This window comes from Salvia hispanica, chromosome 2, assembly GCF_023119035.1.
Source record: "Salvia hispanica cultivar TCC Black 2014 chromosome 2, UniMelb_Shisp_WGS_1.0, whole genome shotgun sequence".
Lineage (NCBI taxonomy): Eukaryota > Viridiplantae > Streptophyta > Magnoliopsida > Lamiales > Lamiaceae > Salvia > Salvia hispanica.
Window position 1 is genome coordinate 14,662,738 of NC_062966.1, and position 69,454 is coordinate 14,732,191.

Below are 69,454 nucleotides of genomic sequence, written 5' to 3' on the forward strand. Positions count from 1 at the left end.
AAACAATATACGAACACAATCAGATTTACTCAAACCCAAACTCAACCCAATTCAAAAAATTTAATTAAAAACACAAATATTAGGTTTATAATATAGGGATATTAGCATCTAATATCACAAAACTTTTAAAAAGTTGAGTTTTTCCCACGAACTTTAAAATTGGCAAATAATATCACGAACTTTACACCGTGTTTGTTTTTTCCCACGAATGAAAAAATTCCCCCAAATAATATTATGATACGGATTTTTTTTCGTAATTTCTCGACAACAATTTTGAAAGCTTCAAGGTTTTCAATGTTTGAAGATAATTTTTCTGGAAGCACACCCTCCAAAATTATTCTTCAATCTATTAAAATAACATGAATTTTTTTCATTCGTGGGAAAAAACAAACTCGGAGTAAAGTTCATGATATTATTTGCCAATTTTAAAGTTCGTGGGAAAAATCCAACTTTTTGAAAGTTTCGTGATATTAGATGTCAATATCCCTATAATATAATACAACATAATAACATACACCAATACACAATGAAATGAGCTAACACATGAAAAATTATACCCAACATATGAATATATAATCCAAAACCAATTTATTCAACCACAGACCCAAGCCTTAACATTTAAAAAAAGGGATATATAATCTTAAATTTTGTAGAATATATCATAGATTAATAAACAATCCTAAACAAATTTACTCAAGAAAAACCCAAGATTTAATATTTCAAATAAATTAAAATATAATCTTAAATTTTTTTAGAATATATCTTAAATTAAATTAGAATCGTAAATAAGGAAAAAAATCTAAATAGTTTTCATTTCGTAGACAACGATATACCAAATTAGATCAAATAATATTGACATTCAATTCAAATAAGCAACATTAATAATTAATACAAAATTATTAAATAAAAAATTTCAACAAAATATAATAATTCATTAAAATTTTGAATTTATATAGAAACTATATATAAATTTTAAAGCTAATTATTATACCACAATTATAAAACTCTATTTAGACCATCTAATAGCCCAACACAATGGTCATAAAACACACAATGGTCTAAGCCCAACTTCTTTATTAAAATTGGCCCATGCTTCTAAACAATGGAAGCCCAAAAATACCGAGCCCAATTTGAACCTTATCATTAGTGATGAACTAATTATACTAATTAGACTATATCACAATTAATTAACATACTTAGGAAATAAAACCATATCTTATACACCATATATAAACCATTTTCACTCTCTCACCTCCTACGTCGGCGCCTCTTCCAAACCATAGAAACCAGCACCGATTCTCGCCGGAAAAACTGCAGCCTACCACCAAATCACCGCCAGAGCAGACTCTACTACACCTTACAAAGTCCATACCAACCCCTTCCCACAGTTAATCCAACGATTTAGACCTAAATGACTACCAAAACAATCTCAAACCCTAGTTTTCTAAAAATCAATTGACGACGAAGGATACCCCCGCCGACGGCTAACCGACTCCTCCATAGGCGATTAAACTTAAACGACGAACGGTGCTGTCAAAGCCGATCCAAAACAGCAAAAAACCACCGATATAAAAATCAATTATATCAAAATTGGTTTCGATTGAAGGTAACACTATGGTAGATTTCAATTATTATTCAAAAATGTCGAACAATACACCTATTTTGACCTTTTGTTTGGCTTTGTTTCCAGAATCGGCCAGAATGGACGAATGGTGGAACACTTTCTACGATTCAACAAAAAGATCGACAACATTGGACAAAAACACAACAAAAATTCGAAAAGCTGCAACCTAAGATGCCAGATAAGATAAGTACCTTCATAATAAGTTCATTTCACAAAATTTTTTTGTTGCATCCTTATTTCAGTATCAGAGTAATAACCACACGACGAACTCCAATCGATCAACACCTCCATGATTTGATGCAACTTAAACCAAAATCATATACACAAACTGATAGAACGAATGAATAAGAACTTCATTGATGATGAGGATTACACAAATGGAACTTAAATGTAAATGGAAACAAAAGATACAATGATAAGAGGAACACGATATATTCAACGGAGAATCACCGGATCACCGGATTCTCACGATGACCACAGCTCGCAAGCTCACACAAATTTCATGGATACTCTCAAAGATGAGAGTCTCTGCATTTATACCCAATCCATTTTCCTTCTTCTCTTCTTTGCATTTAGATCCCTCAACTTTCCTTCTATCTCATTTCTGTTGAGCTGGCGTGGCCCTCCAGCTGGCATATCAATTGAGTCAATTGAGCTGAGTTTCTTTTCCATTCTAATAATTCGTGACTCTAACAATTTCAGCTTCTACAAGTTTAGTTGTTTCTTAAAAAGGGCACGAAATACACACTTATGTTTATATCATTATGAGATTTCAGATTGATGCAACAAACTTGGATATAAGAGGATTTATTAAAATTTATGAAACTGTGAAAATTTAGAAGTCTATTACAAATTATAGAGTGTTATGACTTTTCACTTCATATATCAAATGCTTTTCCTATAGAAATTTCACTGCTGAACAATGGGAGAATTCACCACTTTGAAAGAGGAAAAAGATCATTTACAAATTGCTCAAAAGAAGAAGCACAAAATCAGTTTTTCTGAATTTATGAACTATATTGATATAAACATTCTATAAATACTATCATTGGATCTTATACTTTACTGCAACTGACTCTCCAAAAAAAAAAACACTTACAACTGTCTAATTACAGGAGTAAACTTGAAAGACAAAGCTATATGCAAGAAGAAGAAGGAAAAAAAGAATCTACAGTGGATTCATCAATGCAAACAGAGGTAAAATACTGACCTGGGGCTTCATTTGATAAACCTTCATAGGAGCAACCCTTGATTATTGTGGAAGCCTTCAACTTCTTCATTGCATACACATGTAAATGACAATTAGATTTTACTACAACAGATGTGTCATTTATTTAAAGAAATTCTGTTCTTAAAAAGGTGTTTACATGGAACGCAACACAAATTCCAACATGACCATTCAATTGCCTTACAATTAGGGTTTGAGATTCATTTTGGGCTTGAATCCTACTGGATATGCATGCTTGAAAAGTAAATTGAAGAACTTCATTACTGAGATAAATAGAAATTTAAGGTATTTATAAGAATGACAAAAAATGTAGATATGTCTACCCTGATATATAGTTCACAATTAGTTTCACATCTGAAATCTGAAATATATTAAATTTAGAGCAATATTTTGTTTTAAATTATGCATCTCTGCAATAAAGGAGATAAATAGTTTTAAGAATTAGTTGATAATGATATGACTATTTTGAATGCAGATAATTAGATGTAATAGATGATTATTTTGAATGCAGATAATTAGATGTAATAGATGATTATTTTGAATGCAGATAATTAGATTTACAAAAAATAACTATTCAAGCAGATTTTCATATCTATTACACCAGATTTGTAAATGAATACTACACATGTTGCAAATAAAGTGAAAGAATAGGATCCTGATTAAAAATTAAGAATGTTGTTATTAGATTTGAATTAATAACTTCTGATTTCCAGACTTTGGAATTTTAAGTTGATATTTAACTTTGATATTTCTTGAAAATCATCTTTGCATTATTCATTAGAAATGAATACTTAACTATGAGTTACTCAATAAACCTCCATTGAACAGAATGATTCTGTTGATTTAACATATTTAAGATTCAAATAAATCCTGCCATGACTATGCTAAGTAATGGAGACCAAAATAAAGATAAGACTTCTGCAATATAAATAATTCAAAAAAGACATCCAACAACCATCAATAGAAATAAAAACCAACTTAGAATTGTATACTAATACCAAAACAGATAATGATCCCAGCCAAAATCCATCATTGTTACCTAATATAACATAATGCAACAACAAAACCCCCAAAAAACACAACTGAAATTTCAGACATGTTCAAAACACTTAAGCAAGAAATAAAAAACAGATTGACTCTAAAAATTTCCCAACTCTAATCAGCACCAGACAAATCTTGAGTATAGTTGACAGATGCTTCATCTTCATCTTCAAACACATTCACTTTCTTCATCTTCTTTTTTATCTTCTCAAAATAGATATCATCACAACTATCAAACTCATCTACCAAGCATCTTTTCACACTTCCTTCAGCAAAGCATTCAATCCCCTTCTGTTTAGTAACAACTGATAAATCAGGAGTTACAAAACCTTTTCCAGAGACCTAAAAAAATCCATAAATGAGAAACACAGTTGCCCTAATGCATATTTATACTTATTTCAGTTAATTTACTTAAAAAAATACCTCAACAATATCAAATCCGAAGAGTAAATCAGCTAACTTGACATCAGTATTGAAAACTTGTGATACAATGTTCTGAGGAACAAATTTCTCCACTACTTCTGGAATATTACAGATTTTGTTAACCGTATATGGATATCTACGATAATATTCCTTGATATTCCTACTTTGAATCTTAAACATCACTTCTTGACCCACAAGCAGCTCCTCAATCTTCTTAGGAACATACTCCATGGCACAATGCTATAACAACAATAAAACACATTAAAATAGAAAATATAACTACTACTGATCACAAATTCTTATTTAAATAGGCAGATTACCTCCATATTACTCCTTATCAAGTCATTCACCCTTTTTCCAATCAGTTGAACAACTTCTCTATCTCAAAGCAAAAGGGATGCATTACTTGAGTCATCAACAATGTTCGCAACAAACCTACACCTAAATAAGAGGAAAAATGTAGTCAATTAATAACTTCTTGCAAAATAAAAGAAAAGAAACCAAAGACACACCAAGAAAAAAAAAAAAGAAATCAGATTAGTACCTCTTCACAGCTACATCAAAATTCTTAATGCAAAAGTCACACCTAAACTTCTTGTCATCCAAAATCGTGACTTTCTTCACACATGTCTTGCATGCTAAATAATACCATTCTCCAAAATGAGGTTCGATTGATTCTACTTTCCAAAAACCCAATAAGATCCATCCCGATGACCAAAATCAGAAATAAACTACTACAACATTAAACAAAAAGACAATATGGAAAATAAACACAATCTGCTTTAAGAAATGATTATATACCTCCAAATAAACAACATCACTGAGAGCCTTGACATCAATATCATCAAACTCTCTACTAACCATCATTCCAGGTTGACCAACAGAAATAGTTTCAAGGAATGTATCATTATGTTTAATCCTATATAATATAAATCAAATCAAATCAAATCTATTATTATCATACACAATTAAGTCACTAATATTTATCCAATAAAATACAGTAACTGCTTCTAAACTCCTTCATTTCATCTATATCAGCATTGATTAAAATTTTAGAAGCTTGATAATGAGTGGATACACCAATCTCACCTAAAAATATAATAAAGAAATCTTAAAACCAATACATGACAGCCATTTAACTAAACATCAATATACAACAATAAGATAGAAACATACCTCTGAAAACATTAGGCTTACAAAACTGTACTATAATTATAGGAACTATCCCTTCAGCCTTTGACAATTGATACAAATAGGATTCCACATTAGAGTCCCAAATTGTACACAATATTTTGTTATGGTTGTTACAAATATATCAAAGTGTTTCAAATATAGACACAGTTAACTATATAGATGATACCTAAATGTTTAAAAATGAAGGAAGACATACTGCTCATCACTTATTTCAACTTCAATCAACCTATATCTACTTTGCTTAACAACTCTTCCAGGTGAAGTAATGACCCCCAATAATGTCTGCCAAGAGAAAGATGACATCAGTATACTTAGAATTAAAAAATAAGATCTGAACAACAAAATATATCAAAACATTTATACCAAAAAAGGATGATTGGTCTGCATTCTCATTGCACCGAATGGTTTAAATGAAAAAACCATGGCTGGAAACTCAGTATCTCTGACTTTATACATCTCAGTCCTGTAATTCATCCATAGTCTATATGGATGATTAGTAGCCTTGTTTCTAAGGGTGTTATCCCTAATAAAGAAGTTTTTTATGAAGTAGATGCCTCCTTCAGTAAGTTTGTGTTCCAGATTTTGAAGTTCTTTCTTTTGGCTTGAATGTATGTCCCCTGATAAGAAAAAATAATTTAGATATTAGTGATTAGAAATAAATCAGATAGAAGAAAAAGATCAATATGAAAGATATTACATATTAGATATATAAATATAAATCAGAATCCTAACATACAATAAATTATATGTCTTTTCTTTTGCAGGTAAAGATCTATTATAAACACTATTAGTACAGATTCCAAAAAGGATCAAGAATGATGACATTGAATGCCAAATGTCAAACTTAAACTGTGCAGCAAGCAATCTGTGGAATAGGAAGAGTGCAAAGATGTAGAAGAATGAAACATAAGTAATAAACAAATATAGGTCTGTTTTTCTATACTAAACTGAAGTAGCATTCAATTAAGTATGACTAAGGAAGTAGTAATGTACAGTTGCAGAAAAATAATGAAGAAATAGAACTATATACTCTATACATAAGATTAGGATAGATCAGGATATAGCAGATAAAAAATTAGTATACTGTTGAATACAATGAAATTTTTAATATACCTTAGTATCATGGAAAACAGATTCTATATTGATGTCCTTGTTGTCATCAGGAACACCTCCAAAGACACGAACGCAACGAACCTTAACAATTGAGTTAGTAATGGCAGTGTAAAGATTCTGAAGCAAGGTAACATAGGGAGCCATAGTGGAGATTGATTCTGATAAAGTAAAACAGACAATACAGTAAGATATAAATACACACTAATATTAATCTCAATTGCTTTCAGGTGGACAACATAAATATTCCACGAAACGAATATAAGAAGATGACCAATATGCAGGGAAGAGAACTACAATTTCTGAAAGATAGGTAAAAATTTCTAATCGCAGACTACACAATAAGCACAACTAATCACTGACTTTTGTTTCATTTTTACAGGTGCACAAATCAAATTGGAAGAAATCAAGATCAATAGAACAAAGTTGAGAACAAAGAAAAGAGAGAACATATAGAAGATATAACACATCAAAGGTGAGAACAACTAAGCTAAACTTCTTCTCCTTGAAATGAATATAACATTTGAGGTATTGGCATTGTCTAAAATATAGTTCTAATAAAAGAACATAATCTATCACAAAATTCATCCATTTTTTTTTACATAAGTTTCTTCTTATCAAATGCAGATATTCATCATCTATCAATGATAAAAGTGGAAAATAGTAATGATCAACAGGAAAAGGTTAAAACACAAAGATAAATATGGAAACAACATAAGATACCAAGACATCAAAGATGAGATGTACTATACTGAACTACTAAATTTTCAACTACATATAAAGATTGAAGCAGCAGTATACTAAAATAGAGTAGCAATATGAGAACACCATCATTTAGTTAAAACTACTAAAACTAAGATTAGGCAGTATAGAAGTGGTGTAGAAGAATTATACATATTTCATAGAAGGAAGAAAGACATATACCAAAAGTAGAATGGTACTCTAAGCTAGGGAGGAAGCGATTGCAAAGTGAATGAAACTGCAGTAGAATGGGGTATTTATAGTTGTTTGTTGTTGTTTATTTGCAGACACATCAGAATAAAAACAATTAAGTTAAGAAATCAGATATAATCACGAGTGAGACCTTTCAGATAACAAAAATAGATGATAATAAAACAAAATCAAAAATAAAAGAAAAAAAAATAGATATCCAAGTATATGTTGATATAAAGTAATATGCTATTTAATAGAACTACTAAATATATTCAATCAATGTGGATTTTCATGCATGTTGTAATAAATATAGGGCCAACTAATTGGGCCTCCTGACAGAGTAATAAATGAGTAGTAGTTGATGTTTCCCTATTAACATCAACCCTATTTTTGCAGGTATACCAAGAGTAGAGGTGGGAATATGGATATCGGGATCGATATCCACCGGGTATTGGATACCCAATATCCAATTTTATGGGATTGGGTATGGGATTGGATATTGAAATTTAAGATAAATCGGGTATCGGGTAACCCGAATGAGTATCGGATATTACCCGAATATCCAATTTATTATTTAAAGTATTTTTAAATTAGGTTTAGCCATTTTAGACTTCTAAGAGCTGGGCTAATTTATTTACTACTAGACTAACTTTCTCTTAACTTATATAAAATAAGTCGATCTCTCTTATTCTAGGTCACGACTTCTCCAAACTCTCAAGTTTTACGTATTGCATAACCAACTCAAGTGGTTTTTATATTTTAGTTAATTATTTTGACTTTTAAAATTATATTATTGGTTGTTTCAACAGTTTAATTAAATGCATAACTTTTATTATTTTACTTACATATTGAATAACCAACCCCCATAATTATAATCATATACTTTAAAATAAAAATAACCCATTTTTTTTAGTTTTATACTATAAAATAAATGCACCATTAAAGATATCAGTAAATTTAAATATTTCTTTATTTATATTAATATAATAAAGTTTGATTTTTTTTATTACTAGTTATTACACATGTAAAGAGTCGGGTATTTGGGTACCTGATACGTCGGGTATGGATACCCAGGGCGGGTATTGGAGTACCCGAAAATACATCGGGTCGAATTTTGGATAGACATTTAGATGATTTTCGGGTTTGGGTACCCGGTTTTTTTGGGTCGGGTATCCACGGATACCCGTATTCCCACCCCTAACCAAGAGATAAAAAAAACCCCAATCAAGGATGAGCCGCTTCTCATTTTCAAGGATGAAGAGAGAGAAAATCCTGCTGCAACCAATAGAAACCAAGCAGGCATAAGATGCATGCCTATATACCTCTCCTAATCTGCAAATACGTCTCAATGTGAAGGAGAAAGAGAGAGAATATTGGATGGAATCATTACACAGAGAAAGAACAAAGAATATGCACGCTTAAACCTTTAATATTCTAATCCATATTTCTTAAACCTTTTAAGAACCTAATCCATATTTCTTATGGATATGCAGGATTCCTTCATATATTCTATGAAGACAGAATTTTGACATCTTACAATCTACAAAATGAAGTAATTTTGACATCTTACAATCTACAAAATGAAGAAGAAGAAGAAGAAGAAGAAGAAGAAGAAGAAGAATAACTTAAAGACACTTAAGAAGTATAATTTATACTAACATACTCACCAACAATTAATTCGATTTGCAGGTTACCATAACATATAATTACATACAGGCTTGAAGACATTAAGAATATACACCAATTTGTGCACTAAGGAAGAGGAAGGATCAAAACAAAAGTAAGTTCATTAATTTATACACATTTAAGCAGTCTGATAGTTTTGAAAATTTGAATGTACAGGTTCTTCAATCATATGATTTTAATAAAATGCATTAGCCCTGACATCCATGTATTAATCACCATCTTTGGAACAAAAAAAATTCAAGTGGCTAGACAGATTCTATTAATCCCTATTAAACATGAAACATATTTATTAGTCCAGAGGATAATTCTATTAATCCCTTCCAATATTAAACATCAGTTTAGGCACCCACGCCTGCCATGTTATCAGTGCTCTCTTTGTGGATATTGGCGTTTGAAGGCAGTACTTTTTCTGACTGTGTGCACAATAAGGAATATCAAGCTTCCTGGGTCCAGTGAATCCACTAGATCACAGTGAATCCACTAGATCACAGGGTCTAGGAACTCACGGATCGTTGGAAGATCTCGGTCGTCGGACACACAGAATACCTCTTCAAAACCCTCAACCACGTATACTAAAATTAGCACAGGGAAGTAGGGATCGATCCCACAGAGATGAATGCGCAGATAAACATGTTCAAAGACTCGGGAACTATTTTTGGGTTGGCTGCTGCCACGCAATTTGGGTTGAGGAAATTAACTAGACTTGGTAATTGAGATATGCTAATCTAACAACTGGATCAAAAGAACTACTTCCTAAATTAACCTAGACCTGGGAAAACACATGACAGTGGGGACCATTTACTGAAAAGGTAAAATACGGATGAAAAACTGGAAAACAACTAACTAAAGTACTAACTAACAGCGACATCATCTTCTCCAACAATTGGCATGAAACATCCAGTAAAACAGAGTGAGAACGTAATTCGAAACGAAGCAACAAAAATTAAAGCGACAAAATCGAAGAACAATTAAAACTAAGGCAGATCTACGACTACTAGACGAAGCAAAGTAAAAAGAAAGCAGAAAGTTCAAAATCCATGCAAACTCGGTTCCCCTGTTCAGATCCACACTTCGGATGCTAAATCCACTCTTGATCCAAGCATCTGAAACAAACTTCGTCCAAAATTATACCCATAGCTACAGATTCGCCGATCAACCACAGATCAACAACAACGGCACAGATTCACAACCTATTTCCCAGATCAAGCACATAACATTCAAAACAGAGAATAACATTCAACTTCTGAAATAAAACCTCAAAACACAGAATCAACGTAAATCAACACAAAATAAACACCATCGTGACGTAAACTAAATGCATAGATAACGGTAAGTAGCAAACAACCACTCGACTTCAGAAACGTTGAAGTTAGACGGAATAACAGTGCAAAAACTGAATGTAAATGATTGTATCTTCGCCCTTCGTGAGGATCCCCATTTTTCCAAGTGTGTGTGAGTGTGTGAGTGTGTGAGCTGAGAGCAAAATCATCCTTATCGTGTGTTGCATGCTCCTCTATATATAGGCGTGGAAGTGGGTCCAGCAAGGCTCTCTTGTGTGAATAGTCTTCCTTGCCCTTAGCTTTTGACTCCCTTCGTCCAGCCATTTTTCTCTTTAATTCTGCTCACTTTCCTTCGCTTTTCTTTGCTGGTCCACTGCCTTCAGCTCTTCCTGGACCTAGCGATTTCCTTCACACACCTGGCTTAAAAATTGTGTTAGACCCAATAAAAAGGTGACTTTTCATCACATAACCGATGCATGAAATTAGCCTTATCAGCGTTCCAGTTCTCTAGGACTTTCTCTCTCTCCTTATTCTGCAGAGTGAGAGGTGGCTCCTTTATATTATGGGATTTTTTGTGTCACAACTAAATGAGTCACCTATATACACATGATTAAGTTAGTAATATAATAGAAGAAGTAGGCTTTATATGAAATTATATAATTCTGAACTTTATGAAATTAAATGGGCCGAGCTTTACCTAATTTTTCCAGTAATTTAAATGACCTACATCAACGTGTGTTTACAAAATTATAGATTTAACTTTTTTTGCATATTATTCTTAAAGGCCTATTAGTGAACATTATTAACTGATCCAATATTTATATTTATATCCTCCCTAATATTGTACACAGATTCAACTTATGCCTTGCAAAATCAGTAGTAATCAATAGAGTTCATCTTTTATTGTACATATGCATATCATACTAACTTTATCAAGCTAAACTATAGGAGCATCCTTGCAAAGTGAGTTTTAATCAGTTGTGTTAATCTTGTATTGAAGATACGCATATCCTGTTGATTTATGTCTATGATATTTCTCTCAGTCCCTTCCATGTTTGTGCAGTCACTATATGCATACACTTGCAAAGTGAGTAATAGTAGGTGTATTAATCTATGTTGAATATCAGCATATCCTAATCATTATGTATTTGCTATTTCACTTAATCACTTGTTAATGTTGTAAATGTGCAGTACTAATATATCCTTTACACCTGTGTAGGAAAATGAAGCATTGGAATTTGGAGAAGATATATATATATATATATATGAATCACCTTTAAAAAGTGTGACCTTATTGTGTTTTGGAATTGTAATAAAATAGGCATATGCTATAAAGTGAAATGCACAAACCAATCAAACAAAGGCTAAATAAATGATAATAAACGATAACCAAAAAAACATACAGCATTGAAACCAACAATGACAGCAACAATATTCACATAAAAAACGCAAAAAAAAATGAAAAACAAAACTAAAAAACTTCATTTTCCCGCCAAATGCTGCCAGGTGGCATTAGAAAAAACTGCCCCTTTATATATTAATAGATTTCTGAAAACAATTTCTCCTCCGAGTTTGTGACAGTAATTTAGATTAAACGAGAGAATGCTACTAAAATGGATGTAATTGCAAAATCTGATAACACGTTAAAAAAACGGTAATAATGAATGTTGGCTCTATTTTTTTCAGAATTACAATCCATCTTGCATAAATGAACTACATTTGCAAAACTATTTCGAGAAAGTTTAGGAAGAATTAATAGAAATCCATTTTGTGCAAAAACATTTACTGAAACTCATTGACTGGAAGAATGAATTGCCTTTCATTAAATTGTGGGAAGTATTAATCTTATGGTGAAAAAATCATTGCTGAGTTGCATAGTCGAAGAAAGAACAGAGACTTCCTTCAAAAGTTCCCTTTACAATGGCTACCTAGATTATTAATGGTGAGTGTAAATTTATTGAAGAGACGGAGAATTGGTAGTAATCGACGGGATGAAGTAATTGGGTGTAGCTGTATGGATTTAATATATTCAGAAAAAATACAACCTATCAGTAATATTAATTGAATTAAAAAAATAATGATTACATTGCCACATCAGCATTCGCCCGCATATTGCTTACGAATCGTCGCTCAACACAACAGTTCTCCCGAAATACTATATACTATTGTATGGGAGATGATCTAATTTTGTCTTAAGCATTACTACTTCTACATGACAGGTTCAAATATCTGGCCAATTGTCATGTCATTAAATATTCTTATTTAAGGTCTATTAATTTTTATTGTAATGTAGCGAGTCATAAAATATTGTGTTCCATTGAGCTGGTGATGTTGCATTTGCAACTAATTAGCATTTTACTACTAACAAATTAAATCCATAGGTATGAAATACAAACTTATCAATCTGAAAAAGTATCGCACCATATTTTTCATTTTCGAGCCATTTATAATTCAACTTTACAACCTCTCCTTATTTTAATATGAGTATCGATAATTTATGAAAAGTATTCAAACCAGGGGCGAATCCACTTAGAGGGATTAAGGGGCAATTGCCCCACCTCAATATAATTAGCTTATACTAATTTGTTAACGAAATTTTAAAATTTTGTAATTTCCTTTATAAATGTCTCACCTCAAACTTCTAAAATTTCTTCATGTATTTATTTTTGCCCCTGCTAAATTGAATTCCTGGCTTCGTCCCTAATTCAAACACTTACCCAACACATATAAAATTGCAACAAAATATTCAAACATTTACCCAACACATATAAAAATGCAACAAAATATTCAAACATTTATGAAAAGTATATGTCTCAACAAAAATACTTTGACATCCGGTTAATTATGTGTCACATCAAAATTCGCATATGGTATCTTTTACATGTCCACAACATAGGAGTTCAAATTTTTAACAAAAAATCATAGTATGATTATGCTATTTACACTGGATAAAAGGTCATTAAGATTTAAGATGCCAAATTTGAAAATATATGATTATGATATACTCCATCATTTTAGTACACGATCCAATATAATGGAAACATATTTGTAGTCGGTTAGTAAATACTCCTTCTAATCAATAGATCGAGAATTCGAGTCACCACGGTAATAAACCACTAATAATTAGTGCTGATCAATTTTAGAGAAAGAGAATAAATTAGGAAAAATTTCACTAGTAAAATGCAATACTACATCTCGTGCTGCACACAGACAAACATATCATACTTATCATATGTTTGTGTGTATAATAGAAGGGAAATAATCAATACAAAAAATGCATCTCAATACAAAATCCAGACCAAATCCTGAGGTGGGTCATTATAAAGAAGTGTTAGGTCATATTATAAAATTCGGGTTTCAGATCATGTTAAGATCATTTTATGCCATCCTTATTATAATGACGTAAAAATAAGCTTTCGATGACCTAAAAATGACCTTTGTATGCTTGGTTCAGTATTTTTGTATTAAGAATGGATTTTCATTTTACATATATCAAAACTCTAGAATAGAAAATATTATAGGTACTTATCATGCTTGTGGATGTAACAGAAGATGTTATAGGTGAGGTTTGCACACTTCCATTCCGGTCCCCATAACTTCTTAGCTTTCTACCATCTTGTCACATTTCTTTGTTTTTATCTCACAGTAAAATAAAATGGACTCATAATCACTTATTAAAATTGCTTATATTTATAATATTATTTTATTTTATTGTGAGTATGAAGTAAAAATGGATTATGACTACTGGAGTCCTTACTCTCCTCATCCTATTCACTATTTAGCACAGTTCCTGAATTTTCATCGTGGCTGACGAATCATAATTTTGTTTTTGGTAAAAGTTTTATTGACTTCTTATGTGCATTTTACTTTCTGTACAAATTAAAGTATTAGTACCGGCCAAATTTCATGGAAGTTGAAAACCAGTGTAATTTCGAATTATTTTATCATTTGAATGAACTAGCGCCATTTGGGGTTTAGATTTGAATGAACAAATGTAGAGCTGATTTGCTCTTCCACTGTAATTTTACATATTTTTCTGAGGCCTGAGCATTAGTGGAAGTTTTCAGCTGCGCTGTGGCTCTTTTCGTTGGATCAATTGCAGTGGCTAGGGGTGCTCCAACCGGTCCGATGTGGACAGGTGCGGTGTCGTGGGTGGCTGGTTGCAGTTTACCAATTCTGAAGTTGGGTTGGGGGGTTATAAGTCTTATATTCGCACAATGCCTATATCTGGCGTTATTTTCCTTTGTTGTAAGCTACACGCTTTGAATTTGTTATGCTTTGTGTGTTATTGGCTCGATTTGTTTCGTGCGTATTGGTCAACACTGATTATTTTGTAAAAGTGTCATAGACCTAGTGGCTAGAAGAAGAATGTTGAAACACTTGAAACCCCTTGTCTGTTTAGCTCTCTGATTGCCAAGATTATCATTAGGTTTTAACTCTGACTGACTATGAAAGTGAACAGCAAGTTGCTATCGCATGTAAACCTAAGAAAACAGGGTATCTTGTTGTAAGTTGATTGCTCAGCTACCCATCACTTATGCAACTTTACTGTATAAGAATCAGTGTTTCATGTGTATTGCAATTTTTATGGTTATTAAATAAGGAGTAATAACAGAACATTGGTTTTTCTTTTAGGTGCTAATCTAAAACCTATAAGAAATCAAGCTTTTTTCTATGGTGTCTACAAAAAGGACTAGCTGATTACTCGTATTGTACCTTGCAAATGACAGAATATGTAGCCATTCTACCCCATGTGAAGCTGCAAGTTCATGGTACTCTCTTAGAAGAGTGGTCTTGTCTGCCAAAAAATCCCTCTCTCCCTGCCAAAAGGTTTGATCTTCTTCCCTATAGCTTGATTTTCTTATATAATAGCATTCAACATCTTGTTAGCGGGTTGGAAGGGCCAATGGTCGTCAACCTCATTGAATTGGCTCGAAACTATAAACTATAGCTGAGATGCCGGCTTTACTTTTAGGAAAATACCGTGTAGTTTCTCTCCAATATATAATGACTCACGAGAAGCATTAGAACAGAGAACCGAGAAACTGAAAGACAACAAAACCAAAAGAAAAGAAGAATAAAGAGAAGGAAGAATAATGAGACTGCATACAATGACTTATGGGCTTGGATGCATATAATATTAGATTGGTAATTTATTATTACTATTAATCTGAGGCACATAAAAACAATTCTGTCTTTCGTGTTATATGCTTCATGACGATCTTGATGCTTTATATATTCCCTCAGTCTTGCCTATCCTTCAGCAAAATAGCTGATTCTACCCATTGGTAACCCTGCAATACATTTGACTTCTTATACGAGATTCATGATTTCTAAAATAAAATATTTATATTCGGCGTTTCTTATTATGCTGATTGAATCCATCACCTGTTTTGGTTTTACCTTGGCCGGTGTATGTGTTATTTTCTACAAGTCATATTTTTTGCTTGACCTTTTGTAATCGTAGGAATGATGTATTGCATGCAAGTTGTGCATCTGTGTTTTCCAACAATGAATAGGTTCACAAAAATCCATAAACTTGAGCTCCTTGCATCAATCGTAGTAGTAACATTCTGTGTGGCAGTTTCTGTCTGTATACCAAAAGTGCATATATTTAAAATTTTTGGTTTTTCATTAAAATCTTAAGCTTCTTGAAGCATGCCACTGCTGCCAGTGGCGAAGCCAGAATTTTAATGTTGGAAGGCCCAACTTACTCTTCATGATTGTGAGATATTTTTGTTTCTTCGTCGCCTAAAACTGATGCAAATAAGGGAGTAATCAACCACATGTGCTATGTATGGGTTATTGATTTAAAGATACATGCATGTATAATATAGTAAATACTAAAATTGGTGGGGGGACCATGGGCCCCCCTGGCCCTCATGTGGTTTCGCCACTGACTGCTGCTTACATGAACTGCTCAGTTTTGTCTCTTCATCTCCTTTACAGGGGCTTCTATAATGGAAGGAAAATAGTTAGTGGATTGTCTTCTTGGAAAGCCCGCAAGATCATTGCACCTCAAAGAAAAATCCTGAATGGAAGTCCAATGAGGAAGACTACAAGGTGCTATTGCTTGAATGCCCTAGCCAATGTTGATGCTGCAGCTGCTACTTCAGAATGGGTTCCGTTCATTGATCAAGTCCTCCTTTTAGCTACTATTATCCTTACTTGTATGTCTCATCATAGCTTGACGAGTATCTGAGTGGAAGATGATAGAAGCACCATTATTCATTGAAATTAAAGTTCTATTTTGAGATACTGGTTTATTTAATTGCAGTTCAGTGACAATTGATGATGAGGTTTGGTTGCAGTTTGCCTGGTATGTTGTGAGAAACAAGCTAATGGATTCATTATCTGCTCTTAATAATGTGGTAAATCCTAGTGAAAACATAGGGAAACTTGAACAAAACCCTGCCACACAGCCATCAAGCTTATAAGCTGTTTCTGAAGGTCCTAGAATTAGACTTCTCTGGAGATCATTTCAGCGGCTCAAAAAAGAGGCAAGCATTTTGTGTATTGTTTCTTTTTATTTGTATTCTACTATTACTACTTTCATCATGATAAGGGCAATTTTTTTATTACTCTTTTCTTTTGAAGTCATAGTTGAAGGTAGGCAGTGGTAAGTGTGCAAAGGGATCTTTTAGATTTTCTTCTTCCCACTATCCTGACAGCTATGGAGCAAGTGGCTGTCCTTGTGAATATGGGAAAATATTTAGCCAAACTACATAGTTTTTCTTTCCTTTCCATGCCACTACTATGTTGTTTTTCCTCCACCAGTAAAGGATTGGAATTGTATCTTTCAGGTGACCAATATTTCTGCAAATTCTGCTGCAAAGTCTACAAACGAGTTCTTGGCTGTCTTTACTGAAACTTTTCAAAACTGCTGCAGCCCTCTATGCATGGCATGGCTTGAAGAGGAGATTCGCCTCATCTCCAGAAAACCTGACAAGGTATCTTTATGTGATGTTTCCCCTACAAATAATGTAAAAGACATGAAAGGAAGTAATCCATTACTATAATTTCTTTAATTTCCCCAGGACCTTCTTTCTTTGGCCAAAAGTAAGCTGAATGGATATGACAGCATAGTTCTAAATATCAGAAATTCAGGCAAGGAGGATCTATATGCAGAGTTGATATATGCCCTTAAATTTGGTTCTTCCAGGTAAAAGTAACATAAATTTGTGTTTTGGGGGGATTTTGGGGCTCTTTTGCTTTTTTTTTTAACCAACACATATTTTCACTTTTGGGAAGGAATTACATTGTATTGAAACCTGCAAGGCGCGCACACACACACGACAACAAAACAAGCACAAATTTCTGATTTTTGTTTTAAGATTCGTGTTTTAAAATAATATATTTTGAAATTCACTCCTTTCTTTGTCATTTAAAAAATACTATATTTTGTGGTGGGAATCGAGCCAATCACTAATTTTCAAATCTGAAAAGGTTTTATGAGTTTCGAATCTTTTAGATCTTTCTTCATATCCTTCTTGTATTGCGTCACTTACTGTACCTAGCACCTTTTATTTTCGGGTATTTAGGGGGTGCTTGGTGTGATGAAACGAATGAGAGAATAGAATGGTCATTCCTACCTCTTAATTCTTAGAATCACCATTCCTTCTAGATTAGGAATATCCATTTCTTCTTCAACATGGTTCCTTTCCTTCCCCCTTTCCATTCCATCATACCAGCCCCGTTAGACTTTTAGTTTACTTTTCATGTGTTAGACAGTTGATTGTGTTAATGTGCTCGACTTTGTGTATAGTGAACCATGCGACCATGTCTAATAGCTAGGACAGTTATGATGATTTAAAGTGATGTCAAATGCTTCTTGAACACTGTATAAGAATGTCCAATATGACCATACTCCAGCAATACCCTGAATGTACCTATACATATGCATTGACAGGAAAGGTGGCTACTATAATTCTACCTTGTTCATTGAGCATGGAGTAGCTATATTAGAGGATTTGCTTATCACGTTAGCAGATGGCATTGCAAGCATGTACTTGGAGCTTATATCTGTGGATAGTAGCTTATCCAATGAAATGAACAATCTTGGTTTCAGCTTCTGTACCCTCTCCACCAGAGCACTTCAGAGATTACGTAATGAGGTATTGCTCTATGAACTCATGTTTATTTTTATTTTCCATTTGTAATTTCCATCCTTTAGGTTTCTATACATGCCACTATGAACTCATTTTTTCTCTCGACTGTCTCTGGAAGCAGGATGAGTCTGTATTACCACAATTCTCTCAACGTAGATATATTTGGATGTGTTTAATTCATAGCCATGATTTCTGATTCAAGCAAAGTGAGTTCGATGAAGCATAATATGTATATGTTTTTCTTTTGATGCAGTAACATATGTATGTAGTGAAAAACTTTGCATATTGCACTTCATTTTGGAGGATACAATGTACTTCATTTTAGATAATAGTGATAATACAAATACAATTCTGATAGAGTCAGGACCTGAGCAAGTTACAACTCACAAGGTGTAAAATGAAATCTGTTAGCCAGATAACGCTTGTAAATGTTATCCCAAAAATTAATTCAATAAACGAAACCGGGATGAACCCCATTAATAACAAAGTCATGTCCAACAAATCTGCTATAGTTACTATCCAGACTAGGGGGACCTGTTACTAATTCCTGTCTTAGCCTTGTCAATTAATGGTCAGTCCTCATGTAGATAGTAAGTGCAGATATAAGATGACCTCTGATGAACTAAAAAAGAATGAAAACAATCTTGTAAGTTCCAACCCAACCAGATTAACTGACTAGCACAAAGTTAGTTAACCAAACTGCTTATCCTTCATTAAGTAGACAAGGGTCAGAGGGTCACTATCAAATTCTGGATGGTTGTGCAGCTCTCTAAATAGTGGGCGACACATGAAGTTCAAAGCAAGATTAGGTCTATTAGCTAATGTATGTTTAGGATGAGACTGGTGTTCTTACTCCACTGGGCTGATGGCTAGGATATGGTTTAGCAAGTGGTGCATTTATAAAACTACGAAAATAGGATTTTGCTTCCGTTTGTATCTTCTTTTACAGATTATGACAGGAAATGACTTCTGGTTGTTGACAGGTGGCATTGCAGCAATGGTTGCATCAAAACATGGCTGCAGTGGCATCTATGTATGAGGACCGATTTGACCTTTGTATCCTTAAAAGCCAACTTATTGAGTCCAGAGGCAATGAGACTGAAAAGTTTGGTTGGTTGAAGAAGATTAGTTTTGTGAGATCAGGCCCCATATCATCATCACTAAGTTATGCTACCATCAATAGCATCTCTTTACCTGTTAAAAGGACCAAGGAGTTGAGGGCCTTGGTTGGGTTGTACGTTCTACTCTGTTACCATGACTATTCGCGTGACTGAGTTAATAAATCCATGATTTTCTTCCTTCCGTGGTTGTTTAATATTGATACATGCACTCATTTTTTATGCTCATTCCAGAATAAATGTGAATAAATTTTCACTTCCAGAAGCTGAAATATGGCTTACAAACATATATCAGGATATTTGTGGAAATGTGAATTATAAACTAATCTTGTTTAATGGAAATACTTCCTATTGACATTGACTTGTGGCCCTCGTGAAGAAAGAGGATATCTATCTTTTTTTAGTTCGTCTAATATGTACCTCAGTCATCTGTATCATCATGTGCTCTATTGTTATAGTGAAGAAAACTAAAAACATGTGGATTATTTTGGGGAAAATGCTTTGTAAAGTTGGAAGAATAGTTTGCCGATGAGTTGTTGCTCCTGTTCATTTTTCTTGATCGTAATCTTAAAAAATTTCTATAATATGTTGAATGGATCCATAATTTTGCATCTTCCTTCTTCCTTAGATGCAGCTATGAGAATCAATCTTCTAACTTTTCAACTCAATTACACACTGTATTTCTGTTGCAGGAGGTACTACTTTAGTCTCTTCCTTGAACTGGCCAACATCACCATGCCAATTGTCAAAATAGTTGTTGCAAAAGTCAGTGATGCTATATCGTTCTTCCTTGTCAGCTTGATAGGAAGGTCACTGGGGCTAATCTACTCTGGTATTAGGAACTCCTTACGACTGAAGTAAGGTATAAATGTGCCAGGTTATCTGTTCAAAATTCCCTTGTCATTTTGATTATTAAGATAATGAATCGTGAATTATTTTGAAGGCTCTTTTTAGTGATAAACTGCCTTTTAGAAGATTCAAGATAAAAACTTGAATTCCTGCAGTTTGACCATATCTACTATGGAACATTCCTTCACTTCTGAAGAACTTAGAGGATTCTTTTGAAAACCTGTTTATGTTTGGTGCATTTCATTACTATGATCCTATCTTGTTTTAAATAAGAGAACGAATGTAGGAGTACTTTACTAAGAGGCTTAGCATATCTATACATTGGATAGATGATCAAGGGATTGCTGTCTTTAAGGCAAGGTTTTGGACTTCTTACAGTTAGCTGAGTTTGAACTTTATAATAACTGGAAAAAAATTGTTAGAATAACACGATTCTTTTTCGTCCATTGATAGGTTTCTGCTAGAAATCTGTGATTGGGACCTAGCTAGTGTGGGGAGTAGTGATCAGAGCTGGGCAACGAGAATGGAATATTGGGCCCTAAAGAAAAGTGATTCCAATAAGCCATGCAAGCAAAGATACATTACTTTGACTGTAAAGTTGTTTTCAAGGTGATGATAAAATATTGCAGGATAATGAGAATCTGCTATTTGCTCATGCATTAATATATATACTAAAATGGACGTATGGTTATCGCCTTATAGTCCACCCAAAGTGTGATTTACATTCCGCAGTTCGTATGATCTTAGCCTTGTACTAATGACGATACACAGCTCAAATAGTAAGACGATCCTTCCTCCGATCAATAGGTTTGGGGTTGTTACTTCGTGTGTGTTCTCAGAAAAATCTTGCAAGGATGTTATAATTACATATGCTGGCCTTGGATTCCTGATTGCTGTGTACGTTATTGAAAATATGATTTATGAATTTTGGTTTCGAATTATTGTGTGATTAAACCTTGTTTTATGCCCGTGTCTTGTAGTTTTAGTGAGCAAGATTAGTACTACTCGTAGTATTTTTTGAAATTGTGGAAGTGAAAGCAATGGTGGGGGACATGGGAAAACGACACGCAATAGCTTATGGAGTAATAATTCTTTCTAAAAGCCAAAAATACATTTCAGAAAACTGTGGCCCACCAATCTTTACACGACATGAAAATCTTTCTAAAGAAACTTCTTCATTTTCAATAATCAATGCTTTGTTTTCGCTCATCTTTATAAAGTGGACCTCACTCTCTTGGTACCCAAACCCAATTCATTAAAGCATCCCCATCTATGCTCTTAGCTAAGAGTAGGGAAGTGGGCTCAGATCCACTTTTACTGCTTGTCCTTAACTAAGAGCACAACACCTACATCCGTGCTCTTAGCTAAGGACAAGCTCAAGGGTCCCACCATTCTATTATTCAATTTAAATAAAAACATTTCCACAATATTAAAATACATTAAAATATCCGAAATACTATTACAAATTACAAAATAATTAAAAATTACATAATTTAAATCCTAAAAATTAAAAATTACATAATTTAAATCTTAAAAATTAAAAATTACACAAATAAAATCCTAAAAATTAAAAATTACACAAATAAAATCCTAAATATTAAAAATTACACTACCCGTTGCCGAATTTCGCCCAAATGTGATTGATTAGATCTTTTTGTAGCTCAGTGTGGGCTCTTGTATCGCGCATTGTGTGTCTTCTTTCCATCCTCTCGTTCACCGTCGTATGCACACCTCGGCGTGGGGGAGACCTCGCGGTTGAGCTTCCGGCTTCATCCTCGTCGTAAAAGTTACCCGCCATCGGTCCTTCGTCGGCTATAATCATGTTGTGCAAGATAATACACGTGTACATGATGTCGGCGATATTCTTAACGTACCAAAGTCGGGAAGGGGACTTCACAATGTTGAATCGGCCTTGAAGGACACCAAAAGCTCTTTCGACGTCTTTTTCGAGCAGACTCTTGACGCTGCGCAAAAAGAATCCGTCTTTGCTCTTGTGGATTGCCGAACGACTTCACGAAAGTCGACCACCTTGGGTAAATACCATCGGCGAGATAGTAACCCATGTGGTATGCATTTCCGTTGACGGTGAAGTCGATCGCCGGTGCTACACCATTCAAAACACCATCGAAGAGTGGTGAAGAATATAACACGTTCAAGTCGTTGTTGGATCCGGCAACACCGAAATATGCATGCCAAATCCATAGGCGGTAGTCGGCGACCGCTTCAAGGATAAGCGTTGGGCCGCCACCTTTGTGGCCGCTTAAGTGTTGCCCTCCAAGCAGTCGGGCAATTCTTCCACTTCCAATGCATGCAGTCAATGCTGCCTAGCATACCGGGAAAACCGTGGACTGTTTCGTGAAGACGAAGCAACCGTTGACAATCGTCGGTGGTGGGTGCCCGAAGGAATTCCTCGCCGAAAGCAGAACGAACGCCGTCGCAAAAATTCTTGAGGCATAGGATTCCAGTTGACTCACCGACATGCAAATACTCGTCGAAGAGGTCAGCCGTTTGCCCAGTAGCAAGTTGTCGGATGGCACAAGTACACTTTTGCAACGCCGTGAGACTTTGCCGACCGGTTGCGTCTGCACCTTCTTGAAAATATTCAACGCGAGTGGACAATGTGTTGACAATACGCATAAACAACCGTTTTGACATGCGAAAACGGCGCCGAAAATAATCTTCTGGATACCGCGGCTGGTCGGAAAAATAGTCGGCAACGAGCCTTTCATGGGCTCTCTCTCGATCACGAGGGATGTAGCGACGTTTTGCTCTAGTTGGTTGAGGAGGAGGGGCGGGGGTATTGGCGGCGACATAGGCTTCATAGGCGGCATGATATTGTTCATAATATTCTTGTTCTTCGCGCTCCGCTTCCGCAATGAGATTGGTGAAATCCATTTTTGAATTTTTTAGAGAGAGTTTGGATGAGAGAGGAAGATGTAGATGATTTAGTATGATGTTCTTGAAAAATGACCCGGTTTGGCCCATTGCTCGAAAGAAGTTTTTACGGGATCCTTATCCACCAAAATTTTTACTTCTGGTTCCGGCGAACGAATAATCATTGAGTCCTCCTTTATTCCATAGACGCTTTGGGTAAAATGAGGAAAAAGTAAATTCTTACACAACAAAATAATTGGAAACGTTCTCTTTTCTAAGCCATTGATTTCCAAAAGAGAAAATGTGTGATGTCATTTGTTCTTTCTTTGCTTAAAAAAAAATTCTTCTAGATTTTAGGCAATTGCACCAAAGATTTGCATTTAGAGAACTCTCTTGTACATCAAGAGATCTAGCTCTAACACAATAATCTTTCCATCCATAGACTTTTTTAAGATTTTGAAATCTTAAGTTCCATAAATGACCAGGCAAAAATGAATTTGGGCCACCATTCAATTATAAAAATAAATGATTATCATTACATTAAGCATGATTATCTGGCATTGATTTGTCTCATTAAGAAGCAAATCAGTCGATTAGAAAGTGATGGGATGGGATATCTTGAATCGAAAGATTAATCAAGGAGAAATAAAAGTGGCATAATATAGGGTAGATCAATAGTCATTATCAAGACAATTTGTGTCAATATAATACTATAATTGTTATATTAGTGGTTTACTTAATACAGCCTACTTAATCTTTATTTTCCGAATCAAGAGGTAGTAATTTGCTTAAATAGATATGCAATACAGTGTCAATTTGAAACAAATTGTTAGAGGTCAATATCTTATTTATCAAGAGGTACTACTAATAATTAATACTCCTAAGTCCTATGAAGGACTATTGAAATTCCATATATATAAATTGAAGAGTAAACCTTGACCGGAGTTAATTAATCCAACCAGATATTGGGTTGAAGTGGAAAAAGGTTTTGGTGAAAACGCTTTATTACTTTAGTGAAAGGAGCACTTACAAAAATTTGGGACAACTTATTATTCACGGTGATAAAGAAAATGAGACGTGGTTTAGGTTTGGGATTATTTTGAGGTAAGTTTATTTATTTATTGATGGGATTGTTGATGATGCCACAAGGTTGTGTGTGTGACATGGAGTATATGAGTAACGTTCTGTAGCAATTAGAAGGAAATGAACAAATCCCAAATAGGGATTATTATCATAAATTAATTTCTCTTCGTAAAAATAATGAACTTTTGCTTTTTTGGCAGTGTTCGATTTGCTAGATAAAATAATACCAAGATATAATTTAGGATTAAGTTGTGAGATTATTTTAGAAGGGGTTGGTCATGACTAATTATCACATGATTATCCATCTTGAATTGAGTTGTGGGAATCATTCTCATGAACGTCCAAACACATTACATATTTAATCTCGAGATACAATCTTGCAAACCAAACAACCTATTTGGGGGTGTTCGGTTAGCAAGACTAAATCTCCTGATTATATATATATCATGTTTGGTTCATAAGATTGACCCCCTCAACTTAATCCTAGATTGATAGTCTCATGATAATTAGTCATAGTCTCCCCCCTCCAACTAAAATAATCCCACAACTTAATCCTAGATTGATAGTATCATGATAATTAGTCATAGCCTCCCCCCTCCAACTAAAATAATCCCACAACTTAATCCTAAATGGATAGTCTCATGATTATTAGTCATGACAACCGAACACCAACTTTGTGTATAAATTTTATACAGTATTATTTCTTCTTATGATAATCATGCGTGTATCATCAAATAATTTCTTTTCGAAATCATCAAATAATATTGCACAGCTATTACATGGAAAAGAATTCATAGTGACACTAGCCTATTGTAGGTTTTGCACAATTGAGTATTGCTTACATCAATTTTGTTGACAAATTTGGGCATAATAGTTTGAAAATTAATGCACCTAATACGGGTAAAACCTTTAGTGAACATCAATATAGATTTATCATTCAGCACTGCATTATTTATCTATTTCTTATGGTGTCTTGTCTCAAAAAGTTGAGAATCATTTCCTAATTTTTGGGGGACCAAAATCCATGATGTTCTTAATGATAATGTAATGAGATCTTCTCCACTGACTTTAGAAATAAACTGTCTAAAATTGGAAGAATAGGCACATGAGAGTTGGTGAATCCTTTTCTTTCGCAGGCCAAATTTTTCCTTATTAGTATTTGACCGTTTCTCTTCGTTCACTAATTAATTATTGCGTGTGCTCGTGTGAATCATACATGTCCAATTTTATTCTATTGAAAGGATTTGGATTCTGAAAAGATAAGAAGCAAGTGTTTTTATATGGTGCTATATGATTCTGTTAAGCTTCCTTTGTGTCTAATTAAAGAATAATGAATATGTAAAGAGATGTTGATTAATGTGAAATATATTAAACAAAACCCAATTTTGTTTTCATTATGGATAATTTAGACTAAGTATACATTTAATTTTTGGTTTAACTATATTCATTTGAAAAATATAACATAAAGAAAAAAATAAATAAATTAAAGGAATTGTGGGGCCCTTGTTTGCATATGATAAGGTGATTGAGAGACTACGTAACATGCATTTTACTCTCTCTCCTTTTTCTTTTCTCCGCTTTCGATTTCGGTTATTTTACTCTCTTCCCCTTTTTCAACAGCATTTGCACACTTCTCCTTTCATTCGAAAATCAAATAGTACAGTTTTCTAAAACTAAATTAAATTTAAGAGATAAAATAAATCATCAACTTTATCCTTCTTTTCAATTTAGAAAAGTAACTCTACTAAATTTGTTAGACATGCATGCCATTATCATTTCAATTTGACCTCATTCACGGTTCTTAATTTCTGTCTCTACACTTTATTGGTTAATAGTTCAAATATTTAAGCATCTTATAAAGACGTAGTATAAAATATGTTTACGCATAGCACTCAGTCAAATTTCAACAGATAATACTCTCTCCATCCATCATTAGAAGTTTCAGTTCATTTTTATTTGGTAGGTACCTCACTTTTCACTAACTCATTCCACTAACATTCTATTTTAAAACTAATAATATAAAAATAGATATCACATTCCGCTATTTTTTCTCTCCCACTTTTCTTCATATTTCTTAAAACCCGTGCCGAACTCAAATGAGTTTCCTAATGGCAGACGGAGGGAGTAATACATTGGCTGAGGTACTTGCAAGAGAATTGGAATTAAAGATTTTAGATGATATGGAGAACGTTCAAAGGCAATGGCAATTCTCCAAACATGTAAAAAGCCCAAGGAGAGAGCAGTCAAAGCATTTGTTATCAGTTTTTATTATCTCCAATAAACCAACAAAGAGGAAGTTATCTTCTTAAAAAAGAAAAAAAGAAGAGTAAACAAAGAAGCACAACCAATGGAGTAATTTTTATGTTTGATGCACCTAATTCTTCTTTTATACTATATGGAGTATAAAACAAATCCAGGAAAATCTTATCAGTATGTCTGCTTTAGTTCGATATATTCTAAATGTGTGCGTAACTTTGGTGTCCAAAAAGCATGTATCACAAAAGAGGAGTAAGAAGAAATGAGATGTTGGAAATACAGTATACCATACGCATACCCAATATCTCTTACTAAGAAGACTCTCGTGGTGGTGTCTCAACTTTGACACTTGATTAATTAGGCCTCATCGGCAAGTTAAAACGCCAAAGATATGGTATTCTTTAGTACAACAAAGAGAACAATATCATCAATTACAATGACAAAAATATTCTTGTTGTCACTTCGATTAAAATGGAATTACTATGGCGCACGAAAGTTGTGAATAATACACTTTAGTTAGCATATATACTATATATCAAGTAATTTGTAAATTTGTGATATTCATTTTTTTGCCATAAAAGTTGGAAATCTGAATATTGCTTCAACTTATAAGTTATTAATTGTTGCTGGAGTTTTAATTTGACACGAAATTAATGTAGCCGTTAAAGAATTAATATCTGGCCAAGAAAATCAATTTGTAAAACTTGAAATGAAGGCATACAAATCCTAAAAAGTAGGGCACCAAAGTCAATGTCCGCATTTTGCAGCCTTTATTTGATAAATATTCACACCCCATATATTTGTTCTCCTAAACTTCCATCCTAAGCTATAGTATTTCCTTTTCTTCTCCCTTCTCTCACCAAATGTGTAAGGAATTCAAACCCTCTTTTTCCATACACCACTTTAGCCTCAATAAAATCTTCTCTTCCCCCCTCCCTTCCTTGTTTATTTTCTTTGGCTTGGCTGCCTTCATTTCCTCAAACCATATCCATTTTTCTGGTTAATGGATATTGATTTCTCACCATCTATTGGGGGGTGTAGGTTTTCCAAAATCTTGCATGGCAAAAGGATTGAAAATCAATTCTTCTTCTTCTTCTTCACCATCATCAATTCTTGAAACAGCTAGAAAATCCCACCACCTTGCCGTGGTGTTTATGGTCTTCATCTTCATCCTCGCCGCGCTTGTGAACTCCGCATCATCAAGCATGGCTTCAACTACGAGTACTAGTCTTCCCTCTCACACAACCCTTTCCGCATCTGCTGCAAAATCAAATAGTTTTCGGCCCAAAAAGAGGGAAGGTCGGAAATCGAAACGCAGCGAGTTTGAAGCAGGCGATCATGAAGTTCCAAGTGGCCCAAACCCTATTCAAAACAGGTAATTGCTATGGATATGAACAAAAGAAGATGATGATGATGATGATTTGTTTTATTTTCGTAATCGCTCGAGTCATTACATAGTTATATATAAAAGTCTCGTTATCAATACTACTATGTGTGCTCAGTGAGGAGTTTTGTTATACCTTTTTTAATTGTTATGTGTAAACTTTTGTTTAATTTAAAGGTTTAATTCCTTAGAATTGTATAGCTAGAGAGACATATATACTCAGATTATATATACTACTATTATTTGTTCATGTCTCAGCTAAATTAATGTTGTGATGGTGGTGTTTGAATTGCGGTAGTATTTGTTGGATTTGAGAACTTTTTTGTGTGATACTACTATTGTTCCAATCTTCTGTATTACTGTATGTTTCAATTATCTCCACCTCTCTAAAGCCGCAGCTGCATTTTATAATAGTAACAGTAATCAACTAATTTTATTTATCAAGCCTTTTGATTCAACTTTTCATCCAATACTGTGAAATGCTAAATTTACAGGCTGATTCAGAAAAATAGTTCTTGTTGTGTTTGTGCGTTTGGTACTTTAGTGGGTTAATTCAGAGGATTTTTATTGGGATTTCAGGTTTAGGGTTTTTAGCAATGGATATAGGAGGGAAAACCTTATAATTCACATATCTTTTGTGTTGAGAATTTGATAGGTTTTTGTATATTATTGCAGGACTTAATAATTTTAATTATAATATATTGGTAATTAAGATTTAATTTGTGTGGATGCTTGATGATCCACGGGAGTACTGTGCCTCTCTCTAATGCATATTATTATGCTAATTAAATAATCATATTGAAAGATTTAGGAGAATTAATGGTCTATAAAGTGGTGGGTGGCAAAACTTTTGTTGTTTTGCCTGGATAGTAATTTGAATGGCTTTGAACTTTGCTTTTGTCTTCTCACAGACAGCATCCAAGAAAAACTAAAGTTGATGTGTACAAAAAAGCTACTCCCTATTATCACCTTATCATTTCATAATCACCGTTTCTTGATTCACAATATCAATAAAATATAGTAGTAGTACTATTATATTACTATGTAGACTAGCTACAGGGATTAATAGATGTGGTATCATAAAAATAAACAAGTAATTACTGATAATTAAAATATATCCTACTAGTTTTTTTTATAGGAAATTGGTAAGGAGAAGTATTTCCTGTATTCAGAAAATGGGCATTCATTATATTCATGTTTAGCAGTCAAACCCGAATTTGATCCAAATTCATAGAACCAATTTTAACCCAAAATTTGTTGCACATTCAGTTTAATATTAGATGGCAAAATCAATCCTGATTCAATCCTGATTCAACTCAATTTGTATAATTTGGCGTTGAAATTTAAGGTATCTGGACAATTCTGGGAGAATTATTGAAATAAATATAATGGATCAAAGCTAGTTTCATTTTCTTGTTTTTAAATTTCTGGTTGTATAGCCCATCCCATTTCCTGCCACACCTAAAATTTAGATTCGTTCCCCCTTAACTGGTGGTATTGATGTCTCAAAATATAATTTCAATTACTTAAATTTTTAGCATAGTCGAGCTTTATCAGGCTCATAGCATAATTCGTTTGTTTTGGGCTCACTCTCAATTGTCCAACTCATTAATTTGGATTTCAAGAGCTTGATCAAGTCCACACACAAGCTTTCTAAATATAGATTTTAATGCAAATATTAATTTGTAATCGAATATTTTTTTTATTCTATAATTAAATGGTAGTATTAGTTTAACTGAAACTAATACTCACGATAAGTATAAATATATAATTTAAATACTAGTATAATGCTTTGTAGACAAGCCTACGTGGAGCTCGATCCAATTCGTAAAAATTATTCGAGCAAATATATTCACGAATTGGATAGTTGTGCAGTTGTGCTCTGTATTATTCATTCATCCCTTCAGCACATTTTATGACAACAACATGATTCGAAATTTCGCTTCAAAATTACTTTAAAAACCTGAAATTATGTATCTAAAAAACAAATCAATCAGAAATTATTCGTATAATCCAGCAATAACTCGTGAATAATAACGTGAAAACTAACCGAGTAAATTTGAATAGTTTATGGATGCTAATTGAGTACGAGCAGATTTTTGGATAGTTATTGGATTTTTCGAAAAATGATTGATTATAATTAAAGCATAAACGAAACATTTAGAAACGTAAGAATTAAAACCATATATGGCAATGTCATGTAGGATTGTAGTCTGTAGATATGATGCGATAGGACAATAACTTATTACTAGTTTAAATTTTTTAGAAATAACTAATAAGGTCTAACTTAAGTGGAAAAGTTAACAAATTGCAATAGTATCTTAACTGGAGCTTCTTGGTTTAAATCCTGTGTATAGGTTATTAATTATTCTTCATCCTATATTCTAATTTTCTAAAAAAAATCATTTCAAAAGGAATCAAATGATAATTAAAATATCAACAAATTAAAAACTGTGGTACTGCCATATAGGATTATAGATGATTTAAGTGTAATACCATATAGTATGAACTAGTAGTAATTATTTTCACTACACAAATATTCACTTACGTTGGGCCGTCCAGTCACCAAGGCCCATCATCTTCACAGTTACCCGACCCGCCCATGTAGAACAGTTTGACTCGACCCGCTTTGCTTCTTTTCTTACCGACCATAAACCCTACATATCCCCCTCTCTCTTACGCTCAACTCAGTCCAGTCGCGAGTCCGAACGTAAACATGGTGAAGAAGAGCAAAAGTAAGCAAAAATATACTCAGTTTTTTTGAATCAATTCACAAGTTCCTTATCTTAATATTTGATTGACTGAATGAATTGGGCGAACAGAGAGCAAGAGCAAGAGGGTGCCGCTGAGGAAGAAATACAAGATCATACGCAAGGTGAAGGAGCACGAGAAGAAGAAAACCAAAGAGGCCAAGAAATTGGGGATCAACAAAAGGCCCAAAGTTGAAAAAGATCCCGGCATCCCCAACGATTGGCCTTTCAAGGAGCAGGAGCTCAAGGCTCTTGAGGTCCGCCGCCAACGCGCAATTGACGACCTCGAGGCAAAGAAAGCCGCTCGAAAGGAGAGGGTATGCGATTATCTTCCATTTTCCTTCTATCTGATTCAGTCGATGCATTCACTTTGCTCGAATCACAATGCAAACTGTTTTCCTGATAAAATTTATATTTTGTTTACTTTAGCTATTTGAACATAGTCACTCTGTTTGTATAGGCTTGCTCTAGCTTGTACTTGCGATATAATATACTTATGGCATTTTTGTTCATAAAATTCCATCCCTAGATGAGTTATCACCCCTACCAAACATGGCCTTATCGGGTTTATGTTTGGATTTGCATGGTGAGCTGCTGTTGGTTCATTTCTTGTTGTTCAAGTTGTATGTATTGTGATTTTTAGTGATTTTGTAGGCTAAGAAGAGAAAATTGGGGCTTTTGGAGGATGAAGAAATCAAAGGGGGAGAGGAGGGGATGAATGTGAATCCCACTAGTGTTACTCGGAAAGCAGGTACGTCGAGGACATCTGTTTTTGGTTTTATTGTAGTTTGAAATGCTTTTTTCTCTATAATCCTTCTGCCTATATGTTCAGTTTATGGACCTTCTGCTCTTTTGAGCTTTGTTGCAGATAATCTGGATAGAGCTTTCTACAAGGAGTTAGTGAAAGTCATAGAGGCTTCTGATGTCATATTGGAGGTTCTTGATGCTCGTGATCCTCTTGGTACTCGCTGTGTTGACATGGAAAAGATGGTGTTGAGTGCGGGGCCTGATAAGCAACTTGTTCTCCTCCTTAATAAAATAGGTATACTTTATTTATGAGTTTTAATTTTGCTTGTGGTGTTTGAATATGGTAGCTATTTCTCACAGCATTAAGTAGTTGGATTGTCGTAAATTTGAACATTATGTGACTTGTGAACTTTGTACTACCGACACGCAGTTGACTATCTGGATTATGTGTTGGGATTTTCTGGATTTTCACGAAGATTCTTTTGATACTATTGCGATTCTTTATCAACAGAAGTTTGTAGAAATCATTTTAAACTGGCAACCTTAAAACCGTGCTTATATACTTTACAGATCTTGTTCCTCGGGAGGCTGCAGAGAAGTGGCTCACATACCTTAGGGAGGAGTTACCGGCAGTTGCCTTTAAGTGCAGCACTCAGAAACAGAAGTCAAATCTTGGACGGAAATCAGCTCCAAAGGCTGGTAAGGGTGGAAAGGCTAGCAATGTTCTGCAAACGAGTGACTGCCTTGGAGCTGAAACCCTTACTAAATTGCTGAAACACTACTCAAGAAGTCACGAGGTACGGTTAAGCTTTTTTAATAGGCTGGCATTGTTGGTTATGTGATCGGAAGCCTATTGTTTTGTTAGATCACATGTATTAACTTCATTTTGCTGAGTGCACGAACATTTTTTCTATTATTACTTATTTGGATGCAGATCAAGAAGTCAATTACTGTTGGAATTGTAGGACTCCCCAATGTTGGTAAAAGTAGTATAATTAATAGCTTGAAAAGATCTCATGTTGTCGATGTTGGAGCAACTCCGGGGTTGACAAGATCTATGCAAGAAGTTCATCTTGATAAAAACATTAAATTATTGGACTGTCCTGGTCTGGTGATGCTTAAGTCTGCAGCAAATGATGCTTCAATTGCTCTTAGGAATTGTAAAAGAATTGAAAAATTGGATGATCCCATTGGTCCTGGTAGGTCCACTTTGGTTTCTGGCATAGCTACTTGTTTTATGCTGTATAACACATTCCGGTTGTTAACGATTTAGCTACTTAATTAACTGTGCAGTTAAGGAAATCCTAAAGATTTGTCCAGATAATGTATTGGTAACTCTTTACAAGATCCCGAGTTTTGATTCTGTTGACGACTTCCTTGAGAAGGTTGCTACAGTTCGGGGAAAGCTCAAAAAGGGTGGTGGTGTGGATGTTGATGCTACTGCTAGGATCATTTTGCACGACTGGAATGAAGGTACATGTCTACTTTCCACCACTTAAATGGAAAAAATCATTAAAAGAGTTGTTTTTACCTCTTCTCTCACTTTACTATGAAATTAAATTGGATATACATACATCGGGAAGAGTTCAGTTGAGAACCTATTTAAAATGAGAATGGAGAACCATTTTCAGCCATTTAATAATGAAGATCTGTAGTGGATGAGTGTAGCACCAGGGTTCAAAATTTTAATTCCCATAAGGAGCGAAAAGTTCATTTATATTACTTTTCCTGGAATGCATATGTTCAGTTTTTACTTATATATATATGCCCAGTCCAGTTATTAAAAAATAAACTACGAAAACTTCTTCAGTGGAAATACTTATCTTGGGGTTATTTGTGTACTGTGTTTTCTTACCTATAATACAAAGCTCTGCTAATCTTGTTTTTCTTTACCACTTTAGGTAAAATTCCATATTATACCATGCCTCCCACGAGGAATGCAGATGAGCCTTCCGAGGCAAGGATTGTCACTGAAATCAGGAAGGAGTTTAATGTAGATGAAGTTTATGGCAGTGAAACAACCTTTGTTGGCAGTTTGAAATCCATGAATGATTTCAATCCAGTTGAAGTTCCTTCAAATTCCCCTTTGAATTTTGATATGCTGATGCTCGAGGTTGGTTTTCTCTCTGAACTCTGAAGTACATCTCATATGATAGATCATAGGGCATACATCATCTTGACCTGTGTCTATCTCCTCAAAAGACTTTAGATCAGATGTGATCTCTGCGTCTTATTGATGAGAAAATGCATGTCTGATATAGACAGCGTGACTTATTATTAATGGATTGATCAAGATAGCTCTTGTTCAGTTATGCAATTACTTTGAATTCACCATAATTGACGACACCCAGGATAAAGAGGCGCCCCAGGGCAATGATGAAGATCAACCCATGGAATCTGGAGAAGAAGACGAACAAGGTGATGCAAAGAGGAGAAAAGCAGATGCGAAAAGGCGGGTGAAGGACAACAATCAGCCATCTACAATGGAACATGATGGCAACGCTGATTATGACTTCAAGATTGACTATGTGAAGGAGCCAGCCATGGAAACTGGAGATGAGGTCGAAGCAAATTAAGTTAACAACAAACTCGACTTACCTTCTAGAGTATAGAGTTGGACAAGGAATGACCAAAAAGAGAGCCTATTCTGCGAGTTTAGAGATGAGTTAGAGAAAGTGTGATAAGTTTTGGTAAATTACTGTATACCCCCACATGGATTTGATCTTACATAGATTTATTATTTATATGCTGCTTGTATTTTATCCTAACATTGTTAACAAATTTTAAAATTAATTCAATAACATATAGCATATTATTTCTACAAAAAAGTTGACAATTTACTAGAAAATGAAAACGAAAAATTAAACCAGCAAACGTGTATATTAGACACAAGGGGAGAAAGACATGGTAGAAAATTGAAGTAGAATTTGAGAATGAATCAGTCCTTGTTGAAAGGGTTTTGGGTTGCACGGTCCAACAGCAAGGATGAGGCTTTGGAAATGACAGAAGGTGTGACCGAAGATATGATCCCCTGTGCTTCTTCGGTCACCTGTTCAGCTGCCTCAGATATGAGTCCCAGTGCTTCATCTGTCACTTGTTGAGCTGCCTCAGATATCACCTCCTCGGCCGTTTCTTTCACTGTCGAAGCTAGTCCCAGCCCCATTGCTTCTTCTTTCGCTCGCTTTGTCTTTTCCAACACCTCCTCCTGCACATTCCAAATTAATTCTGATGTGATGTGATGTGATATTAATCAAACAACTTCTCTTAAATTGAAAACAATAATCAAAGAGCTTTAGTAAGGTATGTGACATGATATGTTAAATAATCATATTGATATAGATACCTGAAATTGTGTTACATGCTTCAGTTGGTCGGATTGCAATCTGCCAATGACGCCCACAAACTCACCCACGCTTGATTCTATTCGTTCATAAAGTATTTCCCCAATAACCTTACCCAAGAAAAATGCATCTAACATTTTGCATCCACTCTCACCTACAAAATGCTTAATCAATTGGCATGACCTTATAACTAAAATAATTTTAGCAATATTTCATGCAGCAAAAAGGTGTACCGGAATCACCACTAGTGTTACATCGTAATAAATCGAGCCTGGAAGTTTGAAGGGATCGGAATGAGTTCGAGTTGGGGATCGATGCATGAGCAGGTGGGACGACAAACAAACCACGATTTATTGAAGCTGGAAATGCTGCTGTATATGTTTTTGGACATGCCATCTCGCTCTCCTGTTTATGCAGCTCTTGATTCCTAGCCTTTTCTTCTACTGCTGCTTGCATAGAAAGATGAGATATTTAATTTATATTTTTCAAGAAAGTTTAAATGGTCATAACTATGGAATCGTACAAGCAAGCTACAAACATAATTGATTTGCGGCTCATGAAACATGCATGTATCATATTTATGTTTAACCCAATTATTTATCTTGTTAGGTATGTTTTAAAGGTTTTTTTTAAGGAATAATTTAAATGGTTGTTCACATTTAGCTTCAAAAGAAGTAGATTAAGCTTTTACAATTAAATTCACATAAAATTTGTGCGAAATCATTTTATTACTAGTATGTTTAAGTATTATTGGGTTGTTTAATGAGTTTGTTGAGTTTTGAATAGAATAGGTGTTAAAATGGGTGAAAGGATTGTGTTAGACCACCGATTTGTCCAGAACCCAATACATGCCCCGCGTGATAGCACACATCGTACATATTGTTGGAATCTATGCCGGTCAAGTCCCTTTGATCAAATTATAATTTCAACGAGACATTTAATTTTGTTAGGGAGATTCAATATAGAGAACAAGAAAACAGATATCTGAAAGTCGTACAAAACACTTTCAGATCAAATCAATTTCGGTGGTTCTACCAAAGTTATTTGATCGGATAAAATTCAGAGAATGCAAAACCTTCTTATGTGTATTCGAAATAATGAACCAGAAGACTTGATCGGATTTTGAAGAAGATGAACCGATGCAGCTGTTGACGAAACAGTGCATCCGTTGGGATTTAACTGAAAATAACCGATTTTCAAAAAGGTTTCGAAATTGCAAATTAGTCCTTCGATTTTCAGAAATTACATTTTCGGATGAATTTCTGAAACAGCAACTTCGTTGAAACAGCTCGACCCCAGCCAGGGGCTGCCGCCCCTTGGACCTCGCTAACCGGGGGCGCTGCCCCCGGACCCCCGTTCATCTGTTTAGGGGCGAAGCGTGCACTCCGCACCTCCATACTTAAATGATGTATCATTATAACAATAACCGATCAATCAAGTTAATCCAATTACACTAAAATATCCAACAAAATTTGTGAAATTAAATGATATAGCGTCGATCTACATTCGGAGTAGATGACCGTGGTATATTCATTTTCTCAAATCCGATTCCCGGTGGAGTGAGAAATAATGGATTAAAGTTGTGCAAAATTGCAAACTTAATGAACTATGAGAGAAGCTTAGGGAATAATTAAGAGAGTTAATTATCCCACATTGAAAGTTACAACCTTATTAAACTAGTTTTTAATAAAAAATGATTATTACATGTAATAATTATAGTGGACTAAGATGGGCTGTAAGAGCCCACACGCGCACCGCTAGCTGCGAGCCTGTGCCCGTGGGCTTGGTGCTTGGGCTTGGCCCAAGGCTAGTGGGTCTAGTTCTTTTTAGACCACCACCGTTTTCACGTCAGCGAGCCAAGCGGGATGACACCTCGTCAGTATGACGCGGTAAGCCAACGTGGCTGACACGTGACAGTCCACGTCATGAACGAATCTAGAAGCTTCTAGATTCAGACTCTAAGCTCTGTATCGGCTTGTAACGTCTCGTAACCGACGACCGTTACGGTCTAGCATTGATGACAGCCATCAAGGCTGTGTTGACCCCTGCAGTGGACTGAGCCTATAAATAGGCTAGTTATTTTAGCATTCTAGACACAGAAACTAGAATCCACATTCTGTATCATACACTCTCTCTCGTTTTATCTTTGGGGACGAAACGCCAATCCGAAGAGCACTACCGGGGCGTATCTCGTCTTGCGAAAAGATGCCTCCTCGACTCGGCTATTTCTTGTTCTACGGTTTATAGTTTCGATTTTCCGTTTGTAATTTTCATTTCAGTTCTTTTCTGTATTCCTTCTTGGGTTGTATTACGCCCGGTTATCTCTTGTAATTCCAGAAATCCAACACATATGAATTTTGTGTTTATACTATATACAATACCCCAAAATTTTACTACTACCTTTTAATTAGCTTTTTGTTTTATATTGAACATGAATTATATAGTATACTGATTATTCTGCTTTCAAAAGTGAATATGTATAACCAGTTATTTTAGAAATTTGAATGAGGGTAATTATTTGTTTGAATTTTTATCTAGACTCTGTTTTATTTTTATTATTGTTGCGTTTAATGCTTCCACATATTTGATCTATATTTTTGTTGATACGAGATTTGAGAGATGAGTGTCAATGCATGACTACAAATAATTAACATATTAACAAAATCGAGAGATTAAGATTAAGTGCAAGGACTTAAAACCGTAGGAACTTTCAGAAATTGTATACTACTGTACTAGTTAGAAAAAAAATATTAAAATATTATTAATAGAGATGTACATTTCATCATAGACAAAATTTATAAAAAAAAAATAGAAAATGACATATGTACTTTAAAAAATAAATATGCTTATTCGATTATGGACTGCAAAATGTAGCAACAAATGTTTTTTTCATCTTCGAGTTATCCAGAAAACTTTAATTAAGAATGGATTATTCAATTCAATTCAGAGTCTATAATAAATAAAGACTGTTACTTTACTTTTTCGAAAATTCGAAAAATTTAAAGGAATGTGAAGGAAACAATTATGGAAAGAACAAATTTGGAAATAACAATGAGGGTAATAGATCAATTTCGTCAAAGCAGCAACAGTCGATATATTCAAAATTTCAAAAATAAAGATGAAAACAATGAAAACTACACGTGGCAAGAGTGGCAGATGTGGTTTAACAACTTACACCAAATCGTTGTTCGCACAAAATGAAAAGCGTCACAACTCAAAACTGAAACTCCTACTTTGAATTTCTCTCTCATGAAATCTCTCCTGAATATCAAATATTCGTCCCACGCTTTCCTCTCCCAAATGTTCCTCTCTCTAGATTTGTCTCCCCTTACATAAATACACCAACTCTTTTTTTCACACCGTTATTTCTCATTTTCCCCAATCTATATCTCTACGGACTACGGTTATAGCTACGACCGTAGAGGCTTCGCCTAGGGTTTACCGGCGAGATAGAGAGAGAGAGAGCAGCAGATATGGGGCAGCAGTCGTTGATCTACAGCTTCGTGGCGCGCGGCACCGTGATCCTGGCCGAGTACACTGAGTTCACCGGCAACTTCACCGGAATTGCCGCGCAGTGCCTTCAGAAACTCCCGGCCTCTAACAACAAGTTCACCTACAACTGCGACGGCCATACTTTCAATTACCTCGTTGAGGATGGATTCAGTAAGCGCCGCTTCCTCCGATCTGTCTATCTCTTCATTTTTTCCCTTCCATTTCTTGTGCCGTAGTCATTCGTTCTCAAATATGTGTCTGCTTTTGATTAATGCGTAGTTATCGTTTGATGGCTGATACTTGGAGGATTGCAGTGAATTTTCGTGGTTTTTTGATTAATACTCTTTTTATTATGTTTGAAGAAGTCAGATCTTGATTGCCTGTTGATTTCTTTTTTTCAATAGATGCTGAAGTTATCGGATGTGTTTATGGATCGGTTTGAAAGTTCAGCGAGATATAAAGTTTGTTTCACTTCATGTAGGATTAATATATTGGCGCAATTGATTTCTTTCAAATCTAATTTCATATGGAAATTGCATGAAACGTTTGCTTTTTCTAATTGATGATTCCCGCAGCTGCGTTATAAGAGGATAGAGTTCACAAAGATGGTTTACTGATTGATCCTACACTTTTTGGACAATTTGATTTTGGATTATCTTTGCCTCAGTAAAATGATTGATCAATATTTATCACCTCAGCATAAATTCTGTGTGTACTAGTACATTGCTCATATACTCAATTGTTTATGCTTTTGGTTTTCATTTTGGTGGACTAGTGTTTACTTGTTTTTTTTTTTGAATGATAGCATATTGTGTTGTGGCTGTTGAATCTGTTGGAAGACAGCTTCCTATTGCATTTCTTGAGCGAATCAAGGAGGATTTTACCAAGAAATATGGTGGAGGAAAGGCTGCTACAGCTGTTGCCAACAGCCTGAATAAAGAGTTTGGGTAATTTTTGTCATTAAGTTCCTTTTCGCATATCAATATTACCCTGGCCTAATTATTAGTATTTCTCATAGCAGACATATAACCTTATTTTATGATGTCTTAGGTCCAAATTGAAAGAGCAAATGCAGTACTGTGTTGATCACCCAGACGAGATCAGTAAACTTGCGAAGGTGAAAGCTCAAGTTTCAGAAGTTAAAGGAGTTATGATGGAAAACATTGAAAAGGCAAGTGGTTGTGGATGCATATCTTATTATATCATCGTGTGTTTCATTTATTGATGTGGATTGGGTGTAGGTCCTTTGTAAATATTATGTGGTTTAATATCAATTCTTTTGACTTTCCAGGTGCTTGATCGCGGAGAGAAAATTGAGCTCCTTGTTGATAAAACTGAGAATCTTCGTTCCCAGGTCCGTAATTGGATGTTACATTCATGTAGAGATTTTTGTAAAACATGAACTTCTTGGATGGGCAATTAATTAGTAATGCATCTTCACTCATATATTAGAAATGTTTTAGTTAGTATGAGTTAAATTAGTTTGTGGTGTATCGGTTTTGGTTGTTTGTAGTTGATGTTGGGTGCTTGATTCTACCTTACTGGTTGGTAGCCTAGGGTGCCATTGCCAATTGCATCACTTTTATTTGTATCCCTAATTCTTGTATCCTCTTGATATATGTGTTGTCTTCAGAATTTTTCGTAGTAATATTAGGTGATTCAATCTGTGATGTGTTATTTCTTTTACTGGACAGGCTCAAGATTTTAGGGCACAGGGAACTCAGATGAGAAGAAAGATGTGGCTGCAGAATATGAAGATAAAGCTTATTGTTCTTGCCATTATCATTGCCTTGATTTTAATCATAGTTCTATCGGTGTGTGGTGGATTCAATTGCAGTAATAAGTAAGTGCCTGTTTGCATATATAAGTTGTCCTCATTGACAGACAGAACACACACACTATAATGCTTCTTTGCGTCACGAGCTTTGTTTCCCCTAAATTTTTTGGTGACATGTTTTGCCCTTTTGCTCTATCCTGTATTTTTGTGAGATAATATTTGTTGTATATTTTGTATTCTGACTTGTATTAGAAGAGTCGTTTGCGGCAACGAGCTCTGGATTTTTACATTGAAAATAGCTTATCAGAGAAGCATTTTATTTTTGGGAATGAAATTTTAGTATTTCTATTTTTAGTAACTCCGTATTTATTGTCATTGCAGTTGCTTAGTCAATAAGTTACGCGTTGTACAATAAACCAGTAGGTTGTCAGAAAGTTCATGATATCTCATAGAGTCATAGTCATACATTTGCATAATTTTCTACGATTGTAATATCTGGCTGACCACATTGTCTGTTCAAACAAAGAATTTAGGTAGTCATTCTCTGGAATATCTGTATTTTGTTGCCATGTTTTCCATTTTTTGTTAATGCATTTTATATTTTGAACTCATATGCTCATAACTATAATTTGGAGTTTGGTCCTTATCATTTGGTTTAGTGTTTTGACTCTTTTGCCTGGATGATCTGATTTTGTGATCTGGTGCCTTGGCTAAAATTTCATTTGTATGCTCAATTTTTTAGTTGTGGTACATGCTGGCTTGGCTTATTTTGCCCGAAGACATGTGGAGTGGAGTTGTCTAACTAAATAACTTTAATAATCATATATTATCTGAAATTATCCTTGTTTACAATCATAAATTAATAATCAAAATAATATTCTAGCCATTAATATAAAACGAAGTTTTGTTTCGATGAGCTTTACATGCACAGTATGCACTGAATTATGAATATTCCAGTTCAGAATTTTACAAGTTCTTAAAAACATAGGACAGTATACTTATATAACATAATAAGATCTGGAACAGTCTTAAAGACGTCAAATAAGTTCAAAAGATAACAAAGCCCCTAAAATAAAAATTTGATTACCACATTATTTCAGTATCTTAATTAATTATATTTTGTCATTTACATATATCATTTTCTTGAAATATCTTAAGATAAAGATTCTAATATGCTTATAAATTTAGCCAAATGAAAGAGACGAAATGGAAAAACGAAACAAAAGAATTATATAGCTAGTCAGAATTTGGTTGCTTGCTCTTGGACATTTACATAAAGAAAACATCTGAAAATATTGCTTGCCCTTCATAGAGATATTTTATGGCAAAATAGCCATCACCTGCCAACCAACCTCAAGAAATAAAGCCACTATTTCATCACCTGCAAACCGACTTTTCAAACATAGCAAACTAGGCAAGCACTTCTCCACAGAGCAAACAAACAAGAACCAACTACCAACGACTATGCTTGGTTACCACCACCCCTCGGAGTCGCACGGCCACCCATCCCTCCACGACCATGGCCACCATAACCTCTGCCACCTCCACCTCTACCTCTTCCAGATACAGCACCTGTATTAATAAATTGATATGCTCATTAACCTTCATGGAGTGTATACAAACAGTCCAGAAATAGTCAAACTATAGCACCTTTCAATTATCTATCAGTCTGCAATAACAAGATATGGAAAACCCATACCAGCTAAAGTTTAACTGAAGAATTTAAAGTATTTTTAACACATCTCTAAAAATGGACTTAATAGTTTCAAGGTTAAAAGAACATACCACGATAGCCTCCACCCCAACCCCCACGGCTTCCACCCCGGCCCCAATTAGAATATCCACCAGAGTAGCCACCTGGATTAGAATAGCCACCATTATACCCACCATTTTCTGTAGGGCAAGAAGAATCATGTAAATAACAAAGGATATAAAGCCACATAAGCACCACTGGAGCCACAATTTATAAGGCAGTTTAGAATAGCCACCTGAATTAGAATATCCACCAGAATAGCCACCTGGAGTAGAATAGCCTCCATAATAGCCACCTGAATACCCACCATTTTCTGTAGGGGAAGAAGAATCATGTAAATAACAAAGAAGATATGAAAGCCATAAATGCATCAGTGGACCCACAAATTATAAGGCAGTTTATAGTACCGCATGACTTGTAGTTAAAGAATGAAGTACCTTGGTAGTTTGAATATCCACCTCTGTGCCAACCTCGTCCCCTCCCTCTACCACGGCCTCTTCCTTGTCCATATGTATCTAGAAATAAAAAGTACATGCAATTAATGGTTGGACATGCAAATATTTATGATAATCAACTCAGTTAATTTCTTACCTCCATTACCACCATTATAATTTGCAAGTGCTGGCCTAGGAGGTTGATGTTGTTGCTGTGGCTTATAGTTGCTATACTGCTGTTTAGTTTGATGATCCACATTAGATGGACCTTGATACCTGATCCATGATAAATTGATAATATATTAGAGACGATGACAAAGAATAAACTTCTAATTGAAACAACCTTATTTAAAACAGGAATTAGATTTGTTTAAACACAAAGAGACATGCATTGATGGAAGAAGGCATAACACATTAACACAAGCTCCTAACTATAATGACAGTATCACATAACATGTCTGGGAAAACCACAGTCAGCAACTCTAAGGATCAGGTTGAAAGCCTATGCAACCAGCACATGCACAATATTCCTTGTATAGAGGGTCTAATATACTATCGAAGAGAAATTACCCAGGAGAGTTCTGGTTAAGCTCTTTATTCGACAGAGTAATTGAAATCATGGACACATGCCGAGTCTGCTCCACACTGTAGACATAAATATCTGCATTAGACATTCCAGTTGCAGAATATGTCGATGCAGATAATGCATACAACTGATCGTATAAAGAGATAGATGCTACAACAAAATGTGCATCAGGACAGAAATGTTGCAGCAAAAGGGCAAAAAACTTTAAACTCACGTCTGAAGGCCCTCTTCAATGGGTTCGAATGTATCAGTTATGCTGACTGAGCTGATGGCAGTGTCCTGATGGAGCTGAGGAACTCTTCTCTATATCCAGAGGAAAGCACTGAGTCCTTCACATTGTATAAGAGGTAGAAAGATAGAAGTATCAGAGGAAATCAAATAGCAACCTTTAAGATTTCTGCAATAGCCACAGTTTTGTTTATCGCCTGACCCATTGCCTTTAAGACAATCTCTTTCACTTGTCTATCCTGAGAAATAGATTGTTAACATAATAATTATTAGCAAGTAACTACAGTATGATAGAACAACAAAAGATCTATCAGATAAACTGATAAAGACATGCGTGAAAAATCCTCCTAAACATAAATGATCCCAATACAAACACCACTGACCACTCCAAAGAAAGAAGGCCCTCAAGCTATATCCAGGAAATTCTATCCCCCTTTGGTCATGTGATAAAGCTAGAAATACAACTGGAGTGGAAGATCAGTAACACACGCATATTGATAGAGTTCAATAAATCATGTTGTGTCTGAGACAGAATGATGAGTACACCCTCACGAGACTACTTTTTATCACATTAACAAGCCATTGTGCAATACTCCGCATCACATAAAGCAAGACTAAACTAATCACCTTCATCAACACAAGAGAAACAGATAGTACTTGTGAGTATGCAGGTCAAGAACTGAAATCCAAAACTGCGCCCTAGAGCTATCATGTCAAGGCTCACGATGTAACCGGTCATCGGGCAATAGTCATCACAGTAAATTAGTAGTCCATTCAGAAATGACAAATAATCACATTGGAGGCAATAACAGCAAAATGAAGAACGCATAAGGAAATAGCATGCTTGTTCTATTCAAATATCAAATGCATAAATTATGTGTTAAACGACAAAATTATAAGAAGATACATGCATGAACATTGTACACATTATCTAAACTCCTGGCTCTCCTAATAAAATAGATGAAGAAAAAACATAGCAAACGCCTAGAATCCTTCTAAACAAATTCGAAATCAGATGAAATGTCACAATCTAACTCACACAACAACAGAAACAACACACACAGAAAGGAGGAGTGACTTAGCAGAAGGATAAACCTGAAGAAGGGTGGAGGCATAGGTGAGGTAGTTACGAACAAGGCCTTGAGACGTGATACGGATCTCATTCTCGTTAACTGGAGATTCAGGCTTCGGCTTCCGCACCTTTTTGTATCTATCCATTTTTCCTCAACTCAAACCCTTAAAACCCTAGAGAGAGAAAGACTTGGGAGTGTGAACTGTGAAGGATGGAAATGGGAATGATGTATGTAAATGTATATAGCCATAGTCAGTCAGTTGAGAAGTATGGATGAACTAAATGACGCACGCCACCACCCCTCAATTTGGAGCTTTCTTGGGCTTCTCGGCCCGCTTTTTACGGGCCCATTTTTCGACGTGTCACATCGTCGCTATTTACTTCAACAATTGGGCTCTTCATAATTCTATGCATCTCATTACATATCATTTTTATAATCATTTTTTCTTCAACAAAAATATATTGCAATTTACGCTAATTAGACAATTATCACTAACATTTATCTACCTACATATGTTTTTTATTATTTAATAAGATGCTAATAATGGGACAGAGAATTGGGAGAACGATGTAAAAATTCGGAAGATCCAAACATATTGCCAAGTGGTGTGTGCAATCAATCATAATTGGATGAAGAGAAAAAAATATGAGAGGGACTATTTCTGCAATTGTAATTGGTTCGACACAATTGACTTGGATGAGAGAACGTGCAACGATTTCCACAACATAAAAAATCTTAACTAATGTAAATTCCCCAATTATGATCCAAGAAAAACGTTACAATATTCCTTGTAATAGAACCAAAAAAATGTTACATTACATTCATCCATTTACAAACACATACTACTATTATGCGTATGAAATTCTTAGATATAGTAGTAGTAGAAAGAAATGTTTGATTAGAGTCAGATTACAAAATAAATAGTAGAAGAAGCAGAGATGAAGCGCGTGATCGAGACAGCCTCACAATTCGAGCACCACAACTAGCAAAATCAAATGAAGAGATTAGAAAAAAGGCGTTGAAGTTGAATGTGAATTAGAGAGTAGTATAAGGGCATATATACATTCAGAATCAGAGGTGATCCAGTTTCCAATGCCAGCTGCAGCTGCTTCCTCCATATCTATGATAAAGCTGATCTTGGGAGACTCTTCCACATCATCATCCACCTCCCCCAGCTGCTTTGAACCAATTACACCTTCTTTCTTCGAATTCAAAACCTGATCAAGGCCACACCAATTAACCTTGTCAATTTAAAGCAATAAATCAAGAATGTGTCTATGTGTGTGTGAGTGTGAGTGTGACCTTGGCAGTGGCAGCCCATTTGAGTAACTCCTTCATCCTCGAAACTGCTTTCTTTTTCTTCTTCGTCTTCTCCGAACCAGCAACCTGATTGCTGCTCGACCAAGGCTCGCCAATAGGTAAAACCTTGTTTTCTGATGTCTTCTTCTTCGGCTTCTTCTGCAATGGATTTTGGTATCCCTTGAAGGCTCCTAGTCCCTTGAGGTTAAGTGTTTGGTTGAAGAAACGGAGAAGAATCAAATTTTCACAGCTCACTTTGCTCTTCGGCACGTCTTTTCTCCGCTTGCTCACCAATATCACTAACTCTTTAGGCATTACTTTTTTTTCTGAGTGCCAACAAGGAATTGGAAATTCAGTCTCATTCATAACTAATTCTATATGATGCAAGATATTACTTTATTGATTTTATTTTTATTTTTTTTTATCTCACCCTCATGATCACATTCCTTTTTAGTTGAATTTGATGCTATTCTTGGAGGTTCTTGCTCTGGTATCTTCAACAGCCACTGAAGGATCTGTCACATACACACAGTAAGGAGTAATTAATTAAGTACTATGCGGAGACTAATTAACGAGTCTAGGGTAGGGAGGAGTAGTGATTTAGTTCACTATAGAGATCAAACGAATTTGAAAACATGGAGTAAACAAAACGCCATTATAATGAACTAAATATTTTACGGAGTAAATACTTCACTATAAATTATAGTGAACTCGTTCATGTAATAAACTAAATTCATGGTTTCTAGTTATGCATTTAAGATTAGTTATACTTTAATCATCTTCCTATAAAAAATTCATATAATTTATTAGTACTAAGTACTTATTAGTATGATATAAGAAAAAAGAAAAAGAAACTGCAAACGCTTACTCACCTGCATGACGTATATATTTTAGTTGGCGCTGTTTGCAAATAAATGCAGTATTGGGATGTGTGTGACACAAATATATTTGTTCAAGCTGCGAGGGATATTGGCTGTTTTAGTTCCTTCTGTATAAACAAAACGAGTGAAAATTAATTTGAACCGAGTTCGAAAATGTCAAGTGATTGCGTAGTGTGAGTGAATATGTATTGGTGAAGCTAACAAGCCAAGGTTTTGGTTATATATAGAAATAGAATGATCGTTGTGTTACAATTAAACTATTTGGCACTTCATTTCACCATACAATTGTAGTGCTATTGTGGTCTTTCTTTAATTATAAGTGGGCCCTATTTTACAACCCATCTTTTTATTTTACTTTGTCACTACTTTTTCAAAAAGAAAACACACAACTTATAAACTATTTTTAAAAGTTTATAAGCCCATTGAGTTGATGAGTTCGTTGTTCTCAATTGTTGTTCAATTGAAGATGCAATGCTAAGAAAATGATTATTTAAGTTAATGAGATCAATAGATATAATTTCTAGTAGTACTATAAAATTAGATTGTCAAACATACCTAAAATTTGTTCGATTGTCAAACATGATGATTTTATCACTGATCTTGCACATGCGCCTGCCATTTTAACAATGAGCATGCTAAAGCTGTAATGCATGTATTTTAACAATGAGCATAGCATGCATTTTATAGGTAATTTTTTTAGCATATCACGTAAAATAAAAAGAAACATAGATTATAAACCTTAAACCAACCAAAACGTAAGTTTCAATAAATATCAAGTAAAGGTGCTAAAATAAAAAGAAACATACACCTATATTGCCATTAAAGAAACTAGCTAGCTATGTTTGCATCATTGCATGTGTAGAAGTAGAGGCAGATAATTAATTTTAAGAGAGTTAAACACAATTTTCCGATTATAGAAGGTGCTAGTACTAAAATAACATTAAGAAAAAAGGGAATTTTTCAACGGATCTTAATGTTTGCATCCCATATTAACACGTGGCAGCAATTAAGGGTTATCGAGTAATGGATTATGGATCCCACGAAGAGGAATGTCGCTTGTATTGATCAACAAATACTTGTCATGTCTTATTCTACCAACAATGGGGCCTTTCAAGTTTCAATTAATTTATACCACCAAGTTTATTTATGCTATAGAGTATAGACACATACAAAATTTTTATTTGGGCGATAATTTGGATAAATAAACTATTTTCGAGGTATCTACCACATATTCTAGAGAACGGATAGATTATGTTGTATTACCTCTGTTCCACAGTAACAGAGACGTTTCTTTTCGGTACGGAGATTAAGAAAATTGTATTAGGTGAGTTAAGTATAGGGAGAATAAAGTGGAAAATGAAAAAGGTAGAGAGATGAAAAGAGAATAAAGTATAAGAGAGTAAAGTATGTGTGAAGAAATGTGTTGACTTTTACTAAAAAAGGAAATGATTCTATTACTATGGAACGTACCAAAATGGCAAAATGACTCTAGAACTATGGAACGGAGAGAGTAATATCGGCAAATTAACTCTATTACTATGGAACGGAGTGAGTATATTCTGTCAAATTATCGTTAGAATACTCAATCTCTAATGCTGTAATTTAGCTTGGTGTATTACTTTGATCCGAAGATGTGGGAAACAACGCATAAGAATTTTTTATTTTCACAATTTTGGATTATTTATTCTAAAATGGAATCTTATATGTACGGACTATGTGTTTATTATCGGAAGGTCGATGGTGGTGACTGGTGAGAGGGTAGTGGGTGGTGATGTACAAATGACAATACGAAATTAAGTGTTTGGGATACAAATGATAACTACATATCGTCTTGAATCACCAAATTCTTTAATTTTAATTTTGACCCAATTATGTTTATTGCTTTTAATTTCCTTGTGCTAGCCATGTGGGATTAATTCCGGCCACGTCAACTTGATTTCGACATGTAGGATTGAGTCCACCAGAAATTAGACATGGTGTATACCAAGTTTGTAAGATTATAGAGGACAGACCACAAGCAGATCGATTGCGAGGGCATCCGCATCGCGTGTTCGATGCGGTCCCCATCTCATCTCGTAGAGACGAGATGGCATCGAGACGGCGATGCAAGCTCCGTCTCGTCCCTATCTCGTCTCTTATCTCTTCCGGAAGAGGAGGTTCACGAGCTGTCTCGTGGCGACGTGGCACTCTCCCATTCGTCCCGCGAGTGGGCGTCGTTTATATCCGTTAAAATTGTTTTTTTTTTTGTTTTTTTTTTTAAATTCAGAAAAAATTCAAAAATAAAAATAAAAATTTTTAAAAAAATCCCAAAAATTATACTAGCTGCTTATAGTCATTTTTTTTTTCAAATTTCTATTTTTTTTTCAATTTTTTTAAGTCTCCAATCACTTCTATAAATACCAAATCATTCCCACAAATTATCCACCATAAAAAAACTCTTTATTCTCACTCAAACGCTCCACATTCTTCATCCCAAGATTCCCCAGGATGCTCGGCAACGTCGATTTTAAATTATTTTAAGTATGCAATTTTTAATTTCTAGTATTTTAAATTATGTCTTTTTTATTTTTTTTAGGATTTTAAATTGTAATTTTCTTTTGTATAATAAAGTGTGTTTTTATTAATTGAATTTGTTGGAAATAAAAATAAAAAATGAAATTGAATGAATAGTTAAGGGATGAGATGGTTAAGAGATGGAGGGATGCATGCGTTGTCTCTTAGTTAAGAAATAAGGTGAAAGTTACAGTGGGAGCCCTTGAATATTCATGAAGAGATGAGATTAAAAGAGATGGAAAAAAGATAGAGATGTGGATGGCCTAATTGCTATGAAATATGTTGTAATATAATATATGAGTATTAATGTGATTTTTAGAAGAGATGTAAAATATTATGGATGACCTAGATGACTAATCTTTAAGCAGATAACGAAATATTTATAGCAGTATTTTACTATAATATTGGTATGTAAAACTACTTTTTTAATGTTTAAATAATTATAACATATCCTAAATATTAATACTATAGTAGTAATTATATTGTATTATAGTTTTTGTTTTCTCAAGCCTTAATACTAGTATTTTTTTTGTTTGGGTGGTTTATATGGAGCACTTTCTAAAAAAGTTATTTTAAAAAAAATATTTAGCCATGGAAGTTTATACAAGAATGTGGTAAAGTAAAAACTAAAATGTGTATGACATAGTGATAAATAATTCTAAAGTACGGTGAGTCATAAAAAAAAATGACAAAGTAGTTATTTAGGAAAAAGTAATAACAATGCATGGTCGCCTATTAATTTTTCCTGTGGATGGATTTTAGTACACGTTGTTACATATCCATCTCACTTCTGGGAGATGATCACATTTAATATATTCGAACATATGAATTAAATGATTGATATTTATGTCTGTGATTGCATGGGCATATGTAACCATTTTGAAAGTAATGTGGTTGATCCAGAAGGGAATCACTTCATGTTTATAATCTCTAGATTTCTTCAATTCAACTGTTCATTGGAAATTTGTTCTTGCATCGAATTTAAATACTCCATATTTGAACAACGAAAATAGCGCATTCACTTGCAAGGTTTGATACTTTGATTAACCCCTTTTGGTGGTGTGTAAGTTATGGATTGGGCCTTGCGAAGCCCATTGAATGTTTTGGTGGTGTGTAAGTTATGTATTGGGCCTTGCGAAGCCCATCCCATGGGGCTACAAATTTCTTAACTTTGGATCCAGTCCACCGAGCCACCGAGCCGTTTATGAAAGGATGTTATAATAACTAATATAGTTATTTTTGAAGCACTCCCGTACCTATATGCAGGGGCGGAGGCAGGGTGGGGCCAGGAGGGCCCTTGGGTCCCTCACCCATTTTATTATTTAAGTATATATAATATATGTAAGTAAGGTTAAAAGTATAAATTACTAGTACAGTTGGCTAGAATTTCGGCCTTTCATCAGGGACGTCCCTAGTTCGAGTCCCTAGTCCTCCCTTTGGGTATTTTTTTTTTAAATTTTAGAATCTATTTCTTCTATTTGTATTCATTTATGTTTTATTAGGTTTATAAGTAGTAATTTTGTATAAATAATATTTACTTGTGATAATAAATATACACTAATAAATAATATTAGTAAATTTGATTTTAAAGTTATACACATAATTCATTTGTGACGTTTTTTAATTTATTTTATCAAGTAGCAATTTTGTTAGTTTTCTCATATTCATTTATATTTTATGAATTTTCTTACATTAACTTGATTTTTTTCACTAGTAAACTTTTACATAAATCATTTTAATTTATAATTATAAAAGAATAATTATTACTATAATTTAAGATTATAAAATAATTCTTTGATTTCATAAATATTAGTATAAAATATTACTATATGATATTGATAAAATCAATTTTAATATGATGCCCTTTATTATAAAAAATCTATAATAGTAGATAATGAATACTAGGAGTATAAAAATATATCATAAATTATTAGTAAAAATATGTGCTTTGCGCTAAAAAAACTATTCACTAATTAATTTTCTCATCATCCATTTCTCAGCGCGGCTTTTTATATTGTTCACGTTCAAGTTGTTTCCGCATCGTTAGCACTAAACAAACTCAACGAATTTTAATGACAGTTTGGGCCCCCATCATTAAAATTCTGGCTCCGCCACTGCCTATATATATTTTTTAGAGTCTCAAGAATATCATGATACAACTTTGTGGCTTAATTATTCTCTTTACACATGCTACTGATTACACTCTTATGCTTAGATTCATCTTTGATCTTCTTTGATCTTCTTTACACATGCTACTAATTAATTATAGTAAGCTAATTTCCTTGGTTGGCTCATAAGAGTCATTGTTGTGTTTGAATTTGAAAGCAAAGTCAAATAGACATTTGTCCCACCTCAAATATGTGGCGCTTCACTGAATATTTGTGGGGAAGTTGTTTTGTTTGATTTTTGCACTAGAGTGTATGCGAAGGTTTTTTTTTAAATCCCTTAAACTAAAATACGTTTCCATAAAAAATACTACTCCGTAATAAATTTTCAATACACCATGTACTTCCATTTTCGCCCATTAGCGACAAACCAATCGAGCCAGTTGGGTTTAAACCGTTTAATCCAATTTTTAAAACATTGATAAGTATATTGGGTTCATTTTTAAGCCACTTTTTAACAATTTCAAATTATTCGGTCGAAATTAGTTAACTTCTCACCACGGTGTGTGTAAAGTGAATATGTTAAGAATTTACATTAATATAATGCACTATGTCCGAATAATATTGTTATGTTTGAATGCTTTATTTGCACAATGTGAAAGTCGAAAATTGGTAAGTTGAGAATTTGACCTTTGAATTGGGTATGGTCCCAAAACTATATGTAAAACGCTTTGAAAAAGATGATAGGGAATCTAAAGTTGTTTTTTTTGTCCATAGTTATCTTACGAATTGTTAGAGATGATATTTCTTTTCTGTATATCTCTTTACCATAGTCATCTTTTTAATCGTAGAGATGATGGGAATCTACATTAGCTTTTGCATCTTAAGTAGAGAGTGTTATATAGCTAACTCATATTTTAATTGCTAACTACAACTAAATAATAGTCATTAGATATTCAAATTAAGGGCCTAGATCATCAATCCCTAAATGTCAATGAAAAACGTCAATAAGACCATATGAATAATTCCAAAAAATATCAATAGGGGTATTAATGTCAATTAACTACATGTTTAGTTATAACTAACTTTTAAAAGAAATCCCAAAACTTTAAATTCATATAACATATATCAAATTAAAGATAATTTCATAAGGATTCCAACGATATCCTACATGCATATGTTCCGACGTTAAAATTTGAAAAAAAAAATTGAAATTTTTTAATTTTTTCGTACAAATGCAGAAATGTCAACATACTATATAAAATATGTCAATATAATACATGTAGAATGTCAATATAAGCAATGGGTTAACATTCTTAAAGCATTGTGTTCATTCTCAAAGCATTGTGTTGATATTTTTTAAACACTATATTGACATTTTCATCCAAAACCCTAATTTGGAGTTTTTTTTAATCTTTTTTTATTTTATTAATAAAAACGAAAATTACACGTGGCAAATTGTAGACCACACGTTTTCTAAAATCCTATGGCCTTAAATTAGTTGTAGTTAACAATTAAATGATGAGTTAACAATTGATCACTCCCCTATCTTAAGTACTATTATTACTTTATCAGTTCATAAAGAGTATGGTATTTATGGATAATACGATTTTTAATAAATACTACTCCCTTCGTCCCTAAAGAGTATGAACATTTGGTTCGACACGAGTTTTAAAGTATAATTGAAAAAAGTAATTGAGGGATAGAAATAAAAGTTTTTAATGTATTATTAGTGAAGAATGAGTCTCACTTCATTATAGAGGAACGAGTGTCTAAAATTAGAAAATTCATAGTAATACTTTTTAGGGACCAACTAAAAGGAAAATAGCTCACAGTACTTTTTAGGAACGAATGGAGTTTTTATGTTTTTTGAGTGGGGAGAGGAAGAGTTAGTGTTGATTTTATAGAAATAAAATGAACGGTAGTAGGATTGAATTATAAGAATCTAGTGTCTTCGGTCTTGAAGGTCATATTTCATTGAAAAAGGTTTAAAAAGTAGTAGTAGTACAACATTTTCACAAAATCCGTGTTAAAAAATATTCATAAAATATGTAAATGTGAATTTTTTGTGTTGATAATTGTATTTGCCTAATCTAGCATCTACATTCAGTTATGCGTGGCAGTTTTCAATATATCTGACGATGATTCATAGAAATATCATTTCAATTGTTTCTCCTTGTGGTAGTCTATGCGTTTGCAAACTGCAAGGTGCCGATTGGTGAAATATACTCCTCTAAATTTTTTAAAGTATGAACTATTTTCTTGCTATGAACTTTTTAATTTTAAAATAATTTTAAAATAATTACACAATATATTACTTTTATACATCATTTGATTTACAATTTATACCATTGAACTACATTACTAATGTGTGGAGCCATTCTCCATAACTCTTTATCTATCTCTTTTAGTTTATTAATTATACATTAAAACACGTCAAACTACATATTAATTTAGTTTTTAAGGACGGGGGAGTAGTAACAAAGTATAATAATATTAAATTCTTATTTAATAATATTAATTAATTACTGTGTAGCCGAACCTTTTCGTTTTCTTTTCTTAAGCAATTAAACCTATATTATATTTATAGGCAAAAAATTATTAAAAAGCAATAATAGAATAATAATTGAAGATAGAGAATTTAGTGACTGCCATCACACATAACTCACATGTTAATGTAGCGGGTACGGTCCCACATAATTCTTATTAGTAGCGTATTCAGGATCAAGGGGGCGAAATAAAATTTATAGGAAGCTAACGGAGGAGGGAAGAGCGACGTCGAAAGCTATCGAAAGAGACGATAATGGAAAATTACTTCCAGGTCTATGATGATAGCGTATCACCAGGGAGGGGCGGTTCGCAGTCACCCCCTCCTACCCCCAGGATCCGCCACAAATCCGTACCAACCTCCCATATAGTTGTTGCCTGTTTCTTCCTCTCACCTTTTTACCATACTTTAATTGTAAAATTAAATTATAGTTACAAGAAAACCTTAATTATAAAAAATAATGGGAAATGGCACTTCCAGTTTTATTATAAGCTGGGAATAGCATTACAATAGTACTCCACTAACATGTTACATGACCCATAGCTTTTGCATGAAATAGTAGTCCGACGAGCAAAACTCTGAGGTATAATAAATTGTTCAATTTTTAATTATAACTAATATATAAAAATCTCAAATAGAAATTTATATTTATTTTCCTGATAAACACTACTCATGTACTCCTGATTTTGTACTTCTTGTAGTGGTATCGTTCTTAGGATTAGAATTCTGTATCAACTGGGAATATGACTATGTGCACATGAATCTATAGTTCTAATATTTCAATACAATAAGTCAATGACCAATATACACGCCAGTCAAATAAAGCCTCTCTCTTTTTATTTGTAGTACTACGAAATTAAGGTGAAATTACAAAGCCTTTTTTTATTTGAATGAATTAAGGTGAAACACATTACATCTTTTGTAGTATTATTATTTTATATCAATAGATAATCTTTTCCTTTTTGTCTGATCCGTATTAAACTAATTGTTTTTTTTTTTTTCTAATTGTAACTTACTTTTACTATTATTCAAATAGGGGCGCACTATGGTCCATAGAGGTCACCACGGTTCAAAGAACCGCCTGTTGTAACTTACTTTTACTATTATTCAAATAGGGGCGCACTAGGGTCCATAAAGGTCACCACGGTTCAGGTTCGAAAAAATGCCGAACCTGAACCGGCCCGCCTAGGTTCCGGCGGTTCCGGTTCTTGAACCGGTTCAGACACGGTTCATAGCCGGTTCAAGACCGGCGATTTCCAGACGGTTCCGGGCCGGTTCCGGTTTGGACCGCCGATTCAAGTTCGGTTTTTTTTTTTTTTTTTTTTTTTTTTTTTTTTTTTTTTTTTTTTTTTTTTAAAAAAAATTATTCATTTATAGTACTAATTACAAATTACACCTTGTAGTTGTAGTCTTTTACTATCGAATAAATAAATAAAACGAGAATGACAATTGACAAATAGAGTAGAAGTCGACATTGGAGTTGGACAATTGGAATTTTATTGATACAATTATACAAATTTAACGATATGTCGATGTCGATATTACAAATACAAATGTTGAAAATTGAAATTACAAAAGAGTCAAAAGACTTAATACATAACATAATACATGCTTGTTAGCTTGTATAACAATTTAAATAAAAAAACTTGAAGTAAAAAACAATAAATTATAAATGTAAATAGATAGTATATATATACTCTTAGTCGGCGAATGAGATGTTTCTAGATAACTAAATTGAGGATACCTTTAGCAATTCAACCTTAATTGTTGAGTTTAATTTAACCATCAACAATCATGGTAGAATTGTCAAAAGTCTCCCGGATTTAGTCTTATAGAGAAGTCTTCTTCACCGATTAGAGTATATACAAATACAATTATATAATTGTATTTGTATATTTTAAAGTTGAAACAATTGAAAAAAAAAGAAATAAAGGAAAAGGACTTGAGCCCAACTTAAATTTATGTTCAATTACATTAAGGAATCAAAGTCCACGTAGTTCTCTTACTTTACTTACCTATTTGGCAATCGGCGGTAGACCTCCCACTCCACCTCATTGTTGTTGTTGTTCTTCTTCTTCTTCTTCTTCTTCTTCTTCTTCTTCTTCTTCTTCGTCGGGGTAGTAGTCTTGGTCGGTTTGTACTTGGGTGTTCCAATCTAGCTCTTGGTCTCTAATGTCAGCCGAACACCAATCGTCAAGTAACATGGTGGCTTCCATATTTTGGCCGGATAGTCTACTTCTTCTATCATCCAAGACGTTGGCTCCAACAGTAAAAGCGGACTCGACGGCGATAGTGGAAGCCGGAATTGAAAAAATCTCCTAGGCCATTTAGAAAGTATGGGAAAATCTTTCTCATGTGTTCCCCACCAATCAAGGATGTCGATTTGGTTGGGAACGGGACCTTCATCTTCATTCAAAGAAAAACGTGAGTCAAAATATAAATCTAACTCACTTACCGTCCTTGCCGACGAACTGCCGCTGGTGGTGTAACCGTATAGGTCGGCCAATTGGGATTGTGCGTCGGGGTCATCAACTTGAAAGAACCCAAAACTGTGTTGTTGATGAGGGATGGGTCGTTGTCTCACTTGGTAGGTACTGTTGTACTTGGCTTCGTATTCGGCAAAGAGAGTTCGCAACTCAAACTCAAATGCATGTTTGATGACAGAGAGATTGGGGAGGTTTATTTGGAATGTTTCGGACAAATTTATGTTGTAGTCCTCATTGGTGTCCGATTGCAAAGACCGAAGTGGTTGAAGGTCAATAGAACTCAAATTGTTGTAATAAAATTCTAAAATCTTCAAGGTACCGACTAATTTCCATTTCGGATCCAAAACCTTTGCAATAAAAAACACCATTGGAATCTCACTGAAATACTTAAGCCATTTGTCAATCATATAAGACTCGTATATTTAAAATATGACAAATGCATCTTTGATGAAAATACTTACCATTTATAACCGGGGCACAAGCCGCAATTAAGTCGGCAATACTTGCAGTGTTAGCGGTTGCATTATCAAAACCAACAGAAAAGACCTTATTGCACAATCTATATTCATTCAAAACTTGAATAATTAAAGCAGCAATTGCGGGTGCGGTGTGTGGCGTAGGAAATTGTCTAAAACCAATCAAACGCTTGTGCAACGTCCAACTATTGTCCAAAAAATGACATGTAATGCCCATATAAGATTTTCTTTGAAAAGCATCAGTCCACACATCAGAGCAAATGTTTACTTTGTGACCCAAGATGGACAAAAAACGTGTTACTTCTCTTTGCTTCTCAAAAAATTGTCTGTTGTTAGATCTTTGATGTGAAGTTGCGGGTATTCTTTTAGCACCGACATTAAAAGCGGTTTGCATAGTAACTTCATATTTTTTGTCATCAAAAAAATTGAAAGGCAAATGCTTCATTGCAGCCCATCTAACCATAGCATCTTGAGCGACTTTATGATCATATTTAAAAAGAGGCGTACCTGTTGTTTCAGACGCACCGGACGGGAAGTTTAGTTGGGTTTGAGATTTGGCGGTCCCATATTCGATCGGATGCTTTGCCTTTAAATGACGATAGAGAGTACCATAGCCCCCACCGGCAAAAAAGGGGTAGAATTTATCGCAATAGTTACAATATGCGACAAATTCATTAGTCTCTTGTTGAGTGGTTGGATATAGTACCGGGACTTTTTTACAATGTTTAACAAAAATATCCGATTTCAACGCCTTCTTATTAGTCTTACCCCGCCCGGTTTGAGTTTCAGGAGGAGAAACCGCTTCATCATTTTCACCAACTTGTCCGGCGCTCGTCGGAGGATATTGTTCAGATCCTCCACCTCCAGTTCCACCATTACCATCGTCGTCGTCGGATGATAAATTCACGTTGCCATAAGAGTGATAAGACTCGTAACCTTCGCCGCCAGCGGCGCCACTCATGTGGCTAAGTACCATGGCAGCCCTATGATCTTCTTCGGCCTACAAATATTATATACAAACGGTATAAATAATGTATAGTACCAAAAACAAGAATATATTTATATATTATATATAGTTGTGACTTGTGAATTTAAAAAGAATTTGTAAAATTAATATTCGAACAACTTACTTGCAAACGTATAGCGGTTTGTCGGGAAACCTCATCCATAACCTCACGACGACTAGGGCGCCTTGATTTCCGACGACCACTTTGATCTTGGTCTTGGGCAATTCCCTTGCCCCGATCACCACCACGACGAGATGAAGACATTTTTTGCAAATTGAAAAATAAAGAGAGAGTATAACTAGAGTAGTGAGGGATGATATTATTATGATAGACAATTGAAGTAAATTATAAGAACAATTTGCACAAATATTAGTAAACAACTTGAGCAATTAGAGAGAATGGAGATAGAGATGAGAGAAATTGTTAGATTGAGACGAGAAATCCTTGTTAACACAAGAATGAGGTGAGTAGAAATGAAGGGGAGAGGGGGTATTTATAGGAGAAAAAAAATCAGATTTAATAAAATTAAAAAAAAATTGAATTTCAAAATTTTAAAATCGGCCGGTTTACCGCCGGAACTGCCGGTTTCTGGCCGGTTCCTGACCGATTTCCGACAAAACCGGCGGTTTGGTCGCCGGTTTCTGACACGAAACTGCCGGGTTCTGCCCGTTCTGCAACCCTACGCCTGAGCGCCTGAAAAAGTTGCCGGAACCGGCGGTGTTTCTAGACGGTTTCCGACCAAACCGCCGGTTTGGTCGCCGGTTTCTGCACCCCTACGCCTGCCACCGCCTGCCACCTGAAAAAGCTTGCCGGAACCGGCAAACCGCCGGTTTCTGATGAACCGCCGGTTTCGACCCGCCGGTTACGGTTCTTCATTTCTTGAGAACCTGAACCGGCCCGTCGGAACCGCCGAACCTTATTCGGTTTCGAACCGTCACCGCGGTTCCGGTTCACGGTTCTGAACCGCCGGTTACGGTTCTGGGCCGGTTCGGTTTGGTGACCTCTAATGGTCCATAAGGCAAATTCTGTCAAAAATTAAAGCAAATATCTGCCCTTGGATCCTTGGATTGGATGGTTGTGGTCATAATATCCGAGCTACATTATTATACTAAAAACGTTACATTATTAACTGAGCTACATTATTAGACTACACAATCTACATTATTAGAATAAAGCGCGTTACATTATTAGCCGAGCTACATTATTAGACTACACAATCTACATTATTAGATGACACGTGACATTAATCTAACGATTACATCACATGATCCAATAGCTGAGATTTGCTTTGATTTTTGACAGAATTTCACTTATGAACCTGATCACATCCATATTCGGATAAATGAATATGAAGAACATATGCTAATCAAACTTCATGGCATCCCTAAGGGGAAATCAAACGTGTTTTCGTACTAAGATTTATTAAAATAAAACTTTTATATAGTGAAACAACAAAATAAATATAACTGTGAGGAAATTTAAGTTTATTTTCCCTAGTTGCATTCCTAATGTACTTCATTAGAAATATTTTATATAGTGAAACAACAAAATAAATATAACTGTGAGGAAATTTAAGTTTATTTTCCCTAGTTGCATTCCTAATGTACTTCATTAGAATTTTAGCTTTACTTAAATTTCAGACGCATAAAAAGTGATGAAATGCTTCTTATACGTCCATCATATATATTCAGATGCCAATATTAAATATATAATCTATGTGACAGAATGACAAAACAACATAAAGTGATAAAACCAACATTTCTCTCACCATTTAAAAATGACTTGTGAAAAACGTGAAGACAATTACCGGGAAGTTTGATTGCAATTAAGGTCCACCGTCCACACATATACTCCGTAAACTTCCGCAACTAACAGTCATCTCTCTATTACTACTACTTAAGCACCTTCTTCTCATATGAAGTCAACAAACTCAAACAAATCGAATAGAGAAGAGAGAGAGAATGGAGAAAGCACTTAACAGACAGAGAGTTCTGCTGGAGCATTTGCAACCCACTTCCTATTCTCGCCACAACCCTCAATCTTCTCTATCCGTGAGTTTCTCTTCTTCTCTCTCTATATCTCTCGATTCAATCAATTCGTATGTGATTGCAATTATTTGATGTGGACTATTTTATGCTTTTTTTTGGATATGAACTCCATTTGAGGTGTATTTCTTCAGATTGAATTGCTAGATTTTATTCGAATGTTATGATCCTCGGTGGTATCGCCAGCTTTTCCGAATCCTGATCGATGTTTAGGTTTTGCAATTGTAGAGACTGTGATCCTATCTTGGGAAATTTTAGACATCAGTCATTTTGTCTCATCCAGAGCAGTAACCTTCGTACCAGATTTAAACTTTCTGAAAACTTTAAACCTCAACAGACAACAATAGTTTCTTTAGTTAAACAACTTGATATAGAAGATTTGTTACGAGCCTTGAATTGACGTGATTAAAAAATAAAAGTATGCTTATTTCGGATTCTCATTGACTCAATGTGATTAGGCCTTAGTGTTGTACAGCTATCAGCCGACGCTATAGAAGAGCATCCTAATGATCTCGAGGCATCACGTTGTTGTAGTATTGTAATCATATGAAATATTAACCCCATTCATCATGATGATTTCTCTTAACAGCAATCCATATGTTCGGCGGGGGATGGTGGGGCCTATCAAAGAACAACTGCTTTTGGAGATGACATTGTTATCGTTGCGTGAGTAGTCTATTGTACAATCGTTTGTTTACTGCAATATGGACTTGTGAAAAGTTGCAAATACTAAGTGCTTCATGCATCTATTGTGTCTTGCAGCGCTTATCGAACTGCCATATGCAAAGCTAAGCGAGGGGGATTCAAGGATACCCTTCCAGATGATTTGCTTGCCACTGTACTAAAAGTAAGCTTTAGTTTTCATTCAAAGACAACCATCATGCTGGACAAGATTTGATTTTCTAACTTGTTTCTTGTTATTTGTTTTCAAATGATACTCTAGTTTGATTATAGAATTAGGTATATGATAGTCAAAGTTGACAAGAGAGCACCTTAGCTGAAGCTTTCCTAATATAGTATTTGTTGTAAGATGTTGCTCTGGTTTGATTCTTGATTAGTTATGGGAGTACCTTTTTTTTTCAACCATGGTGTTCTTCGCCTTTTCATTTTGTATCTTCTCCTGATTGCAGGCGGTGATTGATAGAACAAATCTCAATCCCTCTGAGGTGGGAGATATAGTTGTAGGAACTGTCTTGGCTCCAGGTTCACTCAGAGCTATTGAGTGTCGGATGGCAGCTTTCTATGCTGGTTTTCCTGGTATATTTTATCCGAATGCAAAAAAATCTTACTTCATTTCTTATATTTCATGTTTCCGAATGATGTATCATTTCAAGTTTCTTTGAATCTTGTTACAACCTGTACAACATGTATATTCACCTTTGGTATTTGAAAGTTCTATTCCTTAGGTTGTTCCTCACCAATTCTGAAACTTCATTTCTAAACAGATTCCGTACCTCTCAGAACAGTCAATAGACAATGTTCTTCTGGTCTCCAGGCTGTTGCTGATGTTGCTGCCTTCATAAAAGCGGGATATTATGATATAGGTAAGGATGAATCGGTCTCAACAATGGTTAAAATGCCTTATACTGACCATTGGTCATTATTAACAATGTACAGGCATTGCTGCTGGATTGGAGTCTATGTCGGTAGACAATGTCGACAGGTTCAAGTCGGATAACCCAAAAGTATGTGCAAATTATAATCTGTATTATTATTCTCTCTGCAAAAAGCATGTTAGGCCTCGGAGAACTTACTATTTCCACTACCATTTGCTGGTCGCAGAAAGACATTTTCACTCAAGCTCGTGACTGTCTCCTTCCAATGGGTATTACTTCTGAAAATGTTGCACAACGCTTTGGAGTAACTCGGGAAGAACAGGATCAAGCTGCTGTGAGTTTTCTTCATTGTTGTTAAAAGTTGATATATTTTTAACTCAAACTGGTGATGACCTTCCCTACTTGAAATGGAAACAGGTTATCTCCCATCACCGAGCTGCAGCTGCAATTGCAGCTGGGAAATTTAAAGATGAAATAGTTCCAGTTTCTACTAAGGTAAAACTGAACTTGCAATGTACTCATATGTGATGGATATTACCTTCGGTTGTTTTGGCTCATAAAATATTTCTTTGAAGATTGTTGACCCTAAAACTGGTGAGGCAAAACCTGTTGTAATCTCGGTAGATGATGGGGTTCGACCAACCACAAACTTGAGAGACCTGGCAAAGTTGAAGCCTGCATTCAAGAGCAGTGGAACTACAACAGCTGGTAAAAGAATTATTTAACTTATTTTGCAATGCGAACTACATAGTACTTTCTTGTGTTGGGTGACTAAGATAACCTTCTGATTTCGCAGGAAATGCAAGTCAGGTGAGTGATGGTGCAGGAGCTGTTCTGTTGATGAAACGAAGTTTAGCTATGCAAAAGGGGCTTCCGATTCTTGGCGTATTTAGGTGAACATCTCCTTCTGGATCTGTATACTTGATACTCAAGTACTTGGAAATTTTTATCTAGCTTATTGCATGATTCTTTATTTTTGCACCTACATGGCTAGATCATGGATAGAAAGGTTAACACTTATCATGCCTCATGAATTGACATTAACAACTTACATTAAAGAAGTAAAATAAACATATTCTGTTCATAAATTTACAAATTAGTTTGGCGTGTGTTCTTTTTGCAAACTACTCATATCCTTGACATTCTCCACGTGAATTTTTCATTTGGTATCATCTTCATTGTGTAAAAACATAATGTCTTGATAAAACAGAAACGTGATAATAATAGTTTGCTAGCTGGGGAAGTCTTTATACCAATACTTTTATCATGTTCTCTTTATTAAGCATATAACACATGTACAATAACTGGCTTGATCTGATTCGCAAGCTTGTTGACTTTTCTTTCCTTATACTAAATTTTGCCTGTAGGAGTTTTGCTGCTGTGGGTGTGGAGCCTGGTGTCATGGGTATCGGCCCAGCTGTTGCTATCCCAGCCGCAGTCAAGTCAGCTGGTCTCGAACTTAAGGACATTGACTTGTTTGAGATAAATGAGGTATTTGGCTGACTGAATTATAACAGTAGCAGTACTTCGGCAACTTCAAAATCATCTGATTGCCATTGATGTACAGGCGTTTGCTTCCCAGTTCGTATATTGCTGCAAAAAGCTAGACCTTGATACTGAAAAAGTAAATGTAAACGGAGGAGCAATGGCCCTTGGACATCCCCTGGGAGCTACAGGTAATGCATGATTGCAACATCAGACCAAGAGAGTGATGATTGGTTGGATTGATTGATGAACAATCTGTTTTCTCACTCAGGTGCTCGTTGCGTTGCTACAATACTTAATGAGATGAAACGTCGTGGCAAGGACTGTCGATTTGGTGTCATATCCATGTGCATAGGTAATCGATCCTCTCTTTGCTGTAGTACAAAGTGTATCAGATTTTGGACATGAGAGTATATATGACATCTGTTACTGGATTTGCAGGTTCAGGCATGGGTGCTGCTGCTGTGCTTGAAAGAGGGGATTGCGTTGACGACCTCACCAATGCACGCGCAGCCAGTGGATAATGTATATGTATCGATTGCAAATCCTTAATGGAAGTGTGATTTAGGAATTGTGTGATTTGTATAAGCAATCATTGCATCTTGTATTAATAACCGATATATGGTCTTGGACTCAGTATTGCAATGCATTATATCAACAATCGAAGTTTTAGTTATACAAAGTTTCTTATTTGGGACGATTCCTGTTCAGAGATCACATTAAATTACTTCTGATGGATCGAGTATTTTGATATAATCAATCATCTAAAGTAAGCACTCCCTAAAAAGGGCCATTGACACAAGATGAACAAGACTCTCTGGATTAAAAAAAGACTCCCTAAAATACAACGATTTGAACGTCAACGGGATTTAAATCTCAAAAATAGTTCACGTAGACAATGACACTAAAAACTAACCAAAGTTTTAATCTCGAAATAGTTCATTTAGACAATGATACTAAAAACTACCAAAGTGAGACCTTCGACAGTTTACTAAACTATAAAAGATACTCCCACATTTCCAAGCTCAAGAAAAGAAGAGAGAAAGAGAGGTATAGAACATGAATAAGCTAAAGAGAAATGACATTTTAGATGATACAAGTGGAAGCTGAAAGGTTATAATACCAATCCAGTGTAAGATAAAGAACAGAGAAAGGTCACACATTTTCAGCAGCTGAAAAGAATGAAAATAAAAGAGGGTTTTGATTATTCTTTCCCTATCATGTGGGGAAAATCACATCTAATACATGAACAGGCCCAGATATAAAGCACGTTGACACGTTCATTATTCTGGGGTAGATCTGGTACATTATGACCCTTGTCTCGGTCATATATGCCGAATCTTCATCACGAGGTCACCTGCATCTCATCAGGTCAGACAAGACCCACCATGAGCTTCTTCGAGGTTACTTGCAATTTATGGTTCCCTATTGTTGACCTTCATCCGACTCAGCACGTGTTAACCTACGACGCCGTCTTGGAATTGGAGAAGCATTATCACCAAGATCACTCATTATATTAAGGTCTGTATCATGATCCTGGTCATCATCATCATCGTCATCATTGTGATGGCCCAATAGATTTTCCCCCCAGAGATAGCGACGTCTGGAAGAGGTTCCAGCTCGGCGATGTCTTGCTAACTGTCTTGACCGGCCACCTCTTGGTTCAGCGCCAGGTTCCAGTGAACCAAACATCTGAAACAGGAATAAGGTGCTCAACAACGGGCTACCCTCACCAGCACCTCCACTTCTATCTCTTTCACCCGACAGCCTATCCCCACCATCAACCACATAGTCACCAAAGACAACAGCCCCTGGCATGGCTGAACGAATTGCACTAACAATATCATTGTACTCCCTCTGACCTTCAAGGCGATGCCAGGCTCTCTGTCTAGATGGATCGACATCGGCCGGGCGCACTGTTGGATGAACCCTTCTTGCATGCCTACGCAGCTCCCTGTAACTACCAGAGAACAGACACAATTCATGAGAGCAGCTTCTAGTCTTTAGGTTCAGGTGCTTTCTAGCCTCCTCAACAACTTTCCACCCCAAAACCTTCCCACGGCATAGAGGGCATCTCAATTTTGATACCTCTTCCGATTTCTCCATGTTGGGTTCCCCAATATCAAGGTTTTCCCAAACTCTTCCTTCTCCTTCACCAGAACTCAGATTAACATTGTGGGTGCTCTGCCCACCCGAATCTCCTTGACGCATGCCAATCTGTACCATGCTAGTTCGTGTGTGTGTGTGATTTGCATGATCTGTCGCCACTGTTAGGTCCAAATTCCCACTCAAAACAGAGTTATGACTACCTTCAGATGCCAAACTAGTTGCAGACAAGTTGTCTACATTTTCCTCTTTCAGTTTTTTAAAACGATCCAAACAATTTGAATGCCTATAGCTAGTATCACATATGTACGAGCGGCAACTCTTAACATGGGAACTGCAAATGAGAAGAACAGCATTGTGGGGGTGGTCCATGCATATGGGACATAAGGCTTCATCCAATTCCTTGTACAGATGAGACACATCTGAATCATGTGATATGCTTCTTTTCCTACTAGCCATTTATGTGCACTGCGATATATTACTAATATTGATTGCATTAGCACACAATTTTTAATGTACAAAAACAAAAAAACACAAACTGAAGACAACATGATGAAGTGGGAGCTTTGATGCAAATAATTATGATTTCATAAAACAAATGGGAGTTTCAACTGAAGTGAAAATGAGCATACAGACACACACTGAGGGAGGGAGAGGAATGAAGTATGAACAATTGCAGGCATCCAGCTCAATTCTAGATAGCTATTAATTTTATACTATCTCTTACTGAATTATCATTTCATCAGGTCATACACAAATAAGCATCAAACTCTATGTATTGTTATCCCAACATCCAAAAAATTCAACTTCATAGCTGTAAGACCACAATTCATCTACTCTACATGTCATTACCAAATCCACAAAAAGAATAAAGATCCTCAATAGATCTAAAAGAAAGCCCAAGAGGAACCTCTTTAAATTGAGGTATGTAGATATACAAAAACTTAAATTTTCATTTTAGTAGAGTGCCTCAATTACACAGAGAATAAAGGAAAAAGAACAGGACAAGAACAAGTTTATTAAGTTAGTTAGACACATTTTATTCCATGCTGAAACATTGTGATTTAAACAAAATTACAAATTCAAACATTATTGGTCATCATCCAAAACACATAGCAGCAGTAAAATCAGACCATCTTTAAAAGAGAGATCATAATTTTACATTTCGCTATGACCCCTAACAGCAGGTAAGATATATGTGAACATATCACAAGTTTGCAAGAATGATTCTTAGTGATCTGCCACTAGCAACGCATCTCTATATTGCATGCACCAAAATCACTAAACGAGTCCTCATAGGGCCATAGGGGTAACAAACCAAAAGAGGCAACTACTTACCAAAAAATAATTACCACTCATCATCCCTTACTGATCTGAAACAGTGAAGGACTGGGATCTGCTTCATACACTCAATCCAAACCCCACCCCGGAATCCCAGACCATTCATAGGTAAAAAAAAGGAGCACTGTGTTCATTTTAAACCACTACACAGTGTCAGCTGATACATAAGTTTGCAAATATTCATATTGCACGGAATGTCACGTAATCCCATCATGTAACACAACTTGAAATGTTATGAAGGTAATAGCGCATTCCTGTACACATTGATATCATCCATATTAGGTTTACTCACCGCTAAAAGGCACTGAGATTTCTCTTTTACTGGCAGCTTCAGAACCTTAAAACACAGGGTCTGAATCTTATAACGTTCTGATTTAGCAAATGACACAAAACAATATCTTTAGTTGACTTTATAGCAAATCGGATGGCAAGCCTTGATGAACTTTTCAAACAACTATTCAGACAAGCAGTGTCCTAAAATTCTCGGAGTAATAAGGCTTCAAGTTAAGAATTATTGCATATTTGTGGATCCACAATCACCAATGAGTCCCACAACCTGCAGTTGTATTATGGAACAAAAAAGGTCATTTGCATAAGATCCAACTTTGCAATTAAAACAATGACAAGGAAATATCACTCAGAATTTATATAGAAAAAGGAACAAAGAAATGCATATTGAAGCCAGAATGCAGCAACATTCAAACACGCCAACAAAGGCTTGGTTCACTTGCTGAACTAAATCTAACCCATATATTACCATTCAGCAAAATTGCATCCCATCTCATCTACAGATCTACAAACTCAGTAGCAAAGAAGAAAATAATCGCAAGTCCTCGTTCAATGCTACCGTTAACTTGTTCAAGCAAACATGCTACAGGGGGTAGAAAGCCCATAAATCCTCTTCAAAATCATGAACTACAACTTCACCGCCTGAATTCAGCTTGGCGTTTTGATTAAACTCTTCAGATTACTAACTTGCTTCAAATTAAACTTAAGTAAGGCGGTGGATGGTTATAAAATACTACCATTGTACGAGTTGTGCACCGATTCGGTAAAAATTTACCAATCCCCAACAAAATTCCAGAAACTCAAAAACCGAAAAATCGATTTCCCAATCTACGTCTGTAAGGCTAATATTCTTTAAAGTTTCATCAGTAAGATCCTCAAATTACCCATAAATAATAAGAAAACTGAAATCACACGACATGTCAACAAGTCAGCAAGTAGGTTACAACGATCCGCAACAATTGAACGGGAAACATCAAATTAATACAAAATTAACCGATAGAAAATAAGGGTCGACGTGAAGGGAAAATAAAACGATGAATTAAAGGTGCGGAATTACAGTCGGCGAAATTAGAGATGGAGGTGCGATTATCCTTGATTGATTTAAAAATTGTGTTGAAAGAGTATAGGCTTGAAAGAAACAGGAAAATAAATGGGGTGGATTTTACGAGATAAAGTTCAATCAGAAAATAAGAGGGGTTGAATGTATATGGCCAAACACAGAGAGGTTGCGTCCCATATAAGGATTGAGGGTGGGAGCAAATGAAATGCAACATTATTTAAAATGTGATAATCTAATAATACTCCCCCCATTCCAACTTAGGTTTGTTACTCATTCCTATTTTGGTCCGTCTCAATTTAATTATCATACTTAATAAGTTTCATATTTCACTAACTTATTTTATTTATATTTTATTATAAAATTAATATTAAAAAGTGATCTTACAATTATTCCATTAATTTTTTTAATTAATACTTTTTAACTTTTTTATAAATTGTGCCTACTTCAAGAGTGACAGTAATTAAATTGGGACGGAGGAAGTAACACGCAAAATATATTTCATAATCAGTTTCTTAATGGATAGGAAAAAGAAAACAAAAGGCGGGAGAGAATAAAATATGGTCAGGGAAATAACCACCGCCAGTTTGGGTGGGATCTACATTTGCTTGGGTGTCGAACTGTTGATTCACTATCGACGCCGACCTCCATCTTTTACATTTTTTATATTTTTACGGTTGTCTATAATTTAAAAAAAAATGATAATTGTATATATAGCGATATGTTTTATCAGAGGTTCTATTATCAGAGTTGAAAACTTGAAATCATTTGCAGCCATGTATTTTTCTTGCTACGTGAGCGCACCATCTAGTTCGAATCGCATAAAAGCAAAATCTAGTAATAATTTATTAATTTTACTATAAAGTTTTTTATGTTCCATATATTCCTTTTTTGGAAATGCATAGAACGTAAACTTTAAATATTGTACGAACTTCAAATTAATATCTGAACTGTTAAAGAATAACAACATATGACAAAATATTAGTAATAGAAAATGTCAACACAATGTCAACGATTGATGCTATGTTGATATTGTGTTGATACTATATTGATATTTTCTGTTGCTACTATTTTGTCATCTGTTGATATTTTTTAATGGTCCAGATTATAGTATGAAGTTTGCAAATTTCTTAACTTTGGATATAGTCCACCGAGCCGTTTATTCTGATGGGCGAAAATGGAAGGATCTTATTATTAATATACTTATTTTTGAAGCACTCTCACGAGAAACTATTTATCTTCTTTAGAATTAAAAATATTACAGGTTCATATTAGATCCTAAGGTAAATATGTCGCTAATTTATGATAATCAATTCAATAATTATCTAACTTCAATTGGAGAACTAAGATCACACTCACGACTTATCATTAAAGATATGGTTGTTAAGAGTGTATTCAAATTCGATAGGCGCATCTCAGGGTTTATCTCATTTTTTCTTGCCATATCAGTATTTTACCCATGACCTATTATTTCCCTGCAATGGAAGGGCCTCAGAGCCTATCTCACAGCCATTTCTTCGGCCCTATCGCCGCAAGGCCGATCGAGGTCCCATGGAGATCGGTCATGGCCGTTGGAACGGCCCTTTGGAGGACGAGAAAGGGCCGATCATCAGTCCCTTTTCCGCAGTGATGGCCGATTTGTGGGCCTGTAATGGCCTCGAGAGATCGCCATCCATTAATAATGCTATTACTCGAAGCATGATTTGAACTATTATTTTAATATTTTATTAAAAAAATTCACATATTATATGTATGCATCATTGATATTAATTAAAATTTTCACATATTACAGTACATGTGAAAATATCTCATAGTATAATTTTTTGTGCAATAGCTACCAGACATAGTT

General features: G+C 34.8%; 9 protein-coding genes and 1 long non-coding RNA gene across 24 annotated transcripts; 5 read left to right on the top strand and 5 right to left on the bottom strand.

Moving 5' to 3' along the window:
• The first annotated feature begins 1,237 nt into the window (after positions 1–1,237).
• On the top strand, positions 1,238–11,766 carry LOC125204722. Of its 2 annotated transcripts, XR_007173621.1 has the most exons (8): positions 1,238–1,606; positions 1,691–2,821; positions 6,368–6,437; positions 6,674–6,750; positions 6,851–6,933; positions 7,003–7,095; positions 7,950–9,333; positions 11,739–11,766. It is a non-coding gene; the product is annotated as an uncharacterized LOC125204722 (long non-coding RNA). The 2 variants fall into 2 exon arrangements; XR_007173622.1 differs by lacking the exon at positions 11,739–11,766 and having other exon boundaries at positions 1,241–1,606; positions 6,275–6,437; positions 7,950–8,251.
• Positions 3,816–4,569, bottom strand: LOC125204720. The gene is made up of 2 exons (XM_048103435.1): positions 4,317–4,569; positions 3,816–4,235 (listed from the first exon to the last, which is right to left on the bottom strand). The coding sequence occupies exons 1-2, from the start codon at positions 4,545–4,547 to the stop codon at positions 4,008–4,010; spliced, it is 459 nt and encodes a 152-aa protein (XP_047959392.1). The 5' UTR covers positions 4,548–4,569; the 3' UTR covers positions 3,816–4,007.
• Positions 11,767–14,288: 2,522 nt separating the features above from the next.
• Positions 14,289–21,556, top strand: LOC125204319. Of its 8 annotated transcripts, XM_048102933.1 has the most exons (10): positions 14,364–15,026; positions 15,155–15,349; positions 16,469–16,689; positions 16,797–17,019; positions 17,323–17,469; positions 17,557–17,681; positions 18,429–18,633; positions 19,611–19,861; positions 20,438–20,602; positions 21,048–21,556. In XM_048102933.1, the coding sequence occupies exons 5-10, from the start codon at positions 17,419–17,421 to the stop codon at positions 21,205–21,207; spliced, it is 957 nt and encodes a 318-aa protein (XP_047958890.1). In that variant the 5' UTR covers positions 14,364–15,026; positions 15,155–15,349; positions 16,469–16,689; positions 16,797–17,019; positions 17,323–17,418; the 3' UTR covers positions 21,208–21,556. The 8 variants fall into 8 exon arrangements, with proteins under 8 accessions (XP_047958892.1, XP_047958890.1, XP_047958888.1 ...); XM_048102935.1 differs by lacking the exon at positions 14,364–15,026 and adding an exon at positions 14,289–14,351 and having other exon boundaries at positions 16,469–17,019; XM_048102931.1 differs by having other exon boundaries at positions 16,469–17,019.
• A 9,283-nt stretch (positions 21,557–30,839) lies between these two features.
• LOC125207193 (guanine nucleotide-binding protein-like NSN1) lies at positions 30,840–34,432 on the top strand. 2 transcript variants are annotated; one of them, XM_048106434.1, is made up of 9 exons: positions 30,840–30,926; positions 31,014–31,258; positions 31,596–31,692; positions 31,810–31,983; positions 32,259–32,485; positions 32,623–32,887; positions 32,982–33,161; positions 33,590–33,801; positions 34,040–34,432. In XM_048106434.1, exons 1-9 carry the CDS (start codon positions 30,908–30,910, stop codon positions 34,262–34,264), a joined length of 1,644 nt encoding a protein of 547 aa, XP_047962391.1. In that variant the 5' UTR covers positions 30,840–30,907; the 3' UTR covers positions 34,265–34,432. The 2 variants fall into 2 exon arrangements, with proteins under 2 accessions (XP_047962391.1, XP_047962392.1); XM_048106435.1 differs by lacking the exon at positions 32,623–32,887 and having other exon boundaries at positions 33,074–33,161.
• A 97-nt stretch (positions 34,433–34,529) lies between these two features.
• Positions 34,530–35,475, bottom strand: LOC125207195 (uncharacterized protein At4g13200, chloroplastic-like). Of its 2 annotated transcripts, none has more exons than XM_048106437.1 (3): positions 35,272–35,475; positions 35,032–35,183; positions 34,530–34,893 (listed from the first exon to the last, which is right to left on the bottom strand). In XM_048106437.1, exons 1-3 carry the CDS (start codon positions 35,423–35,425, stop codon positions 34,627–34,629), a joined length of 573 nt encoding a protein of 190 aa, XP_047962394.1. In that variant the 5' UTR covers positions 35,426–35,475; the 3' UTR covers positions 34,530–34,626. The 2 variants fall into 2 exon arrangements, with proteins under 2 accessions (XP_047962394.1, XP_047962393.1); XM_048106436.1 differs by having other exon boundaries at positions 35,263–35,475.
• A 2,801-nt stretch (positions 35,476–38,276) lies between these two features.
• On the top strand, positions 38,277–40,652 carry LOC125207909 (vesicle-associated membrane protein 722). The gene is made up of 5 exons (XM_048107422.1): positions 38,277–38,692; positions 39,327–39,468; positions 39,572–39,692; positions 39,813–39,875; positions 40,216–40,652. Exons 1-5 carry the CDS (start codon positions 38,503–38,505, stop codon positions 40,366–40,368), a joined length of 669 nt encoding a protein of 222 aa, XP_047963379.1. The 5' UTR covers positions 38,277–38,502; the 3' UTR covers positions 40,369–40,652.
• An 853-nt stretch (positions 40,653–41,505) lies between these two features.
• On the bottom strand, positions 41,506–44,629 carry LOC125204804 (protein FAM98B). Of its 2 annotated transcripts, none has more exons than XM_048103538.1 (9): positions 44,395–44,629; positions 43,458–43,538; positions 43,286–43,374; positions 43,056–43,130; positions 42,643–42,761; positions 42,489–42,566; positions 42,287–42,364; positions 42,084–42,155; positions 41,506–41,870 (listed from the first exon to the last, which is right to left on the bottom strand). In XM_048103538.1, exons 1-9 carry the CDS (start codon positions 44,515–44,517, stop codon positions 41,761–41,763), a joined length of 825 nt encoding a protein of 274 aa, XP_047959495.1. In that variant the 5' UTR covers positions 44,518–44,629; the 3' UTR covers positions 41,506–41,760. The 2 variants fall into 2 exon arrangements, with proteins under 2 accessions (XP_047959495.1, XP_047959494.1); XM_048103537.1 differs by having other exon boundaries at positions 42,084–42,191; positions 44,395–44,622.
• A 469-nt stretch (positions 44,630–45,098) lies between these two features.
• Positions 45,099–46,729, bottom strand: LOC125208622. The gene is made up of 5 exons (XM_048108275.1): positions 46,544–46,729; positions 46,102–46,186; positions 45,675–45,997; positions 45,436–45,589; positions 45,099–45,354 (listed from the first exon to the last, which is right to left on the bottom strand). Exons 1-5 carry the CDS (start codon positions 46,547–46,549, stop codon positions 45,335–45,337), a joined length of 588 nt encoding a protein of 195 aa, XP_047964232.1. The 5' UTR covers positions 46,550–46,729; the 3' UTR covers positions 45,099–45,334.
• Positions 46,730–59,594: 12,865 nt separating this feature from the next.
• LOC125207798 (3-ketoacyl CoA thiolase 1, peroxisomal-like) lies at positions 59,595–63,513 on the top strand. The gene is made up of 14 exons (XM_048107294.1): positions 59,595–59,778; positions 60,362–60,438; positions 60,535–60,619; positions 60,903–61,029; positions 61,218–61,316; positions 61,390–61,457; positions 61,555–61,662; positions 61,746–61,823; positions 61,904–62,036; positions 62,125–62,221; positions 62,696–62,819; positions 62,896–63,004; positions 63,085–63,168; positions 63,255–63,513. Exons 1-14 carry the CDS (start codon positions 59,689–59,691, stop codon positions 63,335–63,337), a joined length of 1,362 nt encoding a protein of 453 aa, XP_047963251.1. The 5' UTR covers positions 59,595–59,688; the 3' UTR covers positions 63,338–63,513.
• Positions 63,514–63,877: 364 nt separating this feature from the next.
• Positions 63,878–67,788, bottom strand: LOC125207799. 4 transcript variants are annotated; one of them, XM_048107298.1, is made up of 3 exons: positions 67,606–67,788; positions 66,553–66,816; positions 63,878–65,387 (listed from the first exon to the last, which is right to left on the bottom strand). In XM_048107298.1, the coding sequence occupies exon 3, from the start codon at positions 65,376–65,378 to the stop codon at positions 64,239–64,241; it is 1,140 nt and encodes a 379-aa protein (XP_047963255.1). In that variant the 5' UTR covers positions 65,379–65,387; positions 66,553–66,816; positions 67,606–67,788; the 3' UTR covers positions 63,878–64,238. The 4 variants fall into 4 exon arrangements, with proteins under 4 accessions (XP_047963255.1, XP_047963252.1, XP_047963253.1 ...); XM_048107295.1 differs by having other exon boundaries at positions 63,878–65,400; XM_048107296.1 differs by having other exon boundaries at positions 63,878–66,384.
• Between the last annotated feature and the right edge of the window lie 1,666 nt (positions 67,789–69,454).

Coding starts and splice junctions, on each gene's coding strand:
- LOC125207195 (XM_048106436.1), bottom strand. CDS start 35,425: ATGGCATGTCCAAAAACATATACAGCAGCATTTCCAGCTTCAATAAAT. Junction 35,184..35,262: donor TAACACTAGTGGTGATTCCG/GTACACCTTTTT, acceptor AGCATTTTGTAG/GTGAGAGTGGATGCAAAATG. Junction 34,894..35,031: donor AGCATGTAACACAATTTCAG/GTATCTATATCA, acceptor TGGAATGTGCAG/GAGGAGGTGTTGGAAAAGAC.
- LOC125204804 (XM_048103537.1), bottom strand. CDS start 44,517: ATGGATAGATACAAAAAGGTGCGGAAGCCGAAGCCTGAATCTCCAGTT. Junction 43,539..44,394: donor ATGCCTCCACCCTTCTTCAG/GTTTATCCTTCT, acceptor TCTATTTCTCAG/GATAGACAAGTGAAAGAGAT. Junction 42,365..42,488: donor TGGATATTCAAACTACCAAG/GTACTTCATTCT, acceptor CTTCCCCTACAG/AAAATGGTGGGTATTCAGGT.
- LOC125204720 (XM_048103435.1), bottom strand. CDS start 4,547: ATGGAGTATGTTCCTAAGAAGATTGAGGAGCTGCTTGTGGGTCAAGAA. Junction 4,236..4,316: donor TCGGATTTGATATTGTTGAG/GTATTTTTTTAA, acceptor GGATTTTTTTAG/GTCTCTGGAAAAGGTTTTGT.
- LOC125207798 (XM_048107294.1), top strand. CDS start 59,689: ATGGAGAAAGCACTTAACAGACAGAGAGTTCTGCTGGAGCATTTGCAA. Junction 61,824..61,903: donor TAGTTCCAGTTTCTACTAAG/GTAAAACTGAAC, acceptor ATTTCTTTGAAG/ATTGTTGACCCTAAAACTGG. Junction 63,169..63,254: donor TGTCATATCCATGTGCATAG/GTAATCGATCCT, acceptor CTGGATTTGCAG/GTTCAGGCATGGGTGCTGCT.
- LOC125208622 (XM_048108275.1), bottom strand. Junction 45,998..46,101: donor AAAGGAATGTGATCATGAGG/GTGAGATAAAAA, acceptor GTTGGCACTCAG/AAAAAAAAGTAATGCCTAAA. Junction 45,590..45,674: donor AATGGGCTGCCACTGCCAAG/GTCACACTCACA, acceptor GGCCTTGATCAG/GTTTTGAATTCGAAGAAAGA.
- LOC125207909 (XM_048107422.1), top strand. CDS start 38,503: ATGGGGCAGCAGTCGTTGATCTACAGCTTCGTGGCGCGCGGCACCGTG. Junction 39,469..39,571: donor AGCCTGAATAAAGAGTTTGG/GTAATTTTTGTC, acceptor ATGATGTCTTAG/GTCCAAATTGAAAGAGCAAA. Junction 39,693..39,812: donor TGATGGAAAACATTGAAAAG/GCAAGTGGTTGT, acceptor TTGACTTTCCAG/GTGCTTGATCGCGGAGAGAA.
- LOC125207193 (XM_048106434.1), top strand. Junction 32,486..32,622: donor ACTACTCAAGAAGTCACGAG/GTACGGTTAAGC, acceptor ATTTGGATGCAG/ATCAAGAAGTCAATTACTGT. Junction 32,888..32,981: donor GGATGATCCCATTGGTCCTG/GTAGGTCCACTT, acceptor TTAACTGTGCAG/TTAAGGAAATCCTAAAGATT.
- LOC125204319 (XM_048102935.1), top strand. CDS start 17,419: ATGGCATGGCTTGAAGAGGAGATTCGCCTCATCTCCAGAAAACCTGAC. Junction 17,682..18,428: donor CTTAAATTTGGTTCTTCCAG/GTAAAAGTAACA, acceptor ATGCATTGACAG/GAAAGGTGGCTACTATAATT. Junction 19,862..20,437: donor TTGAGGGCCTTGGTTGGGTT/GTACGTTCTACT, acceptor TTTCTGTTGCAG/GAGGTACTACTTTAGTCTCT.
- LOC125207799 (XM_048107298.1), bottom strand. CDS start 65,378: ATGGCTAGTAGGAAAAGAAGCATATCACATGATTCAGATGTGTCTCAT.